Source organism: Trichosurus vulpecula, chromosome 5, assembly GCF_011100635.1.
Source record: "Trichosurus vulpecula isolate mTriVul1 chromosome 5, mTriVul1.pri, whole genome shotgun sequence".
NCBI classification, from domain to species: Eukaryota; Metazoa; Chordata; class Mammalia; order Diprotodontia; family Phalangeridae; genus Trichosurus; species Trichosurus vulpecula.
Window position 1 is genome coordinate 272,210,283 of NC_050577.1, and position 70,456 is coordinate 272,280,738.

The following is a 70,456-nucleotide window of genomic DNA, read 5'->3' on the forward strand; positions in this document are numbered from 1 at the left end:
CCCACCACATGAAAGTTATTTGACCTCCCCTATTACTATGCATGTGCATCTTGTCACACTAGCCACCGAAGTTTTGTTAATTGGCATCTCTATCGCTAACTCCATCTCTGCCCCGCCCCCATTCAACTGGCCATTCCAGGGAGAGGGAGAACAGCATATCCTCTGGAAAAGGAATCTGTCAGTGTTTTGGACTTGTGAACAGGACATGACACATGGGATTGAAGCTGGTGGATGGTGAAATACTTTGCATTTTTGTAAAATTTTGTAAAATTTTGCAAAATTAGACTTGGTTTCCTGCTTTCAACCTCACTTTTCGCTGCCCCAGCTTCTTAGCTTTTCTGGAAAGTGTGTGTATGCGTGCGTGCAAACATGCGTGCGTGCGTGCATGTGTGTGTGTGTGTGTGTGTGTGTGTGTGTGTGTGACACTCTGAAATTAGTTTCAGCCCTGGTGTCAGTAAACTTGGATGCTGGACCTATTCCTTAAGAAATTCAAATCAGCAAACATTTATTAGGTACCTATTATGTGCACAGTGAGTGACAATGTGGCTTATTGGATAGAAGATAGGGCTTGGACTCAAGATAGATTTGGGTTCAATTCCAGCCTCTGACATATATGGGCTGTGTGACACTTAAGCCCCCAATGTCCCACTCAGTTCTCAGACTGTAAAACAGCATCGCAGCTGCTATGGGTTTTGGTAAGGACAGTTCCCATAAAATGAAAGCACGGATCCAAATAAAAAAATGCAACCCTATAAGATTGTTATGAGGGTAAAATGGGATGTCTGTAAAGTGCTGTATAAATGAGATAATGCACAAAAATGCTGTATAAATGTCAGCTATTGTTCTTTTCATTTCTATAAAAAGAGAAAACGCATTTCATCCTCCTTCACCCTTGCCCTCTCCATACGTGGACAAAGAAAAATGATTTCTAATAACTCGTGGCTATGTCCTTGAATCAGCAAATCAGGAACTGTTCCATTCCCTTCCATGTCAACCGTTTTGAAAAAGATAACAACATTGTCTGCAGAAGTCCCATGAACCAGAAATTAACCTTTTCCTTGCCTGCACTTCCCCAACAATAAATAATAACTCCACAAAGGAAAGACATAAGGGGGTCAAAGTTTATTCTAAAAAGTGCTCAAATTTCTGTCTGGATGCTGACAATGGTTGGCTGGTAGGGGCCATTATGGGCTGTATTCCGAAGAGAATATGGTTTCAGAGTTGATGTTTTTAGTGCCAGTATTACAACTTTGTAGTTCAGTTAGAAGTTTATCAGAAAATTATAATTCTATATTATGTTATGTTATGTTATGTTATATTAGGTTTACATTACATTATATTACATTACATTACATCACATCACATCATATTATATATTACACTACATTACGGTACATTACATTGTATATATTATATATTATATTACATTACATTATGTCACATTACATGACATGTCATGTCACATTATATCATATCATATTATATTATTACATTACATTGTTACATTATATTACATTACGTTATGTCATGTCATGTCATGTCGTGTCATGTCATGTCATGTCATATCATATCATACTATGTTATATCATGCTATATTATATATATTACGTTGTTATGTTACATTATTATCATATTATATGTTATGTATATCATATCATGTCATATCATGTCATATCACATAATCATATCATGTCATATTGCATCATCATATCATATCACATCATATCCTATCATATCATATCATATTATCATTAATTTTCCTTTAACTATTTTGATACTCAATCCCTTTCAGGCCCAATTTCCTCACCTTTGAAATGATTATATTCCTACCAATAATAGTAATGGGGTTATTGTGATGGTTAAATGAGATAACATATGCAAGGCGTTTTGCAAATCTTAAAGTGTTCTATGTAAATACTGTGGTGATGATGCCCTACCTAACTGTCTTAGTAGTGACTTCCCCATCACTTTGAGTGTCCATGCACAGACTAACCGCATGATCATTTGTCATGGATATAATAGAAAGGATTCCTACTTAGGCAGCGACTAGAGCAGACGACCTTGTAACTCAGACATTCAATTCAATCTAATTCAATAAGAATTTGTTATATACCTATTGTGGGTTAGGCCTGGTGCTCGAAATGCAAAGACAAAACAGTCCTTGCCCTTGGAGAACTTAGACTCTACTCATGATGCAACATGTGCACAAATATAATATATTGAAGGCAATTCGAGGAAGAAGGCCCTTATTACTGGGGAGGGGAAAGAGACAAGGGAAGGTTTCAAGAGTAACTAGCATGTGAGTTGACTCTTGGAGGATTCAGTGAAGCGGAAGAGAAGGGAGAGTATGCCAAGTACGGGGCAGGCTTGTTTGAGTATAGAGACATGGGATGTTAGGTGGAGTAGTGGATATAGCTCTGGGCTTAGAGTCAGGAAGATATCAGTTCAAATCCAACCTCAGGCATTCACTAGCTGTGTGGATCCACGCAAGTCTAGATTTGCCTCAACCACCTCAACTATGAAATAATAGCGCCTTTCTCCCAGGATTGTTGTGAGGAACAGATGTGACAATATTTGTAAAGTGCTTAGCACAGTGCCTGAAACATAGTAGGACCTAATAAATGCTTGTTTATTTATTTCTTTCCAGTTAGCAGTCCAGTTTGGCTTCAATGTAGAGTCTGTTAAGGCAAGTAATGGCGAGCAAGGTTGGAAAAATGTTAGCCAGTTAGATTGTGAAGGACCTAAATGACAGGCTGACAAATTTGTATTTTGTTCTATAGGAAATAGGGAGGTATGGAAAGTTGTTGAGTGGGGGAATAACAGTCAGATCTGTACTTCAAGGTTATTTTGACAGCAGTGTAGAAAATATATTATAGAAGGGAGAGGCTGGAAGCAGGGAGATATAAATAGAAAGTGACTCCCATAATCTAGGTGAGGAGTGATGAGGTAATGAGTGGTGTCTGTGTGATTAGAGAGAAGAGGAAGCATTGAGAGATGTTATAATAGTGGAATCAAAAAGATTTTGCACCTGATTGGATATTGGATGTGAGGACAAGGCAAGAGTCAAGGATGTCTTGAAGGTTACAGCGTTGATTGACTAGGATAATGGCGGTGCCCTCAGTAGAGCTAGGGAAGTTTGGAGGATGGTGGATGATGGCAAAATAATGAGGGGTGGAGACATTGCAGGTGAGAATGAAGAATAGGTTTGGGAGGAGTGAGGCATAGGGAGAGACAGAACTGATAAAGGAATTTCAGAATGCTTGATCATGGCAATGGAGCACTTGTAGGTTAGATGGCAAGATCAAGGGTGAGACAATTTCTGTGTGCAACAGAGGTGGAGTAAAGCAGTAGGTCATAGGAGTTGAGCAAATTGAGGACCTGGGAGGCTAGGGTGTTTGGAAGCCTTATTGGATCATGAGCTTTTGAGAACCCAAGGTTATCTACATAGCATAATAGGGAATTGAAATAGTTTATCATCATCATCATCATCTTCTTCTTCTTCAACATCATCATCGTCATCATCAACATGCTAAGCATGTGATTTCATCTGTAGGGAACTTTCTTGAGTAAATTCCTTCTATCAGTGCAGTTGAGACCTATAGCCTTACACAATTGCCTAGGAAACTGGGAGGTTAAATGGCTTGACCAAGGTCATATAGCCAAGACGTATTAGAAACAAGACTTGAACCCAGGTGTTCCCAACTCCAAGGTCAACTTTCTATCCATCTACTGGATGACTCTCTTTATTGTTAGTATGACTAATAATTCTTTATTTTTACCTAGCGTACAGGGTATTCCCAAAGTCTAGACACAAGCAAAAATGCATATTTTCAAGAAATGAAATAAATGAAATTTTCAACAACATTTTATTTAATTGGAATATGAACAAATAACATCTTCAATATGATTTCCATCATTTGTGATACAAAGGTTGATGACCTTTGCAAGATCCACATGAACTCGATGCAATAACTCCACATTGCTGTCAATTTTAGCACATTTACTCTTTATGCGTTCAATCAAGTGTTGCATCTGTGATTTTCATTGAGTACACCTTCTCCTTTAGCATGCCTCAGAAAAAGAAGTCAAGGGGGCTAAGGTATGTTAATATTCTAAATATTTCAAAATATGTATTTTTGCCTATGTGTCCAAATTTTAGGGACACCCTGTATTTTACTTGTCAAAGGATTCCCATATTTACTAGTTCATTTGATTTGGGGCTGGGTAGCCATTCAACTAATATGGGGGGGTCTCACAGAGCAGAGGATCATAACATCACTGATCTAGAGTGGGAAGGGGCCTTAGAGACCCTAGAGGCCAACATCTCCCATCTCAGAGATAAGGAAATCAAGGCACAGAGTGGTTAAAATACTTGCTCAAGGCCACACAGAGCTACTAAGTGTCTAACGTGGTATTTGAACCCAACTTTTCCTGACACCACATCCAACACTGCTTCTCTAAGAGGCTTTTGCCTGGTAGTATGGGAGTGAGAACATATCCCCTTTAGCCCTCTGTGGTACTGCTGTAGCCCTAGGGAGATCTTCCCAGTCTATTTTGGAAAGGTTCTCTCATTATATGTATAGCTTAGGAAATCAGGTCAGATATTTTGGTTCCTCCTTCCTAAATTTTCTATTTTCTGTGTCCCAATGATTGGAAATATCTCCGGATATTTTTGAATTTTTGGTCCCATGCCTTCCCAGTTGAACTGGCTTCCAAAGTGGTGACAGTGAACTGGGGTTAAATTTTGCTGTATGAATAGAAATGGCTTGAGGCATATTTGCATAAAAGAGACTTGATCCGCCTGAAATAAATGAAGTCACTTCTGGATCCTGGCCACCATTTCAGGTATCTCTAGGGCTTTACTAATGATCTCCAAGCAGAATTAATTGGGAAGTTGAATTAAAAGGGAGAAAGAGTTTAACCCTCCATCTTAACTAATAGGTTTCTAGACCTTGGCTGAAGAAGTGACAGAATCATTAGGACAATGTGTTGTCAAGCAGGTTAGGGGGTGGGGTGGGATGGTAGATGCTCCCTGAAGCTTGGAAGTTTGGACAGAAGAATATTATGACTATTCATGCCCCATCCCTTAGCTATGCAAAAGTCATTTATCTGAGGTGAGAGGGGACAACCTCCTCCCTGGACTCTGAGATTCTTTTCCCCTCAGGTGACCCTTTCCCTCCATTGGATTGTAAATTCTTGAGGATAAAACTATGTCTGTCTTTGCTCTGGATCCTCCCCTCCCTCCCAATGCTCAATGTCATGGGCATTCCCAGCCCAAGGTGTTGGCTGCCTGGTTCTGCTATTGTTGGCTGAGGACAATGTTTGGGGCCCAGGGCACCTGTGGATTGTTGAGAACAGGGTGGTGGGTCCTGCTGGGGGTACTTGCCCAGACAAGCCATAGTTTGTGGGTGTCCTACAAGAAAAGCAGGCTTGGGCATGGGAATCTGCGGCTTTGGGGACATGCAATCTGTCTCATAGGTTCTGGAGGATATTGCAGGGAAGAAGATGCACTGGGGTACCACTCTGTTGGAAAGTTCTAGGGATAGGGGAGGCTGATAGATTGGGAGTCTCCTGATCATCACTGTGGGGCTGACTCCCTGAAATTACAGCGTCCCTCCAACCAAAGGAAATTTTCCCTAGGAGGAAGACACTGCTCTTTGTCAAGTATTTTAGGGTTTTTTATGGGTTCGGTAAGGCTTTTCTTTTTTTACTGGATAGGGTACAACAATCCCAAAGCTGAACTTTGTACAGGTTTATGTCATATGAAGACCAGATGAAAGTACTAGGAATATTTAGAGTGGAGAGGAGAAGAATGAGTGGAGACATGACAGCCATTTTTAAATATGTGAAGGGCTCTTATATGCAAAAGGGATTAGAAATAAAAGTAGTTCTGTGACTAGAAGGAGAAACAAACAGGTGAAAGGTGAAGAAGCAAATTTAGGTTCTAGGAAAGGAAAGTTTCCAAATAATCGGAGATTGTTAAAATAGGCTGTCTACAGAGGCAGTGGCTTCCTTCCTCTTGGAAATCTTTAGATGAAGGCTGGAAGACCAATCGTTAGGTAAACTACAGAGCTGATCTGTTTTCCAGGCATAGGTTAGACTGGATGGCCAATCCCCAGATTATTTGCTTCTATAAACTGGACATGTTTTTCCTTAATAGTATTTTAATTTTTTCCAGTTACATGTAATGATAGTTTTCAACATTCGTTTTTATAAATTCTGAGTTCCGAATTTTCCTCCATTCCCCTTCTTTTCTCCCCCTCTCCAAGATAGCAAGCAATCTGATATGGGTTATGCATGTACAATCATGTGAAACACATTTCCACATTAGTGATACTGTGAAAGAAGAATCAGAACAAAAGGGAAAAACCATGAAAAAGAAATTAAAAACATGACAAAAACAAAAAAGGGAAAATAGTATGCTTCGATCTGCATTTAAACTCCATAGTTCTTTCTCTGGATGCAGATAGCAGTTTCCATCATGAGTCCTTTGGAATTGTCTTGGATCATTGCATTACTGAGAAGAGCTAAGTCTATCATAGTTAATCATCACACGATGTTGCCGTTGATATGTACAATGTTCTTCTAAGTCTTCCCAGGTTTTTCGAAAATCCGCGGGCTCATCATTTCTTATAGCACAATAGTATTCCATTACATTCATATACCACAACTTATTCAGCCATTCCCCAACTGATGGGCATCCCCTCAATGCCCAATTCTTTGCCACTACAAAAAGAGCTGCTATAAATATTTTTGTATATGGGGGTCCTTTTTTCTTTCTTTTTGATCTCTTTGGGATACAGACCTAGTAGTGGTATTGCGGGATCAAAGGGTATGCACAGTTTGGTTGGCCTTTGGGGGTAGGAAAGTGAACATTTTTTGCAAATGGTTTTCACTTTGCCTACTTGCCTTACTTAATACTCTGTTCCCTCAAGGAAAGTATATTTAAAGGACTTTGAACTCAGCTTTGTGGGAACCCCAATTTGGTCTTTGATTTTCCTTTCTTTTTTTCTTTCAATCTTCCCTTTCTCCCTCCCTTTCTTCTCTCACCCTTCCTTCCTTCCTCCCCTCCCAGCTTCCTGTCTGTCTATCTATGTCTCTGTCTCTTGGATTCTGCCCCCCCCCCCCCCTTACTATTTCCCTTTTCTCCAAATTCTCTTCCTTTTCCTTGTTTTCCCTAGTTTCCAGACGATCCAACTCTGGGCATCACCTTTCACTGCTCTCATTCTGTTTCCTGTGGGCATCATTACTTCCTTTGGCTCCAGGGCTTTTGTCTTTCACTCTTTTTAAACTCTCCTGGTTACTGCATCATCACAACCCTTAGGCACCAGTTTGCTGGCCCTTTTTGGACTCTGGGACTGCCTGGTTCTCTGGATTCAGAGATCCCTTGGATATGAACCCTGATTGCCTTTTTTTATTCTTTTTTTTGCCTCCACTGAATGCCAAGTTTTGGCCCCCACTTCCCTTTTCACTCCTTGCTCCCTGCTATCAAGCCTACCAGAGGGGTGGGGAAGTGTGGTGCTGTGGAAAGAAGGATGCATTTGGCATCCTCAGACCTGGATTTGAATTCCAGTTGGGCCACTCACCTGTATGAGCTCTTGGTCTCAGTTTCTCAAACCTAAAATGAGGTGACCACTAAGGTGACCACTAAGGTCACTTCTAGTTCTAAATTTGGCTCCTGGAAGAGGGATATTCCATTATTTTACAAGGAAGAAAGCATACACAAATTCTGAAATAATTCTAAAGGTGAGGCAATTCAATGAAGATGGAATCCATAGAATTCCTTAAGTCTGGAACACCACAATTGGATGGCATTATCACATCTAAGTGGCTCCCTATTACCTTTAGGATCAAATACAAAATCCTCTATTTGACATTCAAAGCCCTTCATAACCTAGCCCCCTCCTACCTTTTCAGTCTTTTTTGCACCTTACTCCCTACCATGTACTCTGATCCAGCGACACTGACTTCTTGGGTTTTCCATGAACAAGATACTCCATATCTCAGCTGTAGGTATTTTCTCTGGTTACATGCCTGGAATGCTCTCCCTCCTCCACTTCAACTACTTCCCTCTCTGGCTTTCTTTAAGTCCCAACTAAAATTTCATCTTTTACTGGGAGCCTTTCCCAACTCCTCTTAATTCAATGCCTTCTCCCTGTGAATAATTTCCTATTTATCCTTTATATAACTCTCATTGTATATATTTATTTGTATGTTGTCTCTCCCATTAGATTATAAGCTCTTTGAGGGCACAGACTGTTTTTTGCCTATTTTACTACCCCTGATACTTAGCACAGTGCCTGGCACATAGTAGGTACTTAATAAATGTTTATTGATTGATTGGTTTTAGTTATCTATAATGTTCTTGCCTAACCACAGTTAGCTATATGCCCTCCTGGTCCCCAAAGAGAAAGGCATCTTCTGCCTTAGGACACCCTACATCGATTTGAGATTTGCGCAGTTGAGGGCTTTGGAATGAGTTCCTTGGCCCATTGTACCCTTGTGGATCTCCCAAGACAATTGAGACACAATTTGATTGCTGGTCAGGTTTTTGGTACTTCTCCCACATGGTAACCTAATCATTTCCCTTAATCAAATTTCTTACCTTCTCCACCCCAAAGAGGGAGGGGAAAGAAGGAGCTATCACAAGCAATTAATTTTTTTTTATCACATCAAAATTAGAATACAATGCCACTGGGAACACTGAGCTATCTGTCTCACCTCCCCTTTCTTTCACTTTTCTTATTTTTCTTCTGTCTGCTGCCTTGTACTGACCCTTGATCTCACCATAGGCTGTCACTTCTTAGTGTGACTTTGGGCAATCACTTCGTTGTTCTGAGCTTTCTATCTCTCATTTGAGAGCTGGATTTCAGATTCTGCTTCTAGCACTGAAAGGGAAACCTGTGTAGGAAACTAGAAACCCTGAATAAGGAGTCTGGATTTGATTCTAGGGGACTACCCTTACCCTCTGTTCCCTCATCACCTCTTGCCCCACTCCCTTCTCAGCACCTGTCTCCAAGGTTGGTTGCCCACCATTTTGATGCTTCCCCCACTCCACCCCATAGTTCAGGTGCTATACCCATATGAATTCCAAGGCCTCCCTTGACAGGCTTGCACCTCTCTCCTGTGAAGGTAGGACTGATGAATGTTTTCCTTTCTCTGCCACCATTGGAACCCACTCTCCTCAATCCCCTTCCCATGCCCTTGCTGTGTTCTAGAGCTCCATGCCAATATGGTTCCCATGCCAAGAATCACTCCCTATTCACCTCCATCACTTACAATCCCTTGGCTTCCTTCAAGACTTAGCTCAGGTGCTACCGCCTCAGGGAATCCTTAATTCCCAAGGCTCTCTTTCTCTCTTTTCTCGAGTAACTTTGTACTTAGGTGTGTGTTTGCATGTTGTATCCCTGTGTAGAATGTAAGCTTCTTAAGGTCAGGAACTGCTTTTCTTGTTTATCTTTGTATGCTCAGAACCTAGCGTAATGCTAGCAAGTGCTTAGTAAAATGTTTCTGGATGGAACTGGTCCTGCGTAAGGAGTCCTGGTTCCCTCCCCCGACCCGGATTGATTCAGGAAGCCTGTTGGCAGAGGTGTGCTTGGAAAATGTGTTGGGGGAATGCTAGTTAATCACATCATCAGCTTATCCTGAACCCTGCCACCTCCTGCCACCTGAAAGTGTGATCTGGGTGACTGATAGCTGCCTAGGGCCTCACCCACTTGGCAGTCTCAGGTTTAGGACTTGGGAGACAGGCTGGGTGAGTTTGGGCCCTTTACTGACTTATCTTTTCTCCTTTCCATGGTGAGAGGTGGAGGTGAGGTGGGGGAGAGGGATGCTCCAGAATTCCTGTCCATATAGGAGCTGGTGAGGTGTGATTCAGTGACCAGCCATAAGCCATGTCATCATTGCTGCTTCCATCTTTGACCTGAAGGAATCTAGGGAGATCACCCCACTTTGCCACTTGGTAACTCTGACCTCAGTATACCTGGTTTTTGTTACTTCTGGTACTTTGGTACTCTGCCAATGCTGTAGAATTATTGTAGAGGAAGTGTTTTGTAAACTTCAAAGTCCTATGCAACTTTGAATCACTGTTATTATCTCTTTCAATCCTTCACCTCCATTGTTAGCCCGGATTGATAGCCCTGTACCCTAATCCTTCTACTCTGCTCCCTTCTGTTACAAATTCTTGGCAACAAGCTGCCACCATCTCTCCTATTACAAACACATAGAAATCTCCTTTGGGATCCCAATATTGGCCTGTGACCAAGTTCTTCCTTTGATCCAATCCAAATCTTACATGCAGTGTGCCATTCTAGTTTATTTCCTTGTGGGGGTGGAGAATGGCTGGGTGCCCTTTTCCATAGACCCAATTGGTAGAACCACAGCTATGCTGGTAGCTCTTTTCTAACCCCTATGAGTAAGTGACAGCAAAAATTGGGATTTCTTCCTCTTCCCTTGCCCTCCCCCAGTCCTTCCATACTCTAGGAGACATGAGCAGTGAGTGTGTATGGAATCTTAAGGGGACAGGGCCCCCCACCAAGCAGGGGGGCAAGTCAAGACCAAAGAGATGGGTTCATGCTTTGTAACTGTTGTTCTTTTATCATAATTCATCAAATTGCCTGTACTCCTGGCCAGACCCCTAGTGTAATCTCCAAAGTTCTGCTTTATTTTTGCAGGAGTGGGGAACCTACAGCCTTGAGGCCACATGTGGCCCTCTAGGTCCTCAAGTGTGGCCCTTTGACTGAATCCAACCTTTACAGAACAAACACCCTTAATAAAAGGATTTGATTTGTAAAACTTGGACTCAGTCAAAAGACCACACCCGAGGACCTAGAAGGCCACATGTGGCCTCCAGACTGCAGGTTTCCAACCCCTGGAACCATATTGTCTGTGATGTCCTGTGAATGCTCAACCACTGATACAAAATAGTGAAGTTCCAGAATATTAATAATGATGACGGTAGTTAACATTTATATAACTCTCATTATGTGCTAGACACTATGCTGATGGTTTTACAAATATCATCTCATTTAATCCTCACAACAACCCTGGGAGGTAAGGTACTGTTATTATTCCCATCTTATAGATGGGGAAACCAAGGCAAACAGAGGTTAAGTGACTTGACCCAGCTCCCACGACTAGTAAACATGTGAGGCTGAATTTAAACTTAGGACGGTGTCATCTTTAATCCTGAGACTGATGCCAAACACCAGGCTATGCAGAACTCTCCTCTCACTGACCTTTCTGAGAGCTGAGGAGTGACAATTAAGTGTTTTTGTTTCCTGAGTCTTCTCTTCTGATTTCTGTAGGGGTACGAGTGAACTATTACTGTGAAGGATGTTAGAGCTGATGATGTGGTCACTAGAGGAGTTCTCTTTACCTAGAGTTATTTTACTAGCGTAGATCACATCTACAAGAAATTAAAAGTAAGATTTACTATGAATCAGTCAATAGCTGAAAGTTGATTGCATATTGAGACACTGTTTCCCAGATTCATGGCATTTATTAGCTCCAGTGAAGAAAGAATATTGGACAACAAAAGTTATGGCCTCTACTCATGGGAAAAATGCGCTCCAGGTTAAAAATAGAGATGTTTGAAAGACCATATAGTTAATTATGCAGGGACTCCATTATACAGGGACTTCCAATATGAATCATATTGGAAGAGTACAGTAGGTTGTATGGATAAAATCTGAACTTTTGAGAGCAGGGAGAAACAAAGGGAAGAAGGCCAGGATGCCTAAATTCTAATTCTGGTTCTGCCACTAACTTATAGCTGGGTGACCTTGGGTGAGTAATTTCTCTTCTTCAAACCTCAGTTCTCTCATTTGTAGAAGGAGAGGGTTGGAGTAGATGACCTCTAAGGTAGCTTTGGACTTGAAAATTCTAACATCTATGATTTGTTTCTTTTTTTAGAAAAATTTAAAAAAAATACTAGATCTGCCTATCTCCACCAGGCTAAAAGCGTAGGGACTCCTCACAGGCCTAGTCCCACTCTGATCCAGTATGGGAACATTAACCTGTTTGTTTCCATTCCCGGCTGGTTTGCCATTCCTTGAGCAACCTGGTAGTCCCCTGCATCTGGGAGCTGCCATATTAATTGTAAACTCAATGCAAGCACAAGACTGATTTTATCCATGGAAGCTCAGAACTCAACCTCAGGAGACACGGCCCCTCACCAAGATTTAAAGACAGAGCATCTGGAAGATGAGGACAGGAGGCCAGAAAGGCACCTGAAACCTCATATGGCTTCTTGCTTGGGATACTTTCATTCTTGGGAATGCCCTCCTCTCTCCTCTCTGCCCATGTTTTGATTATAGACTGCTCTAAATTCCTCTTTTTCAAGAAGTCTTCCTAGACTATCCCCCCAACTCTGCCTTCCCATCTGTCCGTATCCCTGGAGAGGGTTCTTGTTCAGTTACTCCCAGGGTGTTCACCTGGGTAGGTAGGCAGGGCATGTCCTTTTTCCTCCTTCTGAATTTTTCCTTCTCTTTCCTGATCCAGCACCCAAGGATAAATGTATATGCTTGGAATCCCAAGGATGGAATTTTCTTGAAGGAATATCTACAGAGCAAGGTTGGCAGGTACAGTGTTAAGAAGGCAAATGGAAACTCAGTACTGTCCATTGGCCCAGACCTCTCTCTTTTTTAGGATGGCGTCTTCTTCTCACCTGTGTCTAGTCATCAAGATTTCTTCTTTTCTGATGTCTGGTCTTTGCCCTCTTTCCGCACCTCTTGGTGGATGTGGTTTTTTGCTCAACAAATCCTAGAATCTTATTATAATAGAATTAGAAAGCACATTTCATTTATTTTTTTCAGGATTTTTAAATATATGAAGTAATGAAAACATATTTCTATATTAGACATGTTGCAAAAAAACAATAAATAAAAATAAAGTGAAAAGGTATGTTTTGCCGTGTACTCAGAATTCCCCAGTGCTCTCTCAGAACTATCCACAATAGCATTTTTTATCATGGGTCATTTGGAATTATCTTGGATCATTGTATTGATGAGTCTTTTACAGTTGATTATCATTATAATATTGCTGTGACCATGTACATTATTCTGGGTCTTCTCATTCCACTTTTCATCACTTTGTATACGTCCTCCCACATTTTCCTGAAAAGATCCTCTTTATCATTTCTTATAGCACAATAGTACTCCATCACAATCACATACCACCACTTATTTAGTCATTCCAAAATTGATGGGCATCCCCTCAATGTCCAATTCTTTGCCAACACAAAAAGAGCTGCTATAAATATTTTGTACATACGGATCATTTTCCTTTTCCTTTGATCTCTTTGGGATACGGACCTAGTAGTGGTATTGCTGAGTAAAAGGGTATGCACGGTTTTATAGCCGTTTGGGCATAGTTCCAAATTGTTCTCCAGAATTGTACCCCCAGTTCACAATTGATATCCCCATTTTCCCACATGTCCTCCAGCATTTGTAATTTTCCTGTTCGATCATGTTATCCAATCTGATAGGTATGAAGTGGTACCTTGGGGTTGCTTTAATTGTCATTTCCTTAATCAGTAGTGATTTAGAGCATTTTTTTTCATGTGACTATTTCTATCTTTGGTTTCTTCTCTGAAAACAGCCTGTTCATTTCCTTTGACCACTTATCAGCTGGGGAACGACTCTTACTTTTATAAATTTGGCTCAATTATCTACATACTTGAGATATGAGGCCTTTATCAGAGAAATTTGCTCTAAAATCCTTGTCCCCAAGTTTCCTGCTTTCTTTCCAATTTTTGCTATATTGGTCTGTGCAAAACCTTTTTAATTTCACGTCATCAAAATTATCCATTTTATCTCCTGTGATCTTCTCCACCTTCTGTTTGATCATAAACTCTTCCTTTATCTATAGATCTGACAGGTATTTTTTCCATGCTCCCCTAATTTGCTTATGATATCATATTTTGTGTTTACATCATTGGCTTTATGTTGGTGTATGGTGTGAGATGTTGGTCTCTGCCTAATTTCTGCCAGTCTATTTGGAAAGTACATTCTTGTTAGTCCAAGCCCCTAACTCCCACTCCAATTTTATAGATGAGGAAACCAAAGTCCAGAAACTAATTGGCCCCAAATTCACTGGCTACCTTTCCAGGCTTCTTATACTTAAGTCCCCTCTATGAACTCTGTAATCCAGTCATATTGGCATACTTGCTGTTCTTTAAACACACCACTCCAACTCGCATTCCTGTGCTTTTGCGTTGGAAAGCTTTCCCTCCTCACTTCCATCTTTCTTCAACACCCAGCTCAAATATCACCTTCATAGGAAAGCCTTTCCCAGTCCCTGCAGTGGCTAGAGCCTTCTCCTCTACAATTACCTTCTGTCTACTCTGTATGGTTTTTTTTTGAATATTCCTGTTTATATACACATTATCTCCCTCATTTGAATGTAAGGTCCTAGGGACCAGAGCCTCCTTTTGCCTTTACTTGCATCCTTCATGTTCAGCGCAGTGTCTGGCACTCAGTAGATACTTAATAAATGATCGACTATAGCCAGCTTTCTATGATCTGCCCCAGTGGAAATGCAAAATAGTAAATAATCAAAAAGAGATTTCTCTTTGGTTTGGAAATGCTCTGTCTGATTTTCTACTACGTGACTAACCTTCCTAATTTGATTTGGTTCATGTGGATGCTAGCATAAACTTGTGTTTCCTTGAACTTCCAGTGGCTGATAATCGGGGTATGTAGAACCCACTAGAAAGGTACTAGGGTTTGGAAAAAAAGTGATAGGTGGATGTGGAGACCTGGTGGCTGCATGTCAAGGGGATACAATGAATTTATGGGATGTCTTCACCCAGCGTTCTCAATAGTACATCATATATGATAATTTCTTATTGAAACTCACTGTGAGTGGAAGTGGGGGTTGGTGGCTGGGACTTATTGGGAACGAGAATCTTAGAGACATCAAGAACTTTCCTAAAGGTCACAAGCAAGATCTATGTAGAGTTGGGTCTGATTACAGAGTATATTCATGTGTATTAGGTAATTTTATCCTTACGATAACTGTGGGAATGGACACGGTGTTTTTATTCCCACTTTGGGGATGAGGTGACTGAGGGTCAAAGAAAATGTGGGATAAAAATCTAAGGCTTTGGCAGTAATAACAGCACATAGGACAGGAGTGGGGTGGGAAGGAGAGCAGAGGGGACCTACCAAACATCTCTACGATTCTTGTTCCAGAAGCTGCCCACTAGCCCCAGCCCTAGCCATTTCGATTAGTGTTGGAGGATGACCGGGCACCCCCACAACTTGCCCCAGATTTCAGGGCACATCTCCAAACAAACAACTCTCTTGGGGAGTTGCTTGGAAAAAAATGACTTAATGTTTAGGGGGAAATGATAGAAGAGTTTTCATCAACCAGATCCTGGGTGATCATTTCAGTTGAATCTCTAAACAGGTAGAGAGAGATGAAAGATAAATAAGCAAGTTAGGGAAGTTTGTCTGCAATGGAGTTTTTGCAACTCCTAGGTATTAGTTTTGAACCAGACTCATTGCTGGCAGGTAAACTAAATATTATTCCCCTCCCAAGGGTTGGAGAATGGACCCAGCCCAATTGCATATATAAGGTGCAGTGCCAGTTTTCTTGTCAAAGGAGTTGTGTCTCCTTCCTGCTCTGATCTCTTCCTCTTCCTCCTTGACAGGGCCTCTTCTTCTTCTACCTGTCTCTCTGGATGCTTGAGAAACAATGAGCCGGCAGTTTAGTTCTAGGTCTGCCTTTGGACTGGGGAGCAGGCATGTTTACAGTGCCAGATCCTCTGGGGCCTTTAGTGGCAGAAGCCAGACTGGTGGTTCTGTGTGCCGCATAGGTGGGAGGTGTGGAGGTGGTGGCAGTGGTGGTGGCAGCTTTGGGGTTTACAGTCGGCTTAGGGGCAGTTACAGCAGTCAAAGCCTCTATAATCTGAGTGGTGGCAGAAACCTCTCCAGCAGCCTGCTGGGGGATGGAGCCAGTGGCTTTTGGCAGAGCAGAGGAGGCAGAGGTTTTGGAGGTGGTGGTGGTGGGCGTGGCTTCGGGAGCAGGAGTTTTGGGGGTGGTGGTGGTGGGCGTGGCTTCGGGAGCAGGAGTTTTGGGGGTGGTGGCGGTTTTGGCCTTGGGGGCTTTGGTCCTGTCTGTCCCCCAGGGGGCATTCGTGAGGTGACCATTAATCAGAGCCTCCTTCAGCCTCTTGGGGTGGAGGTGGACCCTGAGTTTCAGAGAGTGAAAAGTCAAGAGCGTGAGCAGATCAAAGTTCTCAACAACAAATTCGCTTCTTTCATTGACAAGGTGAGTGGCTTGCTCCCAAGTTCAGAAAGTGGTAGAGGGAGGCGCCAAGTCCTGGGACCCACTTGGCTGATTGGGGGCCGCCCCACAGGGAACGAGTTCTGCCCCCCCCTTAGATTGTGAGCGCCTCAAGTGTAGGGATTGTCTTTTGCCTTTCTTTGCATCCTAAGGCAAGGCACATAGTAGGTGCTTAATAAATGCTTATTGACTGACTGACTGACTATCTAGCTCTAGTCGGGCAATGGATTATAGGAGCCTAGGTTCAGAGCCAGGAGGGACCCACCCATTTTATAGATTAGGAAAACTGAAGCCAGGAGAAGTTGAATTGTTTGCTCAATGTCACAGAGCTAGTGAGTGTTTCAGGTAGTATTTGAACCCAGGTCTTCCAGACTCCAAGTCTAATGCCTAATCTGCTACAACAGATTTTGTGACCTAAGGGGAAGCAATTCAATGCTGTAAAGCCTCAGTTACTCCTCTAGGAAATGCTTTAGCTTTGCCCCTCCCCCTCCCTACTCTTGGAGAAGGAAAGGGCGTAATCCACGGGGACATTAGGGGTCATCTCAACTTTCCCCCTCTCATTTTCCTCCTCTTCAAAATAAGAACCTTGGACTAGATGATCTCTGAGGTCTTTTTCAGCTCTACAGAAAGTATTTTTTACCTGGGATCCATAAACTTTTTTCTTAAAAATTTTTTTGAAACTGTACTTCAATATAATTGCTTCCCTTTGTGATCCAATATATTTTATTTTATGCATTTAAAGACATTATCCTGAGAAAGGGTCCAGAACACCAAGTTTAAGGACCTGTGCTTTAAAGACTGTGATGGTCTGTCAGAAAAAAGAGACCTGTCTTCCCACTGTTAAACCTGAAAATTTGGTTGAAGGAAACAACAGAGCTAGGTGATAGAAAAATCCATGTTGTTTATTATTTTCCCTTAAAGCATAGCGGAGCTAGCTTACTTGTACGTACAAGGAGTCAGAGTATAACCTCTGGCTGCCTGAACAAAGCAATGAGAAAACTTATATACGTTATTTTAGCAGAGCTAGCAAGCCTGTATGACCTCATTTTTATGACCCCAATGTATGTTTAACCATGATACAAGAAGAGGATTTTCCTTAATGGAATAGATTGTAAATACAACAAATTAGATAGTTGACAGAGTGTCAATTGGAATTACTACCCCAGGATCTCTGTGTTTAATTGGCCATTAACATTCCACAACATAGTATATGCCCATAAAATATTAGGATAAGGAAAAGTCACATAATTCAAGATAGTGTCTGGGCTCAAGGTTTTCACCCTTAATGGCCATGGACAGAGCAAGAAATGCTCCATCTGGATTTGTTGATACAAGAGAACAAAGAGACTGTTAGGATCAGGCTTTTCTTCTGGTTAAGTAGTTCAGGCCCTGAGTCTATTGAAATTACAAAAATGATATAAAATAGTATAATATTTTCCACACCACCCACATTCCCTTTCCTGCAAGGTTGGGAAGGGATGGTTGACCCAGCAAGTGCCTCTGGCTGCATGTAACAGTTACCACATAGGTTTATGAATCTTCTTGTGTCTCTACCTTCAGATCTTTGAGGGCCAACAATATGGAATCACGAGAAAAGGAAAAATTGTTTTTTTTTTTTTCTGCACCCTCCCCTCCCTCCTAGGACTACCAGTTTTAATCCCATTTTGTGTCTGGTTTTAGAAGAGAAATCATTAAGCGCTTTGGCAGCCTAGCAACCACTTTCATTTTCCTCCCCTTCCACTCTATGAACCGGGACTCAACATCTGGCTGTTGCACCACTCTTGGGAGGATTCCCAGAATGTAAGAGGATTCTCTTTTCACCCTCCTGGCTATGGTATAATAAAGAAGCAGAGATCCAGAGAGGTTCAGTCACTTTCCAGAGAAGTTCAGCCACTTTCTTCAAGTCCATACATCATGAGAGTGTTAGAGACCAAACTGAGAACCAACTCAGTTTATTAACTGTACCTGGAAATGTGGACATGTGTGTTTGTATTTCAGCCACAGGATCCCAAAGAGAGGGGTTGGGAGAGAGGAGAGCAGACACTGAGAATAGGACAGAAGGGGTTGGGGGAGGACATGGGAGTGTATGGAAAGGAGAAGTCTGTTGGAAGTTGCCTTCTTGGTTACTTTGGGTTTCTACTACTTTCTACTCCTCCTCTTCCTCCTGCTCCTCTTCCTCCTGTTCCTGCTCCTCCTGCTCCTCCTCCTCCTCCTTCTTCTCTTCCTCCTCCTCCTCCTCTTCTTCCTCCTCCTCCTCATCCTCTTCCTCCTCCAACTCTTCCTTGTCCTCTTCCTTCCCCTGCTCTTCCTCTTTCTCTTCCTCCTTTTTCTCCTTTACCAAATTCTCTCCTTTCACAGGTGATTAAGCTATAGACAGAAGACAGGTTAGCCTTGCTTTGTGGATATGCTTTGTAATCCATGCCTCTGTTGGCCAAAACAGTTTTTTAAAAAAAATTCCTGTTACTTCTAACCATTCCACAAACATTTATTGAGTATTGTGTGTAAAACCTTGTGCTAAGTAGTGGGATGATAACATCCCAAGATGAACTAGACTGTAAGGTTTTTGATAACAGGGTTTAAGTTTGTTCTTCTTTATATCTCTCTCTGTCCTCATCCCTCACCCCATGTTCCACACATTGTTATAGAAGCACAGCGGCTCTTTTGTTGATTAGATCTAATCTCTCCACTCACTGTACGAAGGTTGGACTTGGACCTGTATTAAATGGATCTCTATTAGAATCTCTGCCATTTGCAAGTTGTGTGATGTTTGTCAAGCCATTTCACTCTTTGTGGCCTCGTTGTCCTTCACTGTAAAAAGATGATTAGACTAGATGATCCTGAAGTTCCCTATCAGCTTTGACGTTCTTCCTGTGAGTAACTGCAGAATAAAAATAGGTTGTGGAGAACTGGAATTTCTCACAGAGTATCTTTGGAAACACTCTCCCATAAAAACAAGTCATACTGACACCACCCTTGGAAGCCTCTTGCTTAACCTCTTTTCCCAGTGAAATAAACAAGAAAGGGAATCATGGGAGATTTTCCTCTCTGGGAATTTTTTTTTTCTGTCTCCAAGCCATAATCAGTAAAGATCTAGCCCCTCAAACATAAGGGGGCTTGAGATAAAGGGGCTTCCAGATGCTCTCTGAGCCTAGAAGTGTTGTAGAATTTTGCTTGAGATGGGTGTCACCATTGCCACCTTCAGTTACAAAGGGTTTGCCAGCTAGCCCTGCTCCTTTGGAAGGAGGTGGCCTGATGCTGGAAGGGAGGATAATGGGGATTGGGAAGGGCCTAGGAGAATGTGGAGAAGTGGGCACATTCTGGACCCCACTCAGACAGGGGAGTGGTCATTGGCTGCTCTATATGACTAAAGGTGAATTAGCAAGGGCTGGAGATAGCCCAAAATACAGAACTGAGGGGACAGAGGAGGGCTTGGTCGGTAGCCAGTGAGAACAGATAGTGTGGACGGTTCCTATCCTCAGTAACAAGAATAATGCCCCACATTTCTTTGTTTACCAAATACTTTCCTTACAATAACCCTGTCAAGTAGAGTAAGTTATACTCTTTTTACAGAACAGGAAACCAATGAATGAATGAATGAAAAAATGAATGAATGAATGAAAAAGCATTTATTAAATGTTTACTATGGGTCAAGCAATGTGCTAAGCACCAGGGATACAGATGGAAAAGCGAGATAGTCACTGATCTCAAGCAGCTTCCAGAATGCATTTCAGGGGTTCAGCTGTAGGACTGATGACAAAGTTCAGGAGTCCAGGCTACAGTAGCTCTTTTGGCATTCAGGTACGGTTCTTGGAGCAGCAGAACCAGGTACTGCAGACAAAATGGGACCTGCTGCAGCAGGTGAAGACCTCCACTCGGAGCAACAACCTGGAGCCCATCTTAGAGTCCTACATCGCTGACCTGAGGAGGCAGCTGGAAGCCCTGAAGGGAGAGCGGATGCGTCAAGACTCGGAGTTAAGAAGCACGCAAGACTTAGTGGAAGACTTCAAGAAAAAGTGAGTGTGGGAGCCTTGGGTGGTAAGAGGAGTTAGGAAAACCTGCCATGGCGGAGAGGGAAATGTGGCTTTGGGGAAGTACTGGTTGTGTGACCTTCTGTAGGTCATCTCTCCTTTTGAGGCTTAGTTCTCACCTGCAGAATGAGCATATAACCCCTCCTGTCTTACCTATCTCCAGGACAGTTGTGAGGTTGCAACAAGATAATGTACATAAAAAAGCTTCAGAACCCAAAGTACTATATACATGTTACTATACCTCCATTAAAGTACTAGCTCTGAAACCCCATCATGTCATGGAGGTTACCCCACATTATCAATGCAAGTAGATTACAGACTATGTCAGCTGCTGCCAAGTTAGAACGACTCTGTGTGTCTTATCAGAGGACCGATCAGAGAAACCCTTCAGAAGGATGACTGTGATGAGGCAGAACAACACAGAGACCATTTACTTGGGGGTAGAAGGGTTTTTGACGTGCATTGGTGGAGAGAGTTTCCTCACTGGACTTGGGAGGCAGAAAGACCTGAATTCAAATCCTGCCTCAGCCTCTTAATAGCTGTTGTGACCATAGGGGCAAGTCACTTAATCTATTTCAGCCTCAGTTTCCTCATCTGTAAAACGGGAACAGGAAGAGCACCTACCTCTCGGGGTTGTTGCGAAGATCAAATGAGATAAAGCACTATACAAATGTTAGCTATTATTCGTAGCCTTTTAAGAGTTATGGGAATGACAGCGCAATGATACCTGTGAATGGCATCGTTATCCAGGGTGAGTCTCAGACTAGCTTTCCTCTGCAGCTTGCCTCATTTCTGAGCTACCTTCCATGGTATGTGCCTAGGAAACTCATCAGAATAAATGTCCTGGAGTCAGATATGCATCTATAAATACGTCATGGTAGTAATAAGAATATATTGGAGTGTTTTATAATTACCCAATTATATATTAATAGTGGTAACCCCACACTTTCCAAAACTATAATTGACATTTTAAAAAAATAGCATGCCATAGTGGAAAGGAGGCTAGGCTTAAATGGATAGATGGATAAAAGAAGCATTTAATAAGTGCCTACTATATACCGTACTCGGTGTTCTGGGCGCTGGGGATACAAATATAAAAGTGACACAATCCCTGCCTTCAAGGAACTTCCATTCTAATAGAGGGAGAGCTCACACATATTGAGAAGTGGTGACTACGGGGTGGGGGGGGGGAGGGTTTGATATGGAGAGTCACAGGGATGCTGAGTAGAGCCTTAATTTCCATTTTCAATTGTAATATTGACTTGAATATGGTTTCTAGAACGAAAGTGACTTGTTCAGGGTCATACAACTAGTAAATGTTTGAGGCTGGATTTGAACTTCCTTAACTTGGGCTTAGCCCAGAATGCCACCTAGCAGCCTCGGTCTGGGGAAGATGCATCTGGGGGCACCTCAAGGATTCAGGGTTTGCCCGTTCACATTTTTCTTGCACCTCTCTCTCTGCAGGTATGAAGAAGAAATCAATAAAAGGACCAATGCTGAGAATGATTTTGTCGTTCTGAAGAAGGTGGGTGGTCAGAGAGGGCTAAGATGCCATTTGGAGAGACACTGGAGGGTGGGGCCAAGAGTGAGAATTGCAGACATGAGTAGTAAAGTCATGGGATTTTGAGATAAAAGGGACCTTTGACATCATCTAGTACAAACCCCTTCCCACCCCCAATACATAGGGGAATTGAAGCCCAGAGAACTGTAATGATTTTCTCAAGGACACAGGTAGTTTAGAACCCATGTCTTGTGCCTCTAAATCAAGCACTCTTTCCCTCCGTTACAGGTAAATGAGGGGAGTTCTGGAATACCCTTAGATTCTGAGTGCTATGGTCCTGAGTAAAGTCAGATGCCTGGAGGCAGAGGAATGAACAAGTTGGCCTGTGAAGTATCAATGACATTTAAATTATGTCAGCTCCTTAGGAGAGAAAAGTTGAATCTTGGCTCACTCGGAAGGCCTGACATATGAAAGAGAGACTTTTAAATCTCTTCATTCTTATCTCCTGAGAGTTACATTAAAATCACTAATGATCTTTTTGATTATTCATGATCCAAGGTAACCCATGCCCAGCTAACGAGAGTCAGGCTGAATTTAGCATTGCTTGTAGGGCCAAGTAAGTCCTTGGACTTTCTCCTCCCCAAGGCCAGACCTTGCGTCAGAGCTATTTGCAAGTGGTCACACTGACTGATCTGAGACTCCATTCCTTTCTTGAAGTTCTTATCCCTACCCTCAGGTAAAAGCCCAGCAGTTGGGAAGTTAGGAAGACAAGGGGTCTGAGTAATCCACAGTTTACCCATCAACATTTGAGAAATGGCTATGAGGTCAAAATATCTCTACTTTTTTGTTCAGGATGTAGACGCTGCCTATATGAACAGAGTTGACCTGCAGTCTAGGATGGACACGCTGCTTAAGGAAACTGACTTCTTGAAGTTCCTGTATGAAGCGGTAAGGTCTCTATCCATAGGGAGTCAGCTTCATCTCTTGTCTAAAATTATGAATTTGGCATGATTCTCAGGAGAAAAGGAGTCTTAAGTCCTCAGGTCCTCATCTACTCTTTGGGAATGTCACTGGATTTGTTCTATAACAGAAAAAACTCAGGAAAAACTTTCTGAGTATTAAGATGGATATTGGGATTAGGGTGGTAGTTTTACTTTTCTCTGGAAATCTTTAAGGACCTAAACCAAACTTTATATCTTGGTTAGATCAGGAGTGGTCCTGTCTGCTACTTATTTCAACCTAAATTCAATTCAACAAACAAATATGTACATGAATATGTATATATATTTTAAATATCATATACATTTCTCAATATATCTCTTCTTTCTCCTAGCAGAGAATCACTTCTTATAACCAAGAATAAAATCAAGAAATATTTATTAAGCACCTATTAGTGAAAATACAGAGAGTAGGCATCTATACAAAGAGAGATATGATGGTGCTCTCTTATCAAAGGGTTCATATTTTATTGGGGGAGAAAAACATGCACGCACATAACTATGATGCATGGGAGAATAAGGAAAGTAAAGGAGGGATCCAGACAAAGGGCTCTGAGAAATTGGAAGAGGGAGAGATCCTTCTTCCCTCTGGGGAAGAGTTCAGGGAAAGCTTAATGGAGGAGGTGACCCCTGAATTAAGCCTTGAAGGAAAGGATGGATTTGAACAGATTAAAGATGAGGGATAGTGTGACCACAAGTACAGAAACAGAAGAAGACTAAATGAGAACAAGAGGTGGAGGGTAGTCCAGTTTGGCTAGAACACAGAATACAGTGAAGGAAGGTAGCATAAGACTAGAAAAGTAGGTTGGAGACACATTGTACAGGGCCCTGAGTGCCAAGATCAAGAGTTTATACTTTGTTTGGTAGGCAACGGGGAGACACCTCCCAACCTTTAAGTGTCCCTATATGAAGACCTTTGTCTCTGTTCTTGAGGTAGGGGTTAACTAAAGACAAGAGGCTATATAATTCCTGCCCTCTGGGAGCTCCTAATTTGCTGGGGGAGGCGGGACACACACCTAGGGTAGAGATAGAGAAAACAGAAACACAGGTAGGTGGCAGAATGAAACTCTAGAGAAGATTTTATGTACTTGTTGGGATGGGGTTAGAGGGCAGTGCTGCTAGCAGGATTGGGGAGACAGGGATTTAGCAATGGAAAGCTTCCTGGAGAAGTATGGAGAGTGTCCTTGGAGGGAAGATGAAAGCAAAAGCTGAGCACCCAGTAAGCAGCTTTCTCTCTCTCTCTCTCTCTCTCTCTCTCTCTCTCTCTCTCTCTCTCTCTCTCTCTCTCTCTCTTTCTCTCTCTCTCTCCCTCTCTCTCTCTCTCTCCCCTAGGAGTTGTCCCAGATGCAGACTACCACCACTGACACCAATGTCATTCTCTCCATGGATAACAACCGTAGCCTGGATTTAGATAGCATCATCCAGGAGGTCCAAGAACAATATGAACTAATTTTCCAGAAGAGCAAGGCTGAGACTGAGGCTAGGTACCAGGACAAGGTGAGTGGCCCCACAGCTCAAGCCTTGTCTGCACTTTGGTTCAAGGGTCAAAGTGGAACAGGCTCTCTCAAATGCCCCGTATGTATATGCTTAAGGTGGTGTCAACTGAACTAAAAAGCAGAGAAGTTAAATAGGTTAAAATAATAGAAATCCAAATGCAGAGTCCTCTACCTTCAGACCCCTGCTATAAACACTGGAGGAGAGCAGCAGGAAGAAGAAATCTATCTGCTGTTCTCGGGAAACTACTAGGCTAAAGGGGAAGATGGACATATGTCTAAGACAGAGAAACAGGAAAAGGAGAAAATGCAAATTAAGTGCATTGGGGTCCATAAATGCTGAGGATAACGGAGTAGTGGCTTGACTAGAGTCATTTAAGTTAGTCAGGGAAGGTTTCTTGGAAGAGTGAGTGATAAGCATGGGTAAAAATTTGAGGGGAGGGTCCTACTGGAGGAATGGTTGGTGTAAAGACCCAGAGGTGGGAGAAGATCGGTGAAGGTTGGGGAGAGAGAGCAAGTTTGCCTGATTGGAGCAGAATCTGAGCCCGGGAATCATAGGATATAAGAGTATTCAGATGGGCTATGAAAGGTAGGGGACAGCTCTAGATTGAAAGCAACCTTGTTTAGCACATTTGGGTGGTTGTCCCTTAGGAAGATTGGCTCTGATTCCCAGGCTCAGGCTTAAGGTACATAAGGTGAGCCATCATTGAGTGTGATGTGGTCTCTGGCCCATAGTACCAGGAGCTCCAAATTACAGCTGGCAGACATGATGATGACCTGAAGAACACTAAGATGGAGATTTCTGAGCTCAACCGGACTATCCAGAGGCTACAGTCAGAGATTGGAAATGTGAAGAAACAGGTAGGATGAATTTCCAGCTTTAATTTAGAAAATAGCCCATTCCTGTCTCCCTTCTTCCAAATACATTTTAGTGAAATGTTCCTATTTTCCCATTATACTTTTCCTAGAGTGTCTACCCCAGGACAATGGGCCTGGCCCCCAAACAAGAACTGAGAAGAGTTAAGTCTTGCTCTCCAGGATAGAATTTGATGACTCTCTTCCTTCTAACAGTCTATTTCAGACTGATGAGTAGTGTTTTTTTAGGGACAAGGGTGATATACTGTGCGATACCAGCAAAGGAATTAGCTGTGGTGACCCTGTAAAGCAGGAGGGAGAGTACCTTAACACACAAAGGCACTACATGAAGGAATTAATTTTTGATTTTTCCCATGAAGGAGAGGGGACTCAGAGGATCCCAGAGGGTGAAAGTCAAAATATACTTATTTCTATTGGATTTGGGGTTGTGGTTTTGCTTCATGTATAAACATGGGAGGTTTAAATGAGATGGGAGTTCACACGTCTTTAGGTAAGAGATAAAACCATCTTGTGGGGCTGGGGCTGGGGGTAGCTAGAAAGGCAGTAGAGAGCTTTATATCTTTGGGTGTCACCTACTTCTCTTTATTCACTCTCTCTTCCCATCAACTTCGCCCTCTGAGATGGGAATGGACAGTTCCATCTTTTAGGAGCGCATAAAGGCAGAGAGGCAAACTATACATTTCACACATGGATGGAGGAAGAGAATAAAGCACTTGGGTATCAAAAGCATCCCCTTCATCTGTTGAGCTACAGGGGAGGGAAGTAGGTGTAAAGATATAATGATGGCTAGGAGAAGAGAATCTGTATAAACTATCCTTGCCTTCAGATTCACTGAATCTAAATCTAGTCTCTAAGTCTTTTCTCCAGCTCTTCCCCAGACACTGCACAATCTTGGGTGAGTCAGTTCATGTCTCAGTTTCCTGGTCTGTAAAATGAATACTTTGGATTGGTGACCTCCAAAGTCCCTTTAGTGCTAAGAATCTAGGGTTCCATGAATGATGCAAGCGCCTACATCATTGTCTCCCTTCCTGGTTTTTCTCTGGCACAGATTGGCCAAGTGCAGTCACTCATTTCGGATGCTGAGGAGAAAGGGGATCAAGCCCTCCAAGATGCCCAGGAGAAACTGCAAGACATGGAAGAAGCTCTCCATCAGAGCAAGGAAGAGATGGCCCGCCTTCTGAGAGATTACCAGGAGCTGCTGAGCACCAAGCTGTCCTTGGATGTTGAGATCGCCACCTATAGAAAGCTGCTGGAGGGAGAGGAGATTAGGTGGGCATGGGGTCAGCCAGAGACTCGTCTCAATGAGCTGGGTGTGCTCTTGGGAGGTCATTTTCTCCATCCCCTTGCCTCCAAGCTTTCCCAGACAGATGAGGCTCTTTCTAGTGTCTTATGATCCCTGAAAGAGGGCAGTGTGCCAGCCTCTCTCAAACTCTCCAGTGTTTTCTGATAGGAAATACTTCCTTGGGTCTAAGCTCAGCTCTTGCTGCTTTAGGATGAAGACATTCTTCTCTTAGTTTCTAGGTTTAATGAAAAAAGAGCAGCCTGAGCCTAAGTTTACCTAGATGGGGGGTGGGGTAGGGTTGTACACTGAACAATTAATGCTTAACTTAGGCTATGTCTTACAGAGAAGAAAGAGCACTGGACTGGGTAAGGAGACCCAGGTTTTATTCTCTCTTCCACCACTAATTGTGAACAAGTTATTGCCTCTCCCTCGATTTTCCTATCTATAACATTAGAGGTTTGGACTAACTGATGTCCAAGTTCCCTTACATCCCATGATTCCACCCAACCCTGATTTCTTTGAGTACTTGCCTTATTTCTTTCTTGAGAAGCTGTGTCATGGGACCAGGAGAACCTGGGCTTTGATGCTGCTTCAGACATTTACTAGCTGTGTTTCCCTGGGAAAGTTGCCTAATCATTCTGAATCTCAGTTTCCCATTCTGTAAAGCAGGCATAATCATGACACATAACAGAACGTCATGGGGATGAAATGGTATGTTAGGTGTTTTATAAAACTTAAAGCACCATGTATTTGTGAGTTACCTCTATTTCAGGTTTTGTGGGTCTGGTTGACATACCTCTGTTTTGTTTTTTCAGGATGTCAGGAGAATTTCAGAACCCTGTTAGCATCTGTAAGTAGCTGAGTGTGTGTGTGTTTGTGGGGGAGGGGTGAGGGGCGGGGGAGGACTTGAGGATTGCGTGGAGGTGCTAGACCTCCCTGAAGGATGCTACTAGTAACTGATCAGTGTGGCAGGAGGGACGCCAGCACACGTAGTGGCGTCCTTGTTGACCAACTGTAACCAGCCCTTTGGTCTGGGCTTTTCTTTGCAGCCGTACAGAGCAGTAAAGTCACCATCGGAGCCGGCGGCGGCGGGAGCTACGGAGGAGGCAGTGGCAGCTATGGGAGCAGCTCTGTTCGGGGCTCTGGGAGCTTCAGCGGCGGAGGGAGTTATGGGGGCAGCAGGGGCGGCGGCGGTTCCAGAGCGGGTGGTGGAGGAGCTTACGGGGGGAGCAGCAGTGGAGGGTATGGAGAAAGCAGCAGAAACAGGAAAAGTGGGCTGAGCTCCTCCAGGGTGCAGATCATCCGAACCTCTACCAACTCCTCCAGCAGACACGTCATCGAGTAGTGTGACAAAGGCTCTAGCCATCCAGAATTTTCTTGAATTACAGCTGCCAGTTTCTGATCTCAAATGCCCCTCAAACCTTTTCCCAGCCCTTTTCATTAGCCTCTTCGTGATTTGCCTCAACAATTTTGTAAATACATTGGAGCCTTGGTCATGCGTCAATGTGTGTGGGGTGTCCTAGGTGTGTAGAATTGCACTGCTGGATGGAAATGGGCTTGGGCGGAGGAAAGAAGAAGTTAAAGGAGTAATATATGGTTGATTCCAAGCAATAGATAATCTAAAATTCATTTATAGCTGGCTCAGTCAGCCAGAAAGAAAGACAGACATGCACACAAATTCTCAGACATAGATGGGTCATGCCTGACCTCACTATTCTCCCATTTGAGCCCATCTATTGAGATCTAGAGCCTAGTTTTGTGATGGAGAAAAGGAGCTTTCATGGAATCCCCAATGAAGTTAACTGAGAGGTAACTGTAACTGTATCAAGTGTCTCAGCTCCAGAGGTTGGGATCCTCAGTGGCCTTTTCTTTTCCTTGGCCCATAGTTTGTATAACAACCTGACTTAGTGCACAGGCATGAACATTTACTTCTGGGTAGTTATTTGTAAGGTAGGCACTGCCTGAGAAGAGATTATCTGCCATTTCCCTACACATAGTGCTTGGAATGTAATTAATTAACTCCTCACTCTTCTTGGGGACCATAGAATCTCCTGCCCATACTAGAGGTTGAAAACAATCTAAATGGCCATCCTAATCCTGAGGCCTACCTTGGGATAGGCAATAATACTCCCATGGGGAAGGGTCCATTGGTGATGGGCCTCGCTTCCGTAAGGAAGACTTTTAGTTGGGAATAGGAGGAAAGAGAACAACGGATACCAGCCACTGGGTTCTGCTTCTGCCTTGCTCTCTAGTCATATGCCCATAGACATCCACAATCTCCAGATGTCCTGCTAGAAGTTCTGTCAATGCAACTGGTATTTTGAAACCATGCTTAGCCTTCTAGTTGTCTTTGCTTTGCCTTTCCTGCCTGCCTGAGTTCTCCAGATAAGGGATATTTGTGTGCCTACAGGGGGAGTCTTTAATGAGATTCTTGAAGCAGTCTTAAGGGATAGTGGGGGATTGAGGGTATGGACATATTGGCTTTGAAACAAGGAATTTGGTTTAGTTCCCAAGACATGGACTTACCTTCATTTTCTTCCTTATTTCGAGGTAATACCACTTCCTTCTCTCTTTGCCCCACTCCCAGCTTTGAACTCCTTTCATTGCTGCTGATGAGGATAACATGGCATCTAGGTACATTCACCCTCTTGGGAAAAGAATGGCTAGCATTGTATTGCCATTGGTTCCATTTTGTTGTTGAGGCTTGGTTTTCAAAGGGCTGACATTTTGGGTGCTTTTCCAATAAACCATTCTGTATATCAATCTGTTTGGCTGGACTTTTCATCCCTGATCCCATCAGATCCCCTTTGGGTCTGAATCACTTGCAGGTATGGTCTCACCTATTATTGAAGAGACAATAACACTTATGAAATACTTTCCCTTGGTACATGTAGCCCTGCTGCTCTGGCTAGTATAATCCAAAGGGAGGAGGAAACAATTAGTCCTCACTTTTGGAGAACTTCTAGCCTGATATCAGAGATGGGGCATGTTTTAGGGCATGCAAACACACATAAAGACACAGACCTGGATAGAACTCTTAGATTTTAGTCCTGGGGAGGGGAGTTAGGGAAGACTGGGCTGAAGGATGAATTTTATAGAGTATGGAAAGATAGGAAGGGCAGAAATGGCTAAAGAGAAATGAAAAAGGGTATACCGGGTGGGAGAATGGATAATAGAAAGGTTCAGTGGTAGTTGAGGGTAAGATGTAGGTGATGCATATTGAGCTATTTTTTTGGAGGGGTGGGGTAAAGGTAGTGTCTGGGTTGAAGAGTCAGTGAGTTGAAGAATGAGAAGGTTGCTATGGGTGGAGAGTGGGTTCTGGTAAATACTTAAGTGCTCTCACTGAAAATTTAAAAATCAGCTAGAGCAGGTTCAAGTTGGCTCCAGCACACTCCTCGATTGAAGGACTTTTAAACCCATGTTCCTAGAGAGGTAGCTATTGAAACTCAAGAATGGAGAGGCTGGGGGTGGGGAGAACCCCTTTTATACTAAATACTTTGTTGGTTCACACCGTATTTCTTTGCAGTCACATGAAAGATGCAACCTACTTTTTTCCCCTAGAGGGAAAATATAGATTGAATTTGGGTACTGAATCCACCCCAAACAGAAACAAAATTGATATTGATAAGAGATTTCATTCCCAGACACACCTCACCATACTTTCAACTACCCAGCCTCCCTGAGAAATTCTGTCTAGTATCATCTGACTCAGCAGCAGGCCTGTGGGAGCAGGATCTGAAAATGGGACTGATGGGCAGGATGAAGGAAACGAATAGGAGCACGAGTGAGTGTGGGCCAGAGGAGAAAGGAATCTTATGTTCTATTTGGGGAAAGTAGGACCCAGAGAATTTACTCAAAGCCATATAGCAAACAAGAGTTAAGATTGGAATTTTCTTTTGTACTAAGTTCAGTCAAGATATAGAACCAAGATCTAGATAAGAACTACATTACAACCAGATATCTGCAAAACAGTAATTGAAATAGTTTGCCTTAGTTTAGCACTTCCTGTATTTCAAAGCTAGTATCTTACTTGATCCTCAATACAGTCCTGTGAAGTGACTTTAGTAGGTTGTGGAATCATAGACAGAGAGCTCAAAGGGATCTTAGAGACTATAATCTAACTGCATCATTTTACAGAAAAGGAAACTGAGGTACAGAGAGGTTAAGTGTTTAAATGATTAACTACTACAAGTCATAATTATTCTAAGTGGGATTTGAACTTGGGACCTCTGACTTCAAATCCATTACTTTCCCCATTCTACCACATTGCCTCAGCAAGTAAATGAACTGAGGGAGGTCAAGTGACTCTTCTATCGATACTCAGTGAGTTGGTGGTGGAGCTGGGATTAGAACTCTGTTCTTCAGAGGTTTAATCTCAGAACATTTTCCATTATATCAGAAACAAAAAATATTTTCAATCTCTACTTAATCCACTCCCCCCTGTACTTCTTGGCTCTAGCTTCAGACTCCAGGGTAAATTTGTAACATCTCACTATGGTGGGAAAACTCCCCTGAAATCTTCTGTCCCTTACAAACCAATACAGGTGCTGCAAGAGAGAGCACCAAGAGGCCAAGTCTATAATTCATATGGGAGGTAGACAGTGCCCAGGGCAGCATGAGTCCCAGGGCACAGCTTGCCAACTGCACCTCCCTGTCAGGCTGTCGTTGGGGAGGGGCACTCTGGGAATCCACCTTTAATTCTATTAGCTCCCCAACTGAGAGAGATTTTTATCTTTGGAGGTGATTTCTAGAGGGAGGAGTCCTTTTCAATTTGTTATGCATTCAGTTGCATCCAACCTTAGACAAGATGTTCACTTCCTTGTCTGGGATATTTCTAAATAGAAGGAAGAGCCTCTAAAAATTCATCTTGCCGTAAGCACATGTTGTAACCATTTGGTCTTGGATCTGGTCTTCAAGTCCCCAAGAGATGTATTAAGGAAAATGGAGCTCCCATGGTTTGGGAGGACTGGCTGCTTCTCTGCTATTACCAACTTAGTCTGAGGAGGAAATTGATACAAGTTCATGTCAGTGGCAGGACTAAGATCCCAGGTAGCTGGGCTCTGGACCATCAAAATGAATCAAGTCTTGCTGACCTGCTCTTAAGCCTAGAAAGGGACTTCTACAAAGAAGCCATCAAATCCACGACCCAGGGTTCACGCACCTCTTTCCCTTAAAACATCTCAAGCAAGTTTGATCCTGCCCAGTTCTCCAAAGCTTCCATTCCACAGTCCTTCGTTCTTTGGTCCCAGTCTACAACAGCCCTGACCGTGGAGAGAAGAGTTTTTCTCAAGTGCATCTGGTCTTATTTTGGCTCCAATGTGTATTCACTTCAAGATGGGGATGGAGAACAGTAGCTGGTGATGGTCCAATAAGTGGAGACTTATGAATAGAAAAGTTATTTCACTGCTTTCAAAGTTTAAGGTCAAACCATTCCAATTCATTTTACCTTCTTCCTTCATGAATTCTCTTTTCCACATCTTCCATCATATCTATGGATTTTCTTGAGTCCTCCCTATATTGCTTATATTTCTCCTCAACTGGGGAATCTATACTTTAGAAGTTTCTTCATCCTTCCCTATCTCTCAGGAGAGCATCAAGCACTAGATGCATAAGAATAATAAATGGCAACTGATTTTTAACTTTAATCCTAACCTCAACCCAGAAAAGAACTCTAAGTTAAACTGTAATAGGAAACAAGCCAGACTCAGATAGTGACTCGAACAATCTGTAGGCATCTGTAGTGCTGAGGATAGATCAGTGATCTTGTAGTCAGGATACCTGAGTTCAAATACTGCTTTAGACATGATCTGTGTGACCCTGGTTGAGTCACTTGACTTCTGTTTCAGCCTCAGTTTCCTGATCTGCAAAATGGGGGACTCAATGGCTTCTAATGTCCTTCCACAAATCTATAATCTTATGTTCTAAGTAAACTGTTCTGCTTTCTGTTTTCCACAGTCAGCATCTTAGCTCTTACCTCTGTGCCTAGGTTGGATTATTCTGCTCACCTCTGCCTCTTAGAATCTTTAGCTTTCTTCAAGGCTCTTGAAGCCTTTCCTGACCTCCCTACTTGTTAGTGTCCTCTTCTTTATCAAGTTATCTTTCTTCTTCTTGTATCTGTTTACATGTAGGGATCCCTCCATAGAATGTAAGTTCCTTGAGGGCAGGGGTTGTTTTTCATTTTTGTCTTTGCATCTTCAGTATCTGGTGTAATGCCTTCCAAGTACTGATTGAATTGAATTGGACCTTAACCCCAACCCATCATAAGCCTTAACTAGTCATCACAATAGTCCTAACAGTGATAAGTAATTCAGACTCTAATCCCAATTTGATGACAATTCTAACTTTGGTAGCTCTAACCTTGACTTGGTCTAAACTTTGTGAGCATTAAGCTGAAGGTCCACAAGACTCCCAAGACTTCTCTTCTGCTGATCCCCAAAGCACATCTCTCCACCAAAAGTTGAGACATCTTATATTGGTAAATATTTTGTCTCAGTATAAGCTCTCTCTCAATCCCTAAATCAATGTAAATCTTTTTTAAGTCAAAAGAGGCTTAATATTTCTACATTTCATTCTTGATTCTCTGTCTCTCTCTTTGTCTCTCTGTCTCCATCTGTCTCTGTCTCGCTCCTACTCCATCTTCCTCATTACCCTCTTGGAGCTTCTTTTCTCCCTGCACTTCTGGTGAGTTCTTCCCTCAGTTCGTTGTGTCTGTTCTGATATCCCCCTCTCTTACAGAAGAAGTCCTAGCTCCTCCTCCTCCTCTAGTTGTCAGCTTTCAACATCCTTCCCCAGTCTGGCCCTCCCTGCCATTGTCTTTGACTTCCCTCTACTCCACCCAAACTTTGTTTCTCTCTGTTCCTTGTTTGTTACCTTCTCCCAACCCCGAGGCTGGGCCCCATTGGGTTGAGGTGGCCTGCCAGTGCATGTTTCTCACCCCATCTCTTTCCTCAGCCTCTTCCCTCAAAATATCCCTCAAACCATAACCACACCCACTTATGCCCATTCGCAAAGTCTCAATTTATTGCATCCCATTCAACAATGCCCTTATGCTGAATGACAAGCCCTGGGAATGAGAGGTGGGAGTTTCTCCAATCTCAGCAGTTTTGTCAGTCTGTTAGCCAGCATTGATTAAGTACTCACTGCATGCCCTGTGTTAGGCACTCTTGGTGGTGGCAATAGTGGTGATGATAGTGACAAAATAAATAGAATTTGCATATGTTTATTTAGACATAGTGTTCTATTTTGGAGATGTGGACAAGGCTCAGTCAATGAAAATGACAGGAAGGCAAATGTTGATTTAGTATAAGTAAGAACCTTTTAACCATCAGAATTGCTCACAGTATCGTAGACTTGCCAGCTCATAGAATTGGATGCAGTATAGTGGAAAGAACATAATCAAAAGTCCTAGGTGCTAGTCTCAGCTCTACCATTACCTAGCATGTGAGATTGTATCTCTGTAAGTCTTTGTTCCTTCATCTGTAAGATGATGGAGTTTGACTAGATGACATTTAAAGCCCTTTCTAACTCTGAGATTCTTTGCAACCATAAGTCTGCAATCAGTCTAGGGGGTAGAAAGATCTTCCTTATACTGAGCCATCTTCTCCTTCCCTAGAACTTCCACCTGCTGGTCCTGGTTGCTCCTTATGGAATTGAGAGCTACAGTGGAGTGGATTGCCTCATAAGATGGTATATCCTATTACCAGTGGTGATGGAACACGAGCTAGATGACAGTTTCTTGGGGATGTCTGAAGAGAGGATTCATGCATTGGTAAAGGAGTCAGACTAGATGATCTTCAAAGTACTTTCCAAACCATGGAACTCAGAAGACTTAGATCTTACCTTCAAGTTGCTTATAATCTAGTCAGGGAACATGAATTGAACACACACAGAGAGAAATATAATGATATATCCCAAAGTACAAATACATTTAGAACCATTTGCATAAAGAAGGGATGCAAGATAAAAAGCAGAACTAAGTCACTAGTTGGGCAGCCATAAGCCAAGGGAGTCTCAACTGTAGGAAATGAGAGATATAGATTGGTCAAGGGAAGTGGGAGGAAGCATTCCCAGGTAGGAGGCAATGCATATTCAAAACCAAGGAAAGGAGGGAGGGAATTATGGATGACAGCAAAGAGAGGAGACATGGGCAGTAGGTGAGAATGGCTAGTCTGCATGGAGGGTTTTTGTTCAGGAGAAATGAGGAATAAGTGGGTGAGGTGAGTGGAAGGGTTATATTATTTAGGGAGCCTTGAAAATATAATCAGGCTGAAAAGGTGCCTACCTAGTCATAGATAGGACCTTCAAAATTATTGCTGGGTTCTGGAAATGGGAATGGGAGTGGAGGACTCTATATGGGGCTGGATTGAGAGGAGGAGAGCATAGAAAAGAGTGGGGTCACTTTAGAAGGCTTGTTAGAGGAGAGGATTGTGGAATAAGATTTATGGAGATGATGCAGGAATCCTGGGTTTCATCTTGACCAGCAGAAGGCCATGTGAGAGATTGTCCTCATGGCTTTGTGCTGGTTAGATTATGGAACAGTTCTCCCATAGGAACCTAACAATCGTTGAGTGCAATATATAACCTACATCAAATTGCTTACCTTCCCGAGGAGAGGGGAGGGGATGGAGGAAAGGAGGGAGGGAGAGAATTTAGAACTCAAAAATTTTTTAAAGCAAATGTTAAAAATTGTTTTTAGATGTAATTGGGGAAAAATAAAACATTAAATTAAAAAAAACATTGAGTTCACAGGGAAGCATGAGACCATTAGTTCAGAGCTAGAAAATATCTCAGAGATCATCTAGTCCAAGCCCCTCATTTTATAGATGAGAAAATTGAAGCCTAGAGAGGTTAATGACTTGTCCAAGGTCTCTAAATTAGTAAATAGCAAGACCTCAGAATATCAGGTTGTTTTCTCATTCTTTCTTCCTCTGCTGTACACACTCATTGGATCTCTTTTTTTTTTTTAGAGCATAACAAGTGGGTTTTACTGGGTCAAGGGTCAGATTCACAGTTGGCAGGAGAGGGTATTGGCTGAATAATTGGCTGAGAGCTTGGGAAGATCTATGGGCAGTTGGAAAGTTAATTCTTGGTGTTGACAATGGGTGCAGGCACACGGATGTCTTGTCCTCTCTCTAGCCGCTGCTCACAGTCAATCAGGTAGTTGACCCCATCAATGACAAGCTGCACCAGCTCCACCTCTGATTTGCCTAGCTGATCCAAGTTGGAAATGTCAAAAGTGCTGCCTGTGGCTGCTGTGTCCACCCCACCAGTTCCATGTTTTTGTAGCCTTAGGTTCTCTAAGATCTTGGCGAATCGACTGTCCTTGCTTAACAGGGGCAGTTTGACATGTACGCCTGCTCAAAGTCCAGTTCCCAAATTAGAAGGGCAAGTCAGGATGTAACCCAAACGCTCATTCCACATGAACTCCCAGCCACGTTCTTGGATTAGACGTTCCACCTCCTTGAGCCCCCGGCAGAATCTCTCGAACACTCTTTTCATGTTGCCACCCTTTTCCATTGAGATGACCCGTGTGTGATCCTCCTCATTTACCCAGATCAAGAAGCTTTTTCCATTGTTCTGCCATATTCCTCGAGCATCTGGCCAGTCTCGGGCCATTCCTGCTGCTGTCAGCAAGGGAGACACAGGCTTGTCAAATAGGAAGTGGTCATCAATAAGCTGCTGTTGCTCAGCCTCAGTCATCTCACTGAGCCGGTAATATCGTCCAGCCAGGTCACCCTGCAGGCCACTCAGTGCTTCCACTACAACTTGTTCCACTTCCCGTTGCTCAGCCCTTGTACAGGCAGGGGGTAGACTGAGTCCCCTGGTGCTTCAGCCAGTCCGAACTCTTGAGGATAATACATACCTCTCATCAAAGTGGCCTGCTCGAATCTTGCTGGCATCCAAGTCTGTGGTATGGTTCATTGTTCGGGGATCATAGCCGTTATGTCTTTCTTGGATCACAGGGTCAAAAAGCTCAGCAAATACCTCATAGGTCTCTTCATCTCCAGCTACCATGCCCACAGTCTTGATGAAAGGGTGACCAGGACTGTCCACACCAGTCTGGATACACTGGTCTAGTGTCCATCCTGTGGGCGTGGTCTTGTCGCAGAGCCGGGCATAAACAGCTGGAGTCAGGTGACTAGCCATGCAGTTGTTATGTTTTCGAAGGTCAGGGTACTCTGCACTGGGTGGGTACAGCCTTCTTCGATTGCCAGCGGCTCGTAGTGGGTCTGGGCAGAGCAGATACCCAGCAGCCAGAGACCCTGCGCCGGCCACAGCAAGAAGCCTGAGTCCTGGGCGGGCAGAGAATAATTGGGAGAAGGAACTAGCCATGGTGTGAGGGCCGGGTACTCGATCTGGGAGTTAGAGCTGGAGCAGGGGCCCAAAGCGAACCAGAGGCCGAAAGCTAGATCTGGCGCTGGAAGGGGGCCGGAGCTGGGCCAGAACCGATGCTGGAGCAGAAGGCGAAGTGGTTGGAGACCGGGTAGAAATTGGAGCCAGAGGCTGGCACTCGAGCTGATCAGTTGTCTGAAGTCACAAGCTTCCAGTCAGCTTCTCTGTCAGACTTTGTGGAGTGTGGAAGTTGGTTTGCCAGGGAATTTTCTTCCTCTCTCGGCTCTTCCTTTTCCCCAGTCTCCTGGACCTCTTTTTTGCTTATAGAATGTTAGCATATATAGAGAATTCTACCTGTGGTACCTCTCTCATGGAGTTGTTGTTAGAATTAAATAGGATAATGTGCATAAAACATTTTATAAACCTCAAAGGTCCATATAAACATTAACTCTCATTATTGTTGTTGTTCTCTCCATTGTCTTCTTTTGATGTCTCATCATAATGTGGCTGACCCTGGGTTCTTGAATGACTTGGGCTCTATGTCAATGGAACACAAATTCTGATATGCTTTACCATCCAGGAGAGGTTTTATTTCAGGGCCCTATAGGTCTGTCTTCCAAGGGACCAACTTCACCAAGAGTGCAGAGGCTTATCCCCAGATAGGTGGCCACCAACAGATGAATAGTTCTATCTCACAAGGTAATTGACTCCATTGTTGCTTTCAACTCTAGAGGGATCAACCAGGACCAGGAGGTGGAAGTTCTAGGGAAGGAGATGACAGCTCAGTATTAGGAAGACTTTTCACTAGACTGGTCACAGACACCTAGGCTCAAGGAACCTCAGAGTCAGAAGGGACTTTAGAGGTCCATGGTTCTTTTCATGTCTCACTCAAATGTGGAGAGGTTTGCATTGGTGGAAAGAGGGAGCTTTGACACTGATGACATCAATGATCCCTGAAGTATTGAAGATTTTCAGTTTAATTCAATTCATTTCAATCTAATCCAATTCAATCAGCATATATCAAATGACTGCTACTGTCACTGGGAATGACAAAAAAGTTATTGCACAGGAGAAAGAGCATTGATTCTGGAGTCACTGGACCTGGATTTAAATATTGCTTCTGATTTTTAGCCATATCACTTTGGGTAAGCCTTTTGATCTTAGACCTCAGTTTCTTCATCCGTAAAATAGAGACAGGGATGGGGGAGGACTAAATAGCCTCCAAGGCACTGTTGTAGGTCCTGGGGGTAACAAAGACAAAAAAAGAAAAAAGAAAAAGAAAGACTTTGCCCTTGGGGAGCTTGTATGCTAGAGGGAGATACCATGTATAAACAGATAAATAAAGCCAAGATAGTTTGAGAAAGGGGTGGGTGAACATCAGAAGGGACTCTAGAAGAGAGTGTTGTATGAGCTGAACTTTGAAGGAAGCTGAGGATTCTAAGAGGTGGAGGTGAACAGGGAGTGCATTCCAGACACAGGAGATAACTTGTGAAAAGACAAATTGGTGGGAGATGATGCAAAAGACTTTCGATGCAAACAGGGAAGTTGTCATTTGATCTAGATGTGATATGGAATCACTGAAGACTTTCGAGTAGCATAATGGCACGGTCACGCCAATACATTAGAAAGCTTATTTTGGCAAGTGGAGGTTGAATTGGAGGTGGGAGAGACTAGGAAAGAGAGATTAATTAGGAGGCCATTGTAGGAGACCCAGTGAGAGATGATGAAGACCTGAACCACAGTGGTGATTTCACAAGTTTGAGATTAGGGTATGGATGCAAGAGTTGTTGGAAACATGGAATTCTGGTTGGGAGTAAAATGTCAATTTAAGTCAAAAAGCATTTATTAAACATCTACTAAGTGCAATCAATGTGCCAGGGAATACAAAGTCCCTGCTCTCATAAGATTTACATTCCACATTTCTTCTTCTGTAAATTGTGAGAGCAGGGATAGGAGTGTAGGAAAAGATCATACTCCATCATTTGGTCTCTGTCTAACTCATGCATAACACATGGAGTTATGCTCATAAGTAGGTGAATATGTTAGGTGCATGGGAGCATTTACCTCTTAGACTTTTGGCCCATTCTCCCAGCACATGTTCTTCTGTGTCCTAATAATACTTGGCAAAATGGGCACGTGGTAGAAGCTTAATGAACTTTGTTGGTTGGGCGGTGTTCATGTGTTTATTTAATTTCCCCTAACAGCTATAGTCATGGTATGTCATAGGAAGCACAATTCACCAGACATTAATATTCTGATCCCTTATCCTGCCACCAACTCTATGACCTCAAACAAGTTGCTTTAGGCCAGTCTCCCCAACTGTAAAATGAAGGAATTGGGCTCAGTAATAACAACTTACATTCATAAAGAATTCTACAGATACAAAGTATTGCTCTTCTAGGTAACGAGTACAAGGAAGATCACAGGATCATAAATTGAGAGCACTTTAGAGTTTATCTAGTCTAATCCTGAGTTCGCTATTAAATGATATTCATCCCTATTTGATAGATGAAAAAATTGAAGCTCAGAGAGGTTTGTAGATTTAGAGTTAGACACCCAGTTAGTGTCAGAGCCGAGACATGAACCTGGCTTCAGAGGATCGTAGAGAAGTGGAAGGGCACCTCAGAAGCTGTCTAGTCTACCTCCAACCCCTATTTTGCAGATGAAACAATTGAGGTGCAGGGTGCTTAAGTGACTAGTCTGAAGATAAGAAAGATGCTTTTCCCCTTGTGCCATGATTTCCTGACTTTAGGTGCAGTCTTTCCATTGTACTATAATCTTCTTGTGCTTTCTAAGGTCCCTTCCAGCTCTAAGGCAGCATGATTCAATGCATCCATGTGCAGCCGGTTGGTTGGATAGATAGACCACTTCCACCTTTCTTGTCTGCCTCCTCTTCCATACCTACATTTTTTGTTCTCTGTGTTGTTTCTTCATCCCTACCTTCATGCTTAGGATCAGCCTTGCACAAAGTGGGAGCTCAATCAATCAGTGGCCATGGCATACCCAGACATCAACATGGTGGGTATTAAGGTTTGTCCATCTTCTCAGTAATTGCCTATGGGGATGGGAGAGCTCAGGACCAGAGCAAAGGATCAGAATTGGTGGGAACCCATCCTTTTTCTTCAGATTTCATTCACAGGTGGTGAAATACATATAATCCTTCAAAAGTGCTAGAAGGAACCTGATTGTCTCCAGTGATATGTATCATTAGGGAGTATGCTGAGCTGAAAGATATTTGGTCCTGTGACAGAAAGAATGATGCAAGAAAGGTTGCCACATCTAGTGTATCCTCCCAGGTCTCCAGTGTTACAAGACAGGGGCAAACTCTGGAGTTACTCATAATAACCAAGAGAGAGTACGGTATAGAAGCCATCTGTAGCCATGATACTGAATACAAAAACAAGGGCAGAACCCAGAGCAGCTGGATAGAACCCTGAATATCAGCTCAGTCTAGATGGGGGAGACCTTTCTGGAGAAGGGGAGTTTTGAAAGGCTTTTGGAAGGAAGGGAAGGATAGAGATTAGTGGCTAGAGGTGGGGAAGGAGAGGAGTGACATCTTTATGTCTGGGTGTAGTGGAAAAAATTCTGAACTGAATCGGAAGACTGAGGTTTGAGTCTTTTAACCTCAAGGACCATGGGAATGTAAAAGAGTCACTTTTGCTTTCTGAAGTTCAGTTTACTTTTCCATAAAATGGGAACAATAGCACTTGGCTTACCACCTCATTAAAAGTGCGAAAGAAATGGGATTTATTTTTACTCCTTAGGGTGGCCTTTAATAGCTTGCATATCTCTTATTATTCCAGAAAATTGACTTCCCTGGTAATCAATAGATAGCATTGAGAATCAATAGATAGCTTTCACAGGGCTCTTTGAAGTCATCTGAGTTTAGTCTGTGGTTGCTGTGTCCTGTCATGGTTGTATACCAGCCTGGTAAGAGCATCAGCTTTCTAAGAAGTCAGATAATGGGAGGTTGCACAGGCTCCTGATCTTTCCAGATCTCAGTGCCTCTATTGAGTATTAAGCTGGTCCAGTGTTGCCCTCTCCAGAAAGGTTTCCATGGTTTCCTAAGTCGGATGCATTCATGTTTGACAGGTGCATAAACCAGCCAACGGAAAAAGCCATCTTACCAGGCTCTCCACTGCGGTCATTCAAGCCGAAACACAGAGAGCAAAGGTTATCTTTCTCAAAGGTTGTTTTGATTCCAACTCTTCCCTGATCATTTAGTAAGCACTTGCTAATTGCCTACTATATGCTAGGCACTGGGGACATAGACAAAAACAAAATATGCCAAAGAGGGAAGTTGTCATTTGATCTAGATGTGATATGGAATCACTGGAGACTTTTGAGTAGCATAATGACATCGTCATACCAATGTATTAGGTGGCTCACTTTCTATGGTAGGGTTCAGGTGGGGGAGGGGCAGGAGGACAGCATGTACACAAATAAGTAACACAATGAAGAAACAGAGTTTATTTCACTAGGCACTATTGGCATAAGGACTGGATCTGTAATTTCATTGGTGTAGGGAATTTGAGAGATGAGGAAACTCCTAACAATGCAGAATGGCACCATCTCTGTGACTTATACTCTTAGAGAATTGCCCAGAGCACTGAGAAGAGAAGTGACTTGAACAGCACTCTGTCAGTATTTCAGATTCAGGACTTGAACCCAAGTCTTCCTGGGCCACTAAAGAATGAAATCTGAGCTCATCAAATTGGATTTCAAAGTGTGTCCTATTAAGGTTTGGGCCATATTTAATGGCTATCTTCCCTCTAGGATAGATTGTCTTGGATGAGCCACTCCAGCTAAGACTATCTGCTTTCCCAACAGCTCAAATGAAATGTGAGCTCTGCCTTTCAAAGTGTTGGTTAGAATCATTTTTCAAGCTTGGGGATTCCCTCCTTCTCCTTCTAAACTTTGCTACCACACTTTTCTCTCCTCTTATTAATTAATACAACTTAAAACCTAGTTTAGATTCTTTCTTTTTATATGTGCTTTGTGCTGCTTGGGTCAGTGTCTGATCTACCATGATTCTGTTCTGCTCTGGAGATGTATGGAAAAAGGCGGCTCAGAAAGGGATGTGGTTTGGTGCTTGTTATTTACAAAACTGCAATGCTTAGGCTGCTCTCCTCATAATGTTTATAGGATATATTTTTCTGGACTTAAGAGACCTTTGCAATTTATTATCTTAATTAATCATTGATATTTTTTCATCTCTTCCGTGGGAAAAGTGTTTCTAGTAGGAAACTCAAAGCTTCTTTCTGATGAAAGTCTAATGGAAATCTATCAGAAAATTTGTTGTTAGAGAGAAGGAATATGGCTTAGACTTGCAATCTCATTGGTACAAGGTGTTCCCAGGTAAAGAACCTTCCTATGCACATTTTAGTCTCAGGGCATTGCTTAGAGCCTTGAGAGGTAAATGACAATAGCCAAGATGTGTCAGAATCAGGACCTGCTTGAACCCTGGGAAGAGATGCTTGGATTCTCTTAGGCTGGCCTCCCAACTCTGCTCACGCTTGGGGCACATGCCCTGGTTCTTATTTTCATGACTCCTCCGTCTTCTGGCTTCAATGAGACAAGCATCCATGCAGTTTGCCTCCCTCCTCTTGCAGACAGGTTCTCAACATCAGAAAGCAGGCATCTCCTGGGGGTGGGATGGGTGGAGAACTGTGGGTGGGTTGTGCTAGCACTCTGGAGAGCTAACAAGAGCTGACCTTTCTATAGCCCTTTAAAGTGTACAGAGCCCATGAAGTGCCCAATTTCATTTGATCCTCTCACCAGCCTTATGGGGGCAGGGAGCAAAAGCATTTCTGTCCCCATTGTATAGAGAAGGAAGCTGACCCAGGATCTATGTCTAGGAAATGGTATTTGAACTTGGGGGGGGGAGGGAGGAGTGTCAAGTTCAAGTCTTCTGGATATGAGGGAAGGGCTGTTTTGGATACCATTCTCCTCTATAAAGCTCACCAAGACATTCTCTGTCATCTAGGAATTTAGGACTAAAGGCATACTGATGGGGATAAATGAACAGAGATGACAGAAGGAAAAGCAGGAAACAAAGCATTAATGGTCATGAGCCTATTTATGTCATAGACGGGCCAAGAGTAAGAGTGATTTGGAGAAGGGAGTTTAATGTGTAGCTGAGATGACCAATGTGGAGACAGGAACTCCCTCAATTCTATGCCCAAGGTAGGGGAAAATTAAAGGAAGCTGTCACATAATAGAAACTTGCATTCAAAGTCACATGCTTTAAGGTTTGCAAAGCACTCTCTATATGTTATCTCATCAGATCCTCACACTAACCTGGGAAGGTAGGTACTTCTTATTCCCATTTCACAGATGAGGAAAGTGAGGATAAACAAAGGTGGGGGAGGTTTCCCCAGGCTAATAAATAGATGAGGCTGAATTGGAACTCAGGTCTTCTGGATTCCAAGTCCAGCAGCGTTCCATTATGTCAGCTAGCTGTTTCACATAAACTCTGATCAATCTGGGAAGCAGCATGGGATGGTGCAGGGAGTGTTGAACTTGGAATCAGGAGACCTGAGTTTGCTTCCTAGAACTGACCCTTCTTACCTGGCAGTATGGCCAGGGGAACTAGGTCTGGACCTCTCTGAGCTTCCATCCAGGAAGTGTCCTCGAATGGGAAATGGGAGTACTGTCTCACAGGGTTATTGTCAAAACTGCACTACCTAAGTTAACCTATTCCCTGTTTTGGGTAGAAAACCTGTGGCAATGAAGGAAGGGCGATGGAGCTGGTAAGCTGGGAGCCTCAAGAGATCTGGGAGTCAGGAAGGCAAAATTGAAAGCATGAGAAGAATAAAGATGTCCTTTTATAATATAGGGGCTGGTGCATGGAGCTGTAGGAGGCCAGCCTTCCTGTGGAGTGAAAGGCAAAGCTCTGAAATGGTATTTGCTTAACTTCAAGGCAGGTTTGATTAAAGACCAAGCTGAGGTACCAGGAAACAGTTTTGGGGTCCTGCTTCCCTAACATCAAATGAGTTTGATGAGGAGAGATGTCTTTGATAAACCAATTAGCACTTGAATGGATTTTGCAGGAGCAGCAATTTCCAGGGCCCATCCTGGGAGCTAGGTGTGTAGAGTTTATTGTGTTGTTGGGGCTGGTAAAGATCTTGCATGGCTGCAAGGCAAACCAAACCCTTCAGACTGATCCAAATCTCTAGGGACTCCATGGGACCAAACCCAGTTCGTCCAATCTATATATAAGGAGGAAGCCACTCTGCCACAAGTAAAGGAGTACTTAGCTCCTTGTTCTTCTCTTCTGCTGTCTGTCCCCTTCTTGGGTCAACATGATCCGACAATTTAGTTCCAGATCTGGCTATCGGAGTGGTGGTGGTGGTGGCTTCAGCTCAGGCTCTGCTGGGGGGCTCTCCTCCAGCCGCAGGGTGACCAGCAGCTGCACCATTCGAAGGAGTGGAGGAGGTGGGGGTAGGTTTTCAGGTGGAAGCTATAGAGCTGGTGGTGGTGGTTTTGGCAGCCAAAGTCTGGTTAACTTAGGTGGCTCTAAGAGCATCTGTCAGAGTGTTGCTGGTGGCAGTTATGGAAGAGGTGGTTTTGGTGGTGGTGGCTACGGTGGTGGTGGATTTGGTGTTGGCAGCTATGGTGGCAGTGGTTTTGGTGGTGGCAGCTATGGTGGCCGTGGTTTTGGCGGTGGCGGCGGTGGCTTTGGCGGTGGCAGCTTTGGCAGTGGAGGCTATGGTGGTGGTGGCTTTGGAAGTGGGGGAGGTGGTTTTGGAGGAGGAAACTTTGGTTCCGTCTGCCCCCCTGGAGGCATCCAAGAGGTGACCATCAACCAGGGGCTCCTGCAGCCACTCAATGTGGAGATTGACCCTGAGATTCAAAAAGTGAAGACTCGAGAGAGGGAACAGATCAAGGACCTCAATAACAGATTTGCCACCTTCATTGACAAAGTGAGTGTTTGTGGTTGCTGCTGGTGGGTACATTTGGGCCTGTTTGAAATAGATGAGGAAAAGGAGTGAGGTGAGGGACTGGGGTTAATTAATGGGAGTTCTAATCTCCAACTCCAGGATCTCATGCTTGGATGACCCAAACAGTACCTCTGAGCCAAGATGTCTTGTTTGGAGAATGGATGCTTCTGAATGATGCTAGTGCCTACATGAACTGAGGCAGAGGAGAGCATCGCTAGTCTTGGGTCCCTAAAAATAGCTTTAGGTAAAGAGGCACTGCTATTAATGGAAGGCTAATCATTTTGGTGCTGAACTCCAAATATTTCTCTACAGAGTTCTCAACCATTTTGTGACTTTCCTCTTAGGAGGAGAGAGGATTGTGTGTGTGTGTGTGTGTCGGGGAACAGGACGATGGATCTGAGTCCATGAGATCTAGTTTTGGGTCTCTGCTGTAGCACAGACCAGATGGATGTCATGGCCAACTTCCTTAACCTGTCTGAGCCTCAGTTTATTCATTTGTAAAATGGAAATAAAAACACTTGCAGTGAGGACTCTGTTATGAGGAATGTACCATGCAAACCTTTGAGAGAATTTATCATAATTATTATTATACTGAGAAAGAGACTGGAGCTGGAGACTTATGGAGGACTTCAAAATAATGGGAAAGGGGCAGGTTAAACCTTCTGAAAGGTGCAAAGAACTTTTAGAATGGTGTGAGGGCCAGCTGGATTCAGGTAGAACTGAGTTGAAATACTGCCTCAGATATTTACTGTCCATATCGTCTTGGGCAAGTCACTTAACCTGTGTGCCTAAGTTTTCTCATGTGTAAATTAGAGCCCATAATAGTTATCAGCATTATTGCATGGGCCAAATGAGATAACATTTGTAACATGGTTTGCAAATCTCAAAGTCTTCTGCTTATTTTTATCAGTATTACTCATTCTCATTATTCTGATTTTTATTAACAAGGAGCTTGAAGCTCTCTCTTGTCAAGAACCCAGTATGTGGAAATAATGTTCTCAGTGACCTGTGAAGATTTCTAAGTTAAGCTTCATCAGGGGAAGCTGCCCTCTGGGGAGTAGAGTAGCTCTCCTGGGGTGGAGTTACAGACTTCTTACAGTTTGTCCACCATTCAAATGACCATGATATCTTCGTTGACTCTTAGCTTGATCATCAAAACAGTCAACTCCCAATTATCCCTTGCTGATTTCAAGTATCTTAGCTTGCTTTCCTCCAGCACATTCTCTAGCTTTTCTTCCACTGAGCCTTGAGCATGTCCTCAGGAAAAGCAGACTTATTTTCATAGTGATTCAGGCAAAACCCACCATAATACAGAATAACCATGATAGCTGGTATTAACACACTTCTTTAAATTTTTTGCCAAGTGTTTTACTATCTCATTTGAACCACCAAACATCCCTGCGAGGTGAGAACTGCAGACATGACTATTACCACTAGTTAGAAGACGAAATTGAGGCCCATAGAGTTTTAGTGACTTGTCCATACTCATCCAGAAGGTCTATCTGGTGATTTTAAAAAAGTGCCAGAACTTTGCTTAACTTCAAAGTGCCATAGAAATGGGAACTATCATTCCAGTTGAATCAAAATGATTTTGTATTTTCTCTATTGTTCAGAAATTTCTGGGAGGGCTACTGATTCATGTGAATTTCTCATTTAAATTAATTGGAATTGCCAGTGTTCGGGAATATGTAGACTCTCTGAATGGAACTATGGAGTTGGGGCTGATTATGGCTATGAATGAATGAATGAGGGAAGGAAGGGATAAAGCGTTTATTAAGCATTTACTACATGCAAAAGGCAGGGGATACAAATAGAAAGGGAAGACAGGCCCTGCTCTCAAGGAGCTTTCACTCCTATGGGGGAGACTCTAAGAGGAGATTTCAGCTGCAGATCAGAGGGGCTTTTAGATGAATTCAACTTGTTCTTCCTTTGCTTGCCATGGTTTGAGAATGAGGCAAGGACAATGGTTCCCTGCCTTGTTCCTGGGTCTTCCTCTGGGATTTGACTTGGGGACCAGCAGTTTCCTGGCCCCATTCCTTGGATAAAGGCTTTGGGGGACTTGGTGTTTGCAGGTGCGGTTCCTGGAGCAGCAGAACCAGGTGTTGCAGACCAAATGGGAGCTGCTGCAGCAGGTGGACACTTCAACTCGGACCCACAACCTGGAACCCCTATTTGAGGCCTATGTCTCTACACTTAGGCAGCAGGTGGATACACTGAAGAATGACCGGTCACGGATGGAGTCAGAATTGAAAAATTTGCAAGACATGGTGGAGGACTTCAAGGGAAAGTACGGCCCCAACTGCCCTTCCCTGTACTCTCTGTCCTGAACAAGCCACCATTACCCCTTCAGAGGCTTCCCAGAGAGTAGCCAGAGGGGACTCTAGAGAGGATCAGGGAACAGAGAGGCCTAATTGGATGGCATTTGTAGAGACTCTTCCTCAGGGGCAGCCAGGTGGTCCAGTAGACAGTACACTGGGGTGAGAGTCAGAAAGACCTGAGTTCGAATGCAGCCTCGGACATACATTAAGTGTGATCTTGAAAAAGTCACATAATCCATCGAATCTAATCATTTAATCTCTGTTTTCTCATCTGTAAAACGGGGATAATAATAGCACGTACTATCTAGGGTAATTTTGAAGGATCAAATGACGTAATATTTGTAAAACACTTAGCATACTGCCTGGAGCATATTGATGGGGTTGCTCAGCTGTTTCACTCATGTCTGATTATTCGTGACCCCTTTGGGGATTTTCTTGACAAAAATGCTGGAGTGGTTTGCCGTTTTCCTCTCCAGCTCATTTTATGGGAGTAGAAACTGAGGCAAACAAGGTTAAGTCACTTGCCCAGGACTACACAGTTAGTAAGTGTTTGAAGCTGGATTTGAACTCAGGTCTTCCTGAATGCAGGCATGGCATGCTGCCCCTCCAGGAACATGGAAGATACTTATAAAATGATTGTTCTCTTCCTCCTTCCTTCACTGCCTCTTTTGTTCTTTTCCCTTCCTTCCTTCCTTCCTTCCTTCCTTCCTTCCTTCCTTCCTTCCTTCCTTCCTTCCTTCCTTTCTTCCTTCCTTCCTTCCTTTTCTTCCTTCTTTCCTTTCTTTCTTTTTTCCTTCTTCCTTTTCTTCCTTTTCAGAAGCAAATCTGCTTATCTTTTTTTAAAACAATCATTCTCTCAGAAGTGCACCTTAGACAAAGTTGAATAGCTGTGTTGGCCAGGAGCATAGATAAGGGGACATTGCCAGGTTGATATGATTTTACAGAGACCTGAGGAAGCCAATGATCTTCTATCATTACTTTCAGTCTTGAATGTTCAACTCTAAGGCTCATCCTTCCCCAAACGTCACCTTCCATTTTGTCTTTTTTTCCTCCAATAGATATGAAGATGAAATCAATAAACGCACTGATGCAGAGAATGAATTTGTGACCATCAAGAAAGTGAGTGAAGTTAATAGAACGAGAGCTCACAATTTTATCTCGGAAAAGAAGTATTGGTTTACTATAGTAGCTCCAAAAGAAGCAAACAGAATCAAACTGTGGGTTCAGTTCATAGCTGAAGAGAAATCTTAGTATTTCTTATCAGTGTATCATACTTACCTAGCTCTGTGGCCCCCGTAATAAGTTGCCTTCCCTGTGTTTCTGCCTTCAGTGTGGTAAACAGAGTGAAAAGGCTGCCCCTTTGCAAGTGAGGGAAACTCCCAAGACACCAAAAGGTGGGAAGGGTTTTACTGAAGTAAAGAGAAGGGCAGCTCAAGAGTCCTTTCAGACCAGAGGCTGTTCCAATACAAGCAGGGATGTAGGTTTGGGGTTGGGGTGTACTTATCCTCTGAATGGATAATCATTTCTTGACTTCTTTCTCTAACACTACAGGATGTGGACAATGCATACATGAACAAGGTTGACCTTCAGAGCAAGGTGAATCTGTTGACAGATGAGATCAACTTCTTCACCGTCTTGTATGACACAGTAAGTTGGCTCATGATCATCCACATGCACCTACATCTTTACTCTGCATCACACAGTCTGGGAGAATCACGTGTACCTGGTATCAGTTCATGCTTTGTCTCTGCAAAGCACACAAGTCAGAGCAATGTTGTATTTTGTAGGAACTATCCCAGTTGCAGACTCAAATCAGCAACACCAATGTCACCCTGTCCATGGACAACAACAGGAACCTGGACCTGAGCAGCATCATTGATGAGATCAAGGGACACTATGATTCGGTTGCCGAGAGGAGCAAAGCTGAGGCTGAGGCCATGTATCAGACCAGAGTGAGTGGACAGAGAGCCTCTCCAACAGGCCTCTGGCTTCCTTGACCTTTGTACCTCTGGTTCACTGTGTGTCAAGATGCATTCATGTGTCATTTTTTTGCTCTCCTGTCTTCAGTATGAAGAGCTCCAGATCACTGCTGGAAGACACGGAGACCAACTGAAAAACACAAAGAGCGAGATTTCTGAGATGAATCGAATGATTCAAAGACTCAATTCTGAAATTGATTCAGTGAAGAAGCAGGTACTGGTTTCTTGCACCCTCCTCCTTTGGGCTACCATGGGGTTCTTGGGTGAGGCTTTCTGTATTCTGAAAATGAGTCCAGGAGTAGGTGACTTGAAAGGTTCCTGCCAATTTTGAGATTCTACACTTGTGAGAATCCCCACCCGGGCCATAGTTCCAGTAGTGACTAGAGTTTCCTTGAGAGAATCTTGTGATGAAGACTTGAAGGTCAGAGAATTTCTAAAGATAAAAGTGCCCAAGATGGACAGCTGGTGGATGAATTCACTGTCTTATGAGTTAGTGGGTTCTCTGTCACTGGAAGTGCTTGAGCAGAGGCCATAGGACCACCTGTTGGGGATGTAGAAGGAGGGTGTTACAGATGCATTTCTGAAGTTGTGTTAGGTGTCCGTAAGGTTTTATTACATACTTGAAGATACTTGGTCCTATGTGGAGGCTTGAGGATGGACCAAAGGACCTTAGCACCAGGGTGTTTTTTAACTATAGTAGGCAACAGATAGAGGGTCAGGACTTGTGTTTGAATCCTTCCTCAAATGACTACTAGCTGTGTGACCTTGGAGAAATCACTTTTACCTTTCTCAGCCTCTGTTTCACTATTTGTCCAATGTGGATAATAATAGTAAGCATCTTCCAAGGTTGTTGCAAAGATCAACTAAGAGACTTTGCATAAATAGTAGTTATTGTTATTATTCCTGTTACTGTTACTGTTATTCTGTCAAGGGAGGGAGCAGTGTTCCTGAATTAGCCAGTTGTGGTGGAAATACTAATTTGGGTTCAGGCTTCCCAGCCAGCGTTTGTATTAGTAGCGGCTCTTAATGGCAGTGAGTGGAAGGCAGCGGACTTGATCCACGTACACGATTTTCTGTCTCCTCCTGTAGATTTCCCGGCTCCAGCAAGCCATTGCTGATGCAGAGCAGCGTGGGGAGAATGCCCTGAAAGATGCCCAGGGCAAACTAGCAGACCTGGAGGATGCACTGCAGAAGGCCAAGGAGGACCTTACCCGGCTGCTGCGTGACTACCAGGAGCTCTATAATGTCAAGCTGACCTTGGATGCTGAGATTGCCACCTATAGGAAGCTGCTGGAGGGAGAGGAGAGCAGGTGAAGACTGTTGAAGCACACTGAAGGGAAAGCAGGGGCACTTCTGGGTGGGACAAGCTCCCTAAGACTGAATGAAGAGGAATTATGCTTCTCAGCCTAACACTCACTATAGAAGGCTATAGTCCTTCTATAGCCCTAGTTAGAGGAATCCAGGATCTAGAGATGAAAGGCAACTCAGGGATCATGGAGTCCAATCTTCTTGTTTTGTAGCTGAGGCCCCTGGCGGCCAAGGGTATTAACTGTCTTCCTTAAGCTCCCATAGCTAGTCAGCTGCAGAGCAAGTATGTGCACCCAGGTCATAGAAACATCAATTTTGAGATGAAAGAGACTTTAGAGGCCACTGAAGCCAACCCCCACTTCCATTTCCCAGATAAGGAAATTGAGGTTCAGAGTGGTGAAGTGAATGATCTGAAGTCAGATAGGCAGTAAATGCCAGAGATAGTATTGGAAGTGGGGTTCTTTGACTCCTGCACCATCCCACTCACTTCCCCTCTTTGTAGTATGCCACATATGCAGTGGTCTTCTTCTTCTTCTTCTCCTTCTTCTTCTTCTTCTTCTTCTTCCTTCTTTGTCTTCCTTCTTCTTCTTCTTCTTCTTCTTCTTCTTCTTCTTCTTCTTCCTCCTCCTCCTCCACCACCTGCTTATCCTTCTCCTTCTCATTCTTCTTCTTCTTCTTCTCCTTCTTCTTCTTCTTCTTCTTCTTCTTCTTCTTCTTCTTCTTCTTCTTCTTCTTCTTCTTCTTCTTCTTCTTCTTCTTCTTCTTCCTCTTCCTCCTACTCCTCCTGCTCCTCCTTCTCCTCTTCTTCTTTCAAGGCAATCAAGGTTAAGTGACTTACCCAAGGCAACACAGCTAGTAAGTATCAAGTGTGTGAGACCCGATTTGAACTGAGGTGATCTTGACTCCAGAGCCAGTGCTCTAATGCATTGTGCCATATAACTGCCCCAAATCCAGTGGTCTTAAAGCATTACTGACCTATTTCACAGACTTGTTGCAAGAAGAGCTTTTTGTGCCAAGGGCTACTAGAAATTTGAGCTGTTACAGTGATTTCTGGGAATCGATCCATGATTTGCAAGGGAAGGAGGGACAGATTTAGGTTGAGTGATGAGGAAGGGAGCAGCTTACAGGAAAGTTCAGTGGTGTCAAGTATAGGATGGAGAGCGGGGTGGTTGAGTTGGGTCATCGGAACGATCTTTTTCTCTTCCTTTTAGGGTATCTGGAGAATGTGTGCCGAACGTGAGTGTGTGTAAGTATCAAGAATCATTCTTTGGGCTCTGGAAAGACTTCTTGGGATGGGTGGACTTTGTAGAGTGATGAGTGGTGCTGAGGATAACAGCAGAAATTTCTTCCCCAGCTGTGAGCACCAGCCATGTCTCTGTGTCTGGTGGTGGAGGAGGAAGGTTCGGAGGTGGTGGTAGCTATGGCTCTGGAGGTGGAGGTGGAAGTGGCAGCTATGGCTCCAGCTCTGGAGGAGGCAGATATGGCTCCAGTGGTGGAGGAGGCAGCTACAGTTCCTCAGGAGGCCGGGGCTCTGGCTCTGGAGGAGGCAGCTATGGTTCCTCAGGAGGCCGGGGCTCTGGCTCTGGAGGAGGCAGCTATGGTTCCTCAGGAGGCCGGGGCTCTGGCTCTGGAGGAGGCAGCTATGGTTCCTCAGGAGGCCGGGGCTCCAGCTCTGGAGGAGGAGGAGGAGGCGGCAGCTCTGGTGGTGGCTCTGGGGGCGTCAAGAGCTCAAGTAGCAGCTCTAGTTCAAAATTTATCTCTACCAATTATTCTACAGTCACCAATTAAAGTCAAAGCTCCCTCCCCTGCTAGCCATCCCTTTTTAATAGACCAAATATCTCGTTGTCTGGGTTCATCACCACACAATTCTTGAAGTCAAAGACTCCAACTTTTCTTCAGGAAAATAAAAAGTGATGAGCCCCAGTAGTTCCTCTTTTCCTAAACCCCTCTAATTCCTTCCTCTGATCTTGATTCCTAGAGCTTTTGGGGAGTTATCCAACCAATGGGCATCATAATCCCCTTGCTGCCACCAATCCTCCTTTCTGTGGATGCATAGGGAGGGTCCCTGATGATCGTGGTCTTTCAGAACCATGTTCTTCCCCACCTTTCCCTCTGCTAGCTGTTCTCTATCCCAGCCTTCATCATCTGGCTTGCCCTCTTCCTGTGTCTTCAATGGTGAAGCCAATCTTGGGTATGAAAGAACACTTTCCTTGGTCAATCATGAGGCTGTAGCCTGAAAAATCCACCCATCATCACTGCCCACTCTACATTTCAAAAGTTTTTCCCCAAGCCAAGTGGAAAGAGAGCCATTTCAATCTAGCACCTGTTGGGAGTGTGTATCCATATTATAACAACAATTCTGTCTTGGTTTTTGTTTTTGTTTTTTTTTTTTGTATGTTGTATAAGCTGGTTGGTTGACTTTCCTGGAAGTCTCAAACTCTCCATTTTCTTGTCCTGTCTGCAATAAATTGCATTGGAAATTCTGCAAATTTGTCTCTTGAGTGTTTTTTATAACACACCCATCTCTCTCTGCTAAGACCCACTGGTAAACTGTGTTGTAAACTCCCTAGGAGGAGTAGGGTTTACAACAAGGCCTAAAAGATAGGACATGCTAATGGGAAAATGATAGAAAAGTTTATAAAATAGCTAACAATATAGGTACATGAATGCAGTATAAATCATATATACATAATATATATGTATATATATCTATATCTATATATATATGAAAGGACATTGGGTAAATGGAGCTGGGTGGGGCTAATTAGAACAGGCTTCAGAGGGTCAGAGGTTGTAAGGTGACAGAGTGGGTAGAGCATTAGACTTGGAGTCAGGAGAGGTTGAGTTCCAATCCAACCTCAAACACTTACTAGCTGTGAGATCCTGGGTAAATCAATTAATCTCTCTGCCTTAGTTTCTCAACTGTAAAATGGGGATAATAATAGCATATAGCTCCCAGGGCTGTTGTAAGGATCAAAGGAAATAAGATTTGTAAAGGGCCTTGCAAATCTTTCAGTGCCATATAAATGTGAGCTATCATTTTTATTCGGAATTGGAAGAGATCTCAGACATAGTCTAGTGTATGTCCTTTATTCATTGGATTAGGGCAGTGACTCTCCAACTGAATGGCCTCTATACCCTTTAAACTTGACACATCCAAAACTGATCATGATCTTTCCCCCTAAACATTCCACTCTCCCTCACTTCCCTCTTATTTTCAAGGGTACAACCATTATTCCAGTCACCCCGACTCACAACCTAGGAGGCTCCTTCAACTCCTCACCTTCTTCCCCCACCCCTTCCAATCAGTGGTCCCACTGCAATCCATCTCTCACTCAGATGTCAAATTGATCCTGCCTAGAAATCAGGTATGATCATATCACAAGAAACCTCAGTGGCTTCCTGTTGCTTCTAGGAGTAAATACTTGTTTGGCATGCAAAGCCCTTCAGAACTTAGCCCCCTCCCACCTTTCCAATCTTCTTACACGTTACTCCCCATCAAGGATTCTTCCATTCAGTGACACTGGCCTCCTGGCTGGTCCTCACACAACACTCCATTTACCAACTCTGGGCATTATCACTGGTTTCCCCCAATGCCTGGAATATTCTCACTTGTCATGTCTGCTTCCTGGCCTCTCTGGCTTCTTTCAAGTCCCAGATAAAATCTCACTTTCTATAGGAAGCCCTTTCCAAACCCTCTTAATTGAAGTGCCTTCCCTCTGTTGATTATTTTCTATTTATAGCTTACAATTTATTGCATGTTGTCTCCTCCATTAGATTGTAAGCTCCCTGAGGACAGAGTTTGTATTTTGTCTTTCTTTGTATCTCCTGAGCTTAGTACAGTGTCTAGCACAGGGGCAGGGAACCTGGGGCCTCAGACCACATGTGGTCCTCTGGTTCCTCAAGTGCAGCCCTTTGACAGAAGCCAAAATTCACAGAACAAATCCCCTTAATAAAAGGATTTGCTCTGTAAAACCTGTCCTCAGTCAAAAGACCCCACCCAAGGACCTAGAAGGCTATGTGTGGCTTGAGGCCACAGGTTCCCCACCCCTGGAAAAGTTAGGTGCCTGACTGACTTGCCTAAGGTCACAGCAATAATATATAAGGAACCTTACACTCAACTGTAGTTTGGGAAGGAAGGCTCTCTTCCAAGTTGGCAGTGATCTTGAAAATGCCCAATAGAATGACCTTTTTTCAGTTCTCATTCTTCTTGACCTTTGTGTTGCATTTGATAGTGAAACATATCTTTGATCAAGTCTCTTCTCTATTTTTTTAAATGAAATTCTCTCTTGGTTTTCCTTCTACTTCCCTGACTGCCCCTTCTCAATCTCCTTTGCTAGGTTGTCTTCCATGCTCCATTGGAATTTGTATGCATACTACAAGGCTGTGTCCTAATTTCTGTTTTTTCTCTTTCCAGTCTCTCACTCGATGATCTAATCAGCTTCTATGGTTTCTATCCTCTCTGTCACTCCTTAATTTCTCTGTCTCCCTTTTTCTCTCTTTGTGATCTCTCTCTCTCTCTCTCTCTCTCTCTCTCTCTCTCTTTCTCTCTCTGTCTCTCTCTTTGTCTCTGTCTCTCTCTGTCTCTATCTCTGTCTCTGTCTCTCTCTCTCTCTCTGTCTCTCTCTCTCTGTGTCCTTCTCTCTCTCTGTCTCTTTTTCCTCTTTCCTGAGCTCCAATTCCACATTATCAACTGAATATTGGATGTTTCCAACTTGATGTCCCCTAGGAATTGTGAACTTAACATGCACTAGTTAGAACTCGTTATCTTTCCCCCCTGCAAATGCTCCTATTCCAAAGAACTTTATTTCTGTTGAGGATGTCAGCATGTTCCCAGTTCTCCCATTCACAACCCAAATCATCCTCAACTCCTTACTCTCTCCTTCCTGTATATATCCAATCATTTGCCAAATCTTGTCATTTCTGGCTCCATACTGTCTCTCTTGCACCTCTAGATTGACTCTTCTTATTTCTTGCCTGTGCTGAAGTCAGACCTACTGAGGTTTGACCATGCTGCTCCCTGATTTAATCAACCCCACCGGCTCCCCTCTACCCGAAGATCAAATAGAAATAAATGCCTCTGGTTTACATTTAAAGCTTTCCACGACATGAACCTCCCTTCATTTCTAGACCTCTTAATCATCATTCCCCTCCATTCATTCTGTGGTCCAAACCAAATGGCCTCTTTGATATTCCTTCCACTTGATTCTCCATTTCCCATCTCTGCCTGTGCCTTTTTACTGGCTGCCCCCATGCCTTGAGTGTTCTCCCTTCTAATATCTACCCCTTGCAATTCCTTGACTTTCTGCAGGAAATATTTCATAACTTTCCTGTCTTTTTTTTCTCCCAGTTGCTAGTACCTTTCTTCCTATGGTTACTTTCCATCCACTCTAAGTATATTTTATACTTGCCTATTTAAGTGCATCCCTGATTAGAACATCAGCTTTTTGAGGGCAGGGTCAATTTTTTTTTTCTCATTGTATGTCTAGCACTCAGCTCAGTGTTTGTTGCATAGGAAATACTTAATAAATGTTTGTTGATTGACAGACACAATTAGCTCAAAGAAAAAGCTTAAGAAGGAAATAATAAAGATAGTAGCTATAAAATATTCCTCCCTTGAGCTGAGGCAATTCTCCTACAAATACACATAGCATCATAGGGAAGTGAGGGATACTTGTAGGAAATATATGTATATATGTGTACATGTATGTATGTGTGTGCTTTGTAAATTAAACAAAATAGCAAGCATTTATTTTCTCTTTTCCTCGTGGCACCACCCACTCCCTGAACAGAAAAAAGGGACAGAAAACTATGAGAACAAATATGCAAAGTGAAGCCAAATGGATCCCAACATTGACCATTTCTATAAATATGTGTCTTGTTCTTTATATATGCAATACCTGTCTATCAGGACATGGGTAGGATTCTTCATCATTGGTCCTTAGGGTTGATCATTGGTTTGATCAGCATTATTAAGGCCTTCAAAAGTATTCATTTTTATAATTTTTTCTCATAAATAAAATTTGCCAAGGTTTGTCATTTCTTTCTCCATAGCATTTCTCATATATGTTATATTTCAAAAGGCAAAAGGTAAAGACTTAAAACCAAGAATAATTTACTCTGATATAGTGACTAGCATTTATTTAATAGTATTTGTCATATTCTAACATAATTAATGTGATAAACAAAATTTTTATTATAATACCATATTTATTTATTATAATATGTAATAGTATCTATAATAATAATATTGGGGCATGGGAAGGATAAACCTTTAATAGAATAAAGGAGTTTTTAAATATCTCTGATGCAAAGACCAGAGGTGAGAAGAAATCTTTTTTCTGGTTCTGCCCATTTCAGTCTCCATCAATTCATATTTGATGGAGGTTTCTGTGAAAGTGTTCCCTTTCTTGTTTCTAACAGCACATTTACATTCCCATTCCATAATATATTCAACCATTCTCCTTAAGGAGCATCATCCTCATTTCTTATTTTTTACCACAAAAAAGAGAGATACCATGAATATATGTATCTACAAACCTGTATAAACGTATATATATATACATATGCATGCATATACACATTTATAAACACAGCTGTTTTCTTCTTTCTTTGATCTCTTTGAGGGGTAGTGGTATTGATGTGTCAAAGGCTATGCACAATTTATTACCTGTTTGTAGAATTCGACATAAGCTACTGGGGTAAAGACTCCTGGGGAAATTGGAAGCAGCGTGGAGGTAGTTAATTTTAGACCAACATCTCACACCACATACCAAGATAAGGTTTAAATAGAAACATGTTATACAAAGAAAAGGATACATCACAAACAAATGAAGGGACAAAGGAAAAAACCCACTACTTTTCTGATCTATGAATACAGGAAAGGTTTTTGACTAAACAAGGGATAGAGCAGGTCATAGAAGATGAAATAGACAATTTTATGTAAATTCAAAAAAAGTTTGCACAAGTGAATGAAATGCAGCAAAAATTAGAAAGAAAGCAGATAACTGGGAAGGGGAAAGTTTGCAGCAATCTTCACTGAGAAAGGTATTATATTTAAAATATATAAGGAATTGATTTAAATTTCTATGAATAAGAGCCATCTCTTAAGGAAAAATGATAAAAACAGACAGTTCTCTAGGGAAAGAATCCAAGTTAACTATTGCCATTGTTAAAAAAATTATGAGGATGAATAATAATTAGAGAAATGAAAACTAAAGCAACTATAAGCTTCTCCCTCATAAACATTATATTGGTAAAGTTGATCTTATGAAAGAAAATATAAATGTTGGAGGGGCTGTGGAAAATAAGGCACATTAATACACTCTTGGATGAGCTGTGATTTGGTACTATCATTCTGAAATTATGCTCCACAAGTTTGCAAACTCTATATACTCTTCTACACATTTTATATGTGTATCCATATATATATGCATATATATGCTTATATATATGCATACACTTCTTTCCTTTGTTCTTCTACTTTTCACATCAAACCCTGGGTATGTGTGCAGTCCTCCACTGTCAATTCAGATAAGAATGAAGTTCATTCCCTATTCATTCTTCCTTTCCATTCTTTCTACTCCTTTCTTCATGTTTGCTTAATCTTTTTCTCATACACTCAAATTATGAGAAATACTAAGTTCCTCCCCTTTTTCCTAAATCCTTCCTTAGATGAAAGGAACCCATCCATTTCATTTCTTCTTTTAAGATGACCAAAACAGATGGAAATCAGCCTCAGGCCTTTCGTCTGTCTTATTTCACTGCGCTTGTGACTTTGGAAGATACTAGGGTTCCAAAGGACATGTATCTCCTCTCTCGCTATGAGCATGTGGGTGCTTCACTGGTGTTTAGTCCCTTCTACAAATACTAGGCACATGGTCTGGTGCTTACTATTTAAAAATTTGCAATGTTTAAGTTGCTCTTCCTTCCAGAAAGTTTATATGACTTATTTTTCTGGACTGAAGAGCATTTGCAATATCTCATTGTCTTGTCTGTATCCTTCCAGGTTTTCCATGGGAAAAGTGTTTCTAGTAGGAAGCTCAGAGCTCCTTCCTGATGAAGTCCAATGGAAATCTATCAGAAAAAGATTGTGTTAGAGAGAGAAGGGATATGGCTTAGGCTTGCAGTCTTGTTGGTACAGGGAGTTTTCAGGTAAAGAACCTTCCTCTGCCAATGCAGGTTGGCACCTTTTCTGCACATTCTAGTCTCAGGGTGTTGCTTGGAGCCTTGAGAGGTAAATGATGATAGCCAAGATGTGTCAGAAGCAGGACTTGCTTGAACCCTGGGAAGAGATGCTTGGATTCTCTTGGCTGGCCTCCCAACTCTGCTCACGCTTGGGGCATGTATCCTGGTCCTAATTTTCATGACTCCTCTGTCTTCTGGCTTCAATGAGACAAGAATCCATGCAGTTTACCTCCTCTTGCAGACAGGTTCTCAACATCAGAAAGCAGGCATCTCCTGGGGGTGGGATTGGGTGGAGAGCTGAGGGTCAGCTGTGCTAGCACTCTGGAGAGCTAACAAGAGCTGACCTTTCTATAGCCCTTTAAAGTGTACAGAGCCCATGAAGTGCCCAATTTCATTTGATCCTCTCACCAGCCTTATGGGGGCAGGGAGCAAAAGCATTTCTGTCCCCATTGTATAGAGAAGGAAACTCACCCAGGATCTATGTCTAGGAAATGGTATTTGAACTTGGGGGGGGGGAGGGAGGAGTGTCAAGTTCAAGTCTTCTGGATATGGGGGAAGGGCTGTTTTGGATACCATTCTCCTCTATAAAGCTCACCAAGACATTCTCTGTCATCTAGGAATTTAGGACTAAAGGCATACTGATGGGGATAAATGAACAGAGATGACAGAAGGAAAAGCAGGAAACAAAGCATTAATGGTCATGAGCCTATTTATGTCATAGATGGGGCAAGAGTAAGAGTGACTTTGGAGAAGGGAGTTTAATGTGTAGCTGAGATGACCAATGTGGAGACAGGAACTCCCTCAATTCTATGCCCAAGGTGGGGGAAAATTAAAGGAAGCTGTGACATAACAGAAACTTGCATTCAAAGTCACATGCTTTAAGGTTTGCAAAGCACTCTCTATATGTTATCTCATCAGATCCTCACACTAACCTGGGAAGGTAGGTACTTCTTATTCCCATTTCACAGATGAGGAAAGTGAGGATAAACAAAGGTGGGGGAGGTTTCCCCAGGCTAATAAATAGATGAGGCTGAATTGGAACTCAGGTCTTCTGGATTCCAAGTCCAGCACCATTCCATTATGTCAGCTAGCTGTTTCACATAAACTCTGATCAATCTGGGAAGCAGCATGGGATGGTGCAGGGAGTGTTGAACTTGCAATCAGGACACTTGAGTTTGCTTCCTGGAACTGACCCTTCTTACCTGGCAGTATGGCCAGGGGAACTAGGTCTGGACCTCTCTGAGCTTCCATCCTGGAAGTGTCCTCGAATGGGAAATGGGAGTACTGTCTCACAGGGTTATTGTCAAAACTGCACTACCTAAGTTAACCTATTCCCTGTTTTGGGTAGAAAACCTGTGGCAATGAAGGAAGGGCGATGGAGCTGGTAAGCTGGGAGCCTCAAGAGATCTGGGAGTCAGGAAGGCAAAATTGAAAGCATGAGGAGGATAAAGATGTCCTTTTATAATATAGGGGCTGGTGCATGGAGCTGTAGGAGGCCAGCCTTCCTGTGGAGTGAAAGGCAAAGCTCTGAAATGGTATTTGCATAACTTCAAGGCAAGTTGATTAAAGACCAAACTGAGGTACCAGGAAACAGCTTTGGGGTCCTGCTTCCCTAACATCAAATGAGTTTGATGAGGAGAGATGTCTTTGATAAACCAATTAGCACTTGAATGGATTTTGCAGGAGCAGCAATTTCCAGGGCCCATCCTGGGAGCTAGGTGTGTAGAGTTTATTGTGTTGTTGGGGCTGGTAAAGATCTTGCATGGCTGCAAGGCAAACCAAACCCTTCAGACTGCTGTAAATCTCCAGGGACTCCATGGGACCAAACCCAGTTCGTCCAATCTATATATAAGGAGGAAGCCACTCTGCCACAAGTAAAGGAGTACTTAGCTCCTTGTTCTTCTCTTCTGCTGTCTGTCCCCTTCTTGGGTCAACATGATCCGACAATTTAGTTCCAGATCTGGCTATCGGAGTGGTGGTGGTGGTGGCTTCAGCTCAGGCTCTGCTGGGGGGCTCTCCTCCAGCCGCAGGGTGACCAGCAGCTGCACCATTCGAAGGAGTGGAGGAGGTGGGGGTAGGTTTTCAGGTGGAAGCTATAGAGCTGGTGGTGGTGGTTTTGGCAGCCAAAGTCTGGTTAACTTAGGTGGCTCTAAGAGCATCTGTCAGAGTGTTGCTGGTGGCAGTTATGGAAGAGGTGGTTTTGGTGGTGGTGGCTACGGTGGTGGTGGATTTGGTGTTGGCAGCTATGGTGGCAGTGGTTTTGGTGGTGGCAGCTATGGTGGCCGTGGTTTTGGCGGTGGCGGCGGTGGCTTTGGCGGTGGCAGCTTTGGCAGTGGAGGCTATGGTGGTGGTGGCTTTGGAAGTGGGGGAGGTGGTTTTGGAGGAGGAAACTTTGGTTCCGTCTGCCCCCCTGGAGGCATCCAAGAGGTGACCATCAACCAGGGGCTCCTGCAGCCACTCAATGTGGAGATTGACCCAGAGATTCAAAAAGTGAAGACTCGAGAGAGGGAACAGATCAAGGACCTCAATAACAGATTTGCCACCTTCATTGACAAAGTGAGTGTTTGTGGTTGCTGCTGGTGGGTACATTTGGGTCTGTTTGAAATAGATGAGGAAAAGGAGTGAGGTGAGGGACTGGGGTTAATTAATGGGAGTTCTAATCTCCAACTCCAGGATCTCATGCTTGGATGACCCAAACAGTACCTCTGAGCCAAGATGTCTTGTTTGGAGAATGGATGCTTCTGAATGATGCTAGTGCCTACATGAACTGAGGCAGAGGAGAGCATCGCTAGTCTTGGGTCCCTAAAAATAGCTTTAGGTAAAGAGGCACTGCTATTAATGGAAGGCTAATCATTTTGGTGCTGAACTCCAAATATTTCTCCACAGAGTTCTCAACCATTTTGTGACTTTCCTCTTAGGAGGAGAGAGGATTGTGTGTGTGTGTGTGTGTCGGGGAACAGGACGATGGATCTGAGTCCATGAGATCTAGTTTTGGGTCTCTGCTGTAGCACAGACCAGATGGATGTCATGGCCCACTTCCTTAACCTGTCTGAGCCTCAGTTTATTCATTTGTAAAATGGAAATAAAAACACTTGCAGTGAGTACTCTGTTATGAGGAATGTACCATGCAAACCTTTGAGAGAATTTATCATAATTATTATTATACTGAGAAAGAGACTGGAGCTGGAGACTTATGGAGGACTTCAAAATAATGGGAAAGGGGCAGGTTAAACCTTCTGAAAGGTGCAAAGAACTTTTAGAATGGTGTGAGGGTCAGCTGGATTCAGGTAGAACTGAGTTGAAATCCTGCCTCAGATATTTACTGTCCATATCGTCTTGGGCAAGTCACTTAACCTGTGTGCCTAAGTTTTCTCGTGTAAATTAGAGCCCATAATAGTTATCAGCATTATTGCATGGGCCAAATGAGATAACATTTGTAACATGGTTTGCAAATCTCAAAGTCTTCTGCTTATTTTTATCAGTATTACTCATTCTCATTATTCTGATTTTTATTAACAAGGAGCTTGAAGCTCTCTCTTGTCAAGAACCCAGTATGTGGAAATAATGTTCTCAGTGACCTGTGAAGATTTCTAAGTTAAGCTTCATCAGGGGAAGCTGCCCTCTGGGGAGTAGAGTAGCTCTCCTGGGGTGGAGTTACAGACTTCTTACAGTTTGTCCACCATTCAAATGACCATGATATCTTCGTTGACTCTTAGCTTGATCATCAAAACAGTCAACTCCCAATTATCCCTTGCTGATTTCAAGTATCTTAGCTTGCTTTCCTCCAGCACATTCTCTAGCTTTTCTTCTACTGAGCCTTGAGCATGTCCTCAGGAAAAGCAGACTTATTTTCATAGTGATTCAGGCAAAACCCACCATAATACAGAATAGCCATGATAGCTGGTATTAACACACTTCTTTAAATTTTTTGCCAAGTGTTTTACTATCTCATTTGAACCACCAAACATCCCTGCGAGGTGAGAACTGCAGACATGACTATTACCACTAGTTAGAAGACGAAATTGAGGCCCATAGAGTTTTAGTGACTTGTCCATACTCATCCAGAAGGTCTATCTGGTGATTTTAAAAAAGTGCCAGAACTTTGCTTAACTTCAAAGTGCCATAGAAATGGGAACTATCATTCCAGTTGAATCAAAATGATTTTGTATTTTCTCTATTGTTCAGAAATTTCTGGGAGGGCTACTGATTCATGTGAATTTCTCATTTAAATTAATTGGAATTGCCAGTGTTCGGGAATATGTAGACTCTCTGAATGGAACTATGGAGTTGGGGCTGATTATGGCTATGAATGAATGAATGAGGGAAGGAAGGGATAAAGCGTTTATTAAGCATTTACTACATGCAAAAGGCAGGGGATACAAATAGAAAGGGAAGACAGGCCCTGCTCTCAAGGAGCTTTCACTCCTATGGGGGAGACTCTAAGAGGAGATTTCAGCTGCAGATCAGAGGGGCTTTTAGATGAATTCAACTTGTTCTTCCTTTGCTTGCCATGGTTTGAGAATGAGGCAAGGACAATGGTTCCCTGCCTTGTTCCTGGGTCTTCCTCTGGGATTTGACTTGGGGACCAGCAGTTTCCTGGCCCCATTCCTTGGATAAAGGCTTTGGGGGACTTGGTGTTTGCAGGTGCGGTTCCTGGAGCAGCAGAACCAGGTGTTGCAGACCAAATGGGAGCTGCTGCAGCAGGTGGACACTTCAACTCGGACCCACAACCTGGAACCCCTATTTGAGGCCTATGTCTCTACACTTAGGCAGCAGGTGGATACACTGAAGAATGACCGGTCACGGATGGAGTCAGAATTGAAAAATTTGCAAGACATGGTGGAGGACTTCAAGGGAAAGTACGGCCCCAACTGCCCTTCCCTGTACTCTCTGTCCTGAACAAGCCACCATTACCCCTTCAGAGGCTTCCCAGAGAGTAGCCAGAGGGGACTCTAGAGAGGATCAGGGAACAGAGAGGCCTAATTGGATGGCATTTGTAGAGACTCTTCCTCAGGGGCAGCCAGGTGGTCCAGTAGACAGTACACTGGGGTGAGAGTCAGAAAGACCTGAGTTCGAATGCAGCCTCAGACGTACTTTAACTGTGATCTTGAGAAAGTCACATAATCCATCGAATCTAATCATTTAATCTCTGTTTTCTCATCTGTAAAATGGGGATAATAATAGCACCTACTATCTAGGGTAATTTTGAAGGATCAAATGACATAATGTTTGCAAAACACTTAGCATAGTGCCTGGAGCATATTGATGGGGTTGCTCAGCTGTTTCACTCATGTCTGATCATTTGCGACCCCTTTGGGGATTTTCTTGACAAAAATGCTGGAGTGGTTTGCCATTTCCCTCTCCAGCTCATTTTATGGGAGTAGAAACTGAGGCAAACAAGGTTAAGTCACTTGCCCAGGACTACACAGTTAGTAAGTGTTTGAAGCTGGATTTGAACTCAGGTCTTCCTGAATGCAGGCATGGCATGCTGCCCCTCCAGGAACATGGAAGATACTTATAAAATGATTGTTCTCTTCCTCCCTCCTTCACTGCCTCTTTTCTTCTTTTCCCTTCCTTCCTTCCTTCCTTCCTTCCTTCCTTCCTTCCTTCCTTCCTTCCTTTCTTCCTTCCTTTTCTTCCTTCTTTCCTTTCTTCCTTTTTTCCTTCTTCCTTTTCTTCCTTTTCAGAAGCAAATCTGCTTATCTTTTTTTAAAACAATCATTCTCACAGAACTGCACCTTAGACAAAGTTGAATAGTTGTGTTGGCCAGGAGCAGAGATAAGGGGACATTGCCAGGTTGATATGATTTTACAGAGACCTGAGGGAGCCAATGATCTTGTATCATTACTTTCAGTCTTGAATGTTCAACTAAGGCTCATCCTTCCCCAAACGTCACCATCCCTTTTGTCTTTTTTTTCCTCCAATAGATATGAAGATGAAATCAATAAACGCACTGATGCAGAGAATGAATTTGTGACCATCAAGAAAGTGAGTGAAGTTAATAGAATGAGAGCTCACATTTTTATCTCGGAAAATAAGTATTGGTTTACTGTACTAGCCCCTAAAGAAGCAAAGAGAATCAAACTGTGGGTTCAGTTTATAGCTGAAGAGAAATCTTAGTATTTCTTATCAGTGTATCATACTTACCTAGCTCTGTGGCCCCCGTAGTAAGTTGCCTTCCCTGTGTTTCTGCCTTCAGAAAAGGCTGCCCCTTTGCAAGTGAGGGAAACTCCCAAGACACCAAAAGGTGGGAAGGGTTTTACTGAAGTAAAGAGAAGGGCAGCTCAAGAGTCCTTTCAGACCAGAGGCTGTTCCAATACAAGCAGGGATGTAGGTTTGGGGTTGGGGTGTACTTATCCTCTGAATGGATAATCATTTCTTGACTTCTTTCTCTAACACTACAGGATGTGGACAATGCATACATGAACAAGGTTGACCTTCAGAGCAAGGTGAATCTGTTGACAGATGAGATCAACTTCTTCACCGTCTTGTATGACACAGTAAGTTGGCTCATGATCATCCACATGCACCTACATCTTTACTCTGCATCACACAGTCTGGGAGAATCACGTGTACCTGGTATCAGGTCATGCTTTGTCTCTGCAAAGCACACAAGTCAGAGCAATGTTGTATTTTGTAGGAACTATCCCAGTTGCAGACTCAAATCAGCAACACCAATGTCACCCTGTCCATGGACAACAACAGGAACCTGGACCTGAGCAGCATCATTGATGAGATCAAGGGACACTATGATTCGGTTGCCGAGAGGAGCAAAGCTGAGGCTGAGGCCATGTATCAGACCAGAGTGAGTGGACAGAGAGCCTCTCCAACAGGCCTCTGGCTTCCTTGACCTTTGTACCTCTGGTTCACTGTGTGTCAAGATGCATTCATGCGTCATCTTTTTGCTCTCCTGTCTTCAGTATGAAGAGCTCCAGATCACTGCTGGAAGACACGGAGACCAACTGAAAAACACAAAGAGCGAGATTTCTGAGATGAATCGAATGATTCAAAGACTCAATTCTGAAATTGATTCAGTGAAGAAGCAGGTACTGGTTTCTTGCACCCTCCTCCTTTGGGCTACCATGGGGTTCTTGGGTGAGGCTTTCTGTATTCTGAAAATGAGTCCAGGAGTAGGTGACTTGAAAGGTTCCTGCCAATTTTGAGATTCTACACTTGTGAGAATCCCCACCCAGGCCATAGTTCCAGTAGTGACTAGAGTTTCCTTGAGAGAATCTTGTGATGAAGACTTGAAGGTCAGAGAATTTCTAAAGATAAAAGTGCCCAAGATGGACAGCTGGTGGATGAATTCACTGTCTTATGAGTTAGTGGGTTCTCTGTCACTGGAAGTGCTTGAGCAGAGGCCATAGGACCACCTGTTGGGGATGTAGAAGGAGGGTGTTACAGATGCATTTCTGAAGTTGTGTTAGGTGTCCGTAAGGTTTTATTACATACTTGAAGATACTTGGTCCTATGTGGAGGCTTGAGGATGGACCAAAGGACCTTAGCACCAGGGTGTTTTTTAACTATAGTAGGCAACAGATAGAGGGTCAGGACTTGTGTTTGAATCCTTCCTCAAATGACTACTAGCTGTGTGACCTTGGAGAAATCACTTTTACCTTTCTCAGCCTCTGTTTCACTATTTGTCCAATGTGGATAATAATAGTAAGCATCTTCCAAGGTTGTTGCAAAGATCAACTAAGAGACTTTGCATAAATAGTAGTTATTGTTATTATTCCTGTTACTGTTACTGTTATTCTGTCAAGGGAGGGAACAGCGTACCTGAATTAGCCAGTTGTGGTGGAAATACTAATTTGGGTTCAGGCTTCCCAGCCAGCGTTTGTATTAGTAGCGGCTCTTAATGGCAGTGAGTGGAAGGCAGCGGACTTGATCCACGTACACGATTTTCTGTCTCCTCCTGTAGATTTCCCGGCTCCAGCAAGCCATTGCTGATGCAGAGCAGCGTGGGGAGAATGCCCTGAAAGATGCCCAGGGCAAACTAGCAGACCTGGAGGATGCACTGCAGAAGGCCAAGGAGGACCTTACCCGGCTGCTGCGTGACTACCAGGAGCTCTATAATGTCAAGCTGACCTTGGATGCTGAGATTGCCACCTATAGGAAGCTGCTGGAGGGAGAGGAGAGCAGGTGAAGACTGTTGAAGCACACTGAAGGGAAAGCAGGGGCACTTCTGGGTGGGACAAGCTCCCTAAGACTGAATGAAGAGGAATTATGCTTCTCAGCCTAACACTCACTATAGAAGGCTATAGTCCTTCTATAGCCCTAGTTAGAGGAATCCAGGATCTGGAGATGAAAGGCAACTCAGGGATCATGGAGTCCAATCTTCTTGATTTGTAGCTGAGGCCCCTGGCGGCCAAGGGTATTAACTGTCTTCCTTAAGCTCCCATAGCTAGTCAGCTGCAGAGCAAGTATGTGCACCCAGGTCATAGAAACATCAATTTTGAGATGAAAGAGACTTTAGAGGCCACTGAAGCCAACCCCCACTTCCATTTCCCAGATAAGGAAATTGAGGTTCAGAGTGGTGAAGTGAATGATCTGAAGTCAGATAGGCAGTAAATGCCAGAGATAGTATTGGAAGTGGGGTTCTTTGACTCCTGCACCATCCCACTCACTTCCCCTCTTTGTAGTATGCCACATATGCAGTGGTCTTCTTCTTCTTCTTCTCCTTCTTCTTCTTCTTCTTCTTCTTCTTCTTCTTCTTCTTCTTCTTCTTCTTCTTCTTCTTCTTCTTCTTCTTCTTCTTCTTCTTCTCCTTCTTCTTCTTCTTCTTCTTCTCCTTCTTCTCCTTCTTCTTCTTCTTCTTCTTCTTCTTCTTCTTCTTCTTCTTCTTCTTCTTCTTCTTCTTCTTCTTCTTCTTCCTCTTCCTCCTACTCCTCCTGCTCCTCCTTCTCCTCTTCTTCTTTCAAGGCAATCAAGGTTAAGTGACTTACCCAAGGCAACACAGCTAGTAAGTATCAAGTGTGTGAGACCCGATTTGAACTGAGGTGATCTTGACTCCAGAGCCAGTGCTCTAATGCATTGTGCCATATAACTGCCCCAAATCCAGTGGTCTTAAAGCATTACTGACCTATTTCACAGACTTGTTGCAAGAAGAGCTTTTTGTGCCAAGGGCTACTAGAAATTTGAGCTGTTACAGTGATTTCTGGGAATCGATCCATGATTTGCAAGGGAAGGAGGGACAGATTTAGGTTGAGTGATGAGGAAGGGAGCAGCTTACAGGAAAGTTCAGTGGTGTCAAGTATAGGATAGAGAATGGAGTGGTTGAGCTGGGTCATCGGAACGATCTTTTTCTCTTCCTTTTAGGGTATCTGGAGAATGTGTGCCGAACGTGAGTGTGTGTAAGTATCAAGAATCATTATTTGGTCTCTGGAAAGACGTCTTGGGATGGGTGGACTTTGTAGAGTGATGAGTGGTGCTGAGGATAACAGCAGAAATTTCTTCCCCAGCTGTGAGCACCAGCCATGTCTCTGTGTCCGGTGGTGGAGGAGGAAGGTTCGGAGGTGGTGGTAGCTACGGCTCTGGAAGTGGAGGTGGAGGTGGCAGCTATGGCTCCAGCTCTGGAGGAGGCAGATATGGCTCCAGTGGTGGAGGAGGCAGCTACAGTTCCTCAGGAGGCCGGGGCTCTGGCTCTGGAGGAGGCAGCTATGGTTCCTCAGGAGGCCGGGGCTCTGGCTCTGGAGGAGGGAGTTATGGTTCTTCAGGAGGCCGGGGCTCCAGCTCTGGAGGAGGAGGAGGAGGCAGCAGCTCTGGTGGTGGCTCTGGGGGCGTCAAGGGCTCAAGTAGCAGCTCTAGTTCAAAATTTATCTCTACCAGTTATTCTACAGTCACCAATTAAAGTCAAAGCTCCTTCCCCTGCTAGCCATCCCTTTTTAATAGACCAAATATCTCGTTGTCTGGGTTCATCACCACACAATTCTTGAAGTCAAAGACTCCAACTTTTCTTCAGGAAAATAAAAAGTGATGAGCCCCAGTAGTTCCTCTTTTCCCAAAGCCTTCTAATTCCTTCCTCTGATCTTGATTCCTAGAGCTTTAGGGGAGTTATCCAACCAATGGGCATCATAATCCCCTTGCTTCCACCAATCCTCCTTTCTGTGGATGCATAGGGAGGGTCCCTGATGATCGTGGTCTTTCAGAACCATGTTCTTCCCCACCTTTCCCTCTGCTAGCTGTTCTCTATCCCAGCCTTCATCATCTGGCTTGCCCTCTTCCTGTGTCTTCAATGGTGAAGCCAATCTTGGGTATGAAAGAACACTTTCCTTGGTCAATCATGAGGCTGTAGCCTGAAAAATCCACCCATCATCACTGCCCACTCTACATTTCAAAAGTTTTTCCCCAAGCCAAGTGGAAAGAGAGCCATTTCAATCTAGCACCTGTTGGGAGTGTGTATCCATATTATAACAACAAATTCTGTCTTGGTTTTTGTTTTTGTTTTTTTTTTTTTGTATGTTGTATAAGCTGGTTGGTTGACTTTCCTGGAAGTCTCAAACTCTCCATTTTCTTGTCCTGTCTGCAATAAATTGCATTGGAAATTCTGCAAATTTGTCTCTTGAGTGTTTTTTATAACACACCCATCTCTCTCTGCTAAGACCCACTGGTAAACTGTGTTGTAAACTCCCTAGGAGGAGTAGGGTTTACAACAAGGCCTAAAAGATAGGACATGCTAATGGGAAAATGATAGAAAAGTTTATAAAATAGCAACAAATATAGGTACATGAATGCAGTATAAATCATATATACATACATATATATGTATATATATCTATATCTATATATATATGAAAGGACATTGGGTAAATGGAGCTGGGTGGGGCTAATTAGAACAGGCTTCAGAGGGTCAGAGGTTGTAAGGTGACAGAGTGGGTAGAGCATTAGACTTGGAGTCAGGAGAGGTTGAGTTCCAATCCAACCTCAAACACTTACTAGCTGTGAGATCCTGGGTAAATCAATTAATCTCTCTGCCTTAGTTTCTCAACTGTAAAATGGGGATAATAATAGCATATAGCTCCCAGGGCTGTTGTAAGGATCAAAGGAAATAAGATTTGTAAAGGGCCTTGCAAATCTTTCAGTGCCATATAAATGTGAGCTATCATTTTTATTCGGAATTGGGAGAGATCTCAGACATAGTCTAGTGTATGTCCTTTATTCATTGGATTAGGGCAGTGACTCTCCAACTGAATGGCCTCTAGACCCTTTAAACTTGACACGTCCAAAACTGTTCATGATCTTTCCCCCTAAACATTCCACTCTCCCTCACTTCCCTCTTATTTTCAAGGGTACAACCATTATTCCAGTCACCCCGACTCACAACCTAGGAGGCTCCTTCAACTCCTCACCTTCTTCCCCCACCCCTTCCAATCAGTGGTCCCACTGCAATCCATCTCTCACTCAGATGTCAAATTGATCCTGCCTAGAAATCAGGTATGATCATATCACAAGAAACCTCAGTGGCTTCCTGTTGCTTCTAGGAGTAAATACTTGTTTGGCATGCAAAGCCCTTCAGAACTTAGCCCCCTCCCACCTTTCCAATCTTCTTACACGTTACTCCCCATCAAGGATTCTTCCATTCAGTGACACTGGCCTCCTGGCTGGTCCTCACACAACACTCCATTTACCAACTCTGGGCATTATCACTGGTTTCCCCCAATGCCTGGAATATTCTCACTTGTCATGTCTGCTTCCTGGCCTCTCTGGCTTCTTTCAAGTCCCAGATAAAATCTCACTTTCTATAGGAAGCCCTTTCCAAACCCTCTTAATTGAAGTGCCTTCCCTCTGTTGATTATTTTCTATTTATAGCTTACAATTTATTGCATGTTGTCTCCTCCATTAGATTGTAAGCTCCCTGAGGACAGAGTTTGTATTTTGTCTTTCTTTGTATCTCCTGAGCTTAGTACAGTGTCTAGCACAGG

At 43.3% G+C, this 70,456-nt stretch overlaps 4 protein-coding genes across 4 annotated transcripts; 3 read left to right on the top strand and 1 right to left on the bottom strand.

Moving 5' to 3' along the window:
- The first annotated feature begins 15,699 nt into the window (after positions 1-15,699).
- KRT77 (keratin 77) lies at positions 15,700-27,813 on the top strand. Its single transcript, XM_036759840.1, has 9 exons — positions 15,700-16,275; positions 20,089-20,303; positions 21,783-21,843; positions 22,672-22,767; positions 24,150-24,314; positions 25,046-25,171; positions 26,235-26,455; positions 27,284-27,318; positions 27,518-27,813. Exons 1-9 carry the CDS (start codon positions 15,700-15,702, stop codon positions 27,811-27,813), a joined length of 1,791 nt encoding a protein of 596 aa, XP_036615735.1.
- A 7,725-nt stretch (positions 27,814-35,538) lies between these two features.
- LOC118850441 (creatine kinase U-type, mitochondrial-like) lies at positions 35,539-36,800 on the bottom strand. The gene is given in 1 exon segment (XM_036759841.1): positions 35,539-36,800. A coding segment is annotated over 1 exon segment (1,254 nt). The 3' UTR covers positions 35,539-35,546.
- A 7,304-nt stretch (positions 36,801-44,104) lies between these two features.
- Positions 44,105-52,136, top strand: LOC118850439 (keratin, type II cytoskeletal 1-like). The gene is made up of 9 exons (XM_036759839.1): positions 44,105-44,725; positions 46,816-47,030; positions 48,120-48,180; positions 48,613-48,708; positions 48,849-49,013; positions 49,129-49,254; positions 50,130-50,350; positions 51,560-51,594; positions 51,703-52,136. Exons 1-9 carry the CDS (start codon positions 44,105-44,107, stop codon positions 52,134-52,136), a joined length of 1,974 nt encoding a protein of 657 aa, XP_036615734.1.
- An 8,334-nt stretch (positions 52,137-60,470) lies between these two features.
- On the top strand, positions 60,471-68,385 carry LOC118850393 (keratin, type II cytoskeletal 1-like). The gene is made up of 9 exons (XM_036759754.1): positions 60,471-61,091; positions 63,180-63,394; positions 64,463-64,523; positions 64,940-65,035; positions 65,176-65,340; positions 65,456-65,581; positions 66,457-66,677; positions 67,854-67,888; positions 67,997-68,385. The coding sequence occupies exons 1-9, from the start codon at positions 60,471-60,473 to the stop codon at positions 68,383-68,385; spliced, it is 1,929 nt and encodes a 642-aa protein (XP_036615649.1).
- The last annotated feature ends 2,071 nt before the right edge of the window (positions 68,386-70,456 follow it).

What these genes read in the sequence shown, in the direction of transcription:
- LOC118850439 (XM_036759839.1), top strand. Translation starts at nt 44,105, where the DNA reads ATGATCCGACAATTTAGTTCCAGATCTGGCTATCGGAGTGGTGGTGGT. An exon ending in GTGGAGGACTTCAAGGGAAA is followed by an intron (nt 47,031 to 48,119) that starts GTACGGCCCCAA and finishes TTCCTCCAATAG; the next exon opens with ATATGAAGATGAAATCAATA. An exon ending in AGGCCATGTATCAGACCAGA is followed by an intron (nt 49,014 to 49,128) that starts GTGAGTGGACAG and finishes TCCTGTCTTCAG; the next exon opens with TATGAAGAGCTCCAGATCAC.
- KRT77 (XM_036759840.1), top strand. Translation starts at nt 15,700, where the DNA reads ATGAGCCGGCAGTTTAGTTCTAGGTCTGCCTTTGGACTGGGGAGCAGG. An exon ending in ATTTTGTCGTTCTGAAGAAG is followed by an intron (nt 21,844 to 22,671) that starts GTGGGTGGTCAG and finishes TTTTTTGTTCAG; the next exon opens with GATGTAGACGCTGCCTATAT. An exon ending in AGGCTAGGTACCAGGACAAG is followed by an intron (nt 24,315 to 25,045) that starts GTGAGTGGCCCC and finishes TCTGGCCCATAG; the next exon opens with TACCAGGAGCTCCAAATTAC.
- LOC118850393 (XM_036759754.1), top strand. Translation starts at nt 60,471, where the DNA reads ATGATCCGACAATTTAGTTCCAGATCTGGCTATCGGAGTGGTGGTGGT. An exon ending in GTGGAGGACTTCAAGGGAAA is followed by an intron (nt 63,395 to 64,462) that starts GTACGGCCCCAA and finishes TTCCTCCAATAG; the next exon opens with ATATGAAGATGAAATCAATA. An exon ending in AATTTGTGACCATCAAGAAA is followed by an intron (nt 64,524 to 64,939) that starts GTGAGTGAAGTT and finishes CTAACACTACAG; the next exon opens with GATGTGGACAATGCATACAT.